Source organism: Chlorocebus sabaeus, chromosome 22 (assembly GCF_047675955.1).
Source record: "Chlorocebus sabaeus isolate Y175 chromosome 22, mChlSab1.0.hap1, whole genome shotgun sequence".
In the NCBI taxonomy this organism is placed as follows: Eukaryota; Metazoa; Chordata; class Mammalia; order Primates; family Cercopithecidae; genus Chlorocebus; species Chlorocebus sabaeus.
This window is the reverse complement of record NC_132925.1, coordinates 96,734,180-96,795,127: the sequence shown is the minus strand read 5'-3', so window position 1 is coordinate 96,795,127 and position 60,948 is coordinate 96,734,180. Positions and strand designations below refer to the sequence as shown.

The following is a 60,948-nucleotide window of genomic DNA, read 5'->3' as shown; positions in this document are numbered from 1 at the left end:
GAAGGCAAAGATTACATCTTCTTGTACTTTTTATTCCCAGGATCCAGGATAGAATTATCTCAAATTCTAAATTAGTTAGTTGTGTGTGACTTCATGAAATTTTTTCTTTGAGAAATGAAACTCCTTTGGTTAAAGGACAAACATAGCTGACTATGCTGCTGTTTGGAATGGGTGTGTTTTTTAAAATGTTAATTAGAATTTATTTGGCTTTCAAAAATTCATATATAAACATAATGGAAACAGAAATCACACAGGAGGCTTCAGACCACGTCCCTTTAAGTTAACTCACTCTGCCCACCTGCTTTCCCATAGGCTCAGTGCGGCTAGCGCGGACTGCGAGGCTGGCTTTGTGCTACTTCTGCGGTGGGACCTGGGCCCCACAACCTGTACCCTCCTGAAGGGAGGCCCACAGTGCCGGTCCACAGGTCAATGCAGCCTTGGTTCGCTGCCTCTGGTGCTGACTGCAGGGGCCTAGCCAGGCCATCATCACCACCGTCGCTTGGACTGGGAGGGTGCAGGGCTGCACTTCTGCAGAGACCAGTGGTGGCAGCAGGAGGCTGCCTGCCTTCTGTCCTTCCCTGCATCTGGAAAAGGACTACTTGGAGGCCTGAAACTGCCCTTCTGTCCTGAAGGGTGGAAACCCTGGCTTAACTAGGTCTTCCGTCAGCTGTAGGCCACACGGACTGTTGGGCACCTGGACAGCCTGACTATATCGGGCTGTGGCTGATTGGAACAGCTGGAGGCTGGTCAGGGGCTGAGGAACACCTGAGGCATTCCTTATGGGTTTAAGTTATCATGTGGCCCCCCTGCCCAGATGTGGCACACCCCTGCTGCCACCCCACCTACAGCCAGCAGGATGGTTTCAGAGTGGACTTATGGCGGAAGTCAGGGGGAAGAGGAGCAGAAGCCAAGGGCTGAGGAGCTCTGGCCCCGGGAGCCACTGGGTTACCTGTGACAGACTTTGGCTTAGTAGCTGTCTGCATATCCCAGACCTCAGCTCTCTCTTGTGCTCTTCCCTTCACCTGACTCTTTGATGGTTAAGATGCAGATTCATAATAAACAGGATAGAGAAATGTAAATACCCTTGATGTTACATAAGCTCTTATCACTCCTGTCTGTGTGTGTGTGTGTGTAGGAGTCATAAGAGATTATTTATACATTCATCCCCTTATGAATATGGAGATGATGGAGATGGTCTCTATTGTGTAGGGATGTGTGTGTTACATCGATGTATGTATTTGTCAAAATTCATGTAACTCTACACTGAAGATCTGTGTATTTCAACATAAATACCAGTAAATGTTTTTTTAAAAAAGTAGCAGCGGCAAAAGAAAAAATGCTGCTACTACTTAGTGCTGTCAAGGGGTGGCCTGGGCTGCTGGGCATGGATCCAGCTCCTCCGTGGAGCCTGGGGGAAGGTTAATCTCCTAGTGATTGTACACAACATTCTCTAGCTAACCACAGTCTTGTTTCCAAAGAGTAGCTGTCAGTGACATGGCAGTGGTCATGTCATGTTAGAAGAAAAAAAAAAGGGGGGGGCAAAGTTTCACATAAAGCAGATTCCCAATTTGTAAAAAAGTTTGGACAAGGGCAGAGATACGTATATTCATTGAGCGAAGGAACCATTCATTGACTTGGCTGTGACCCACATGACACAAACCCTCACTGAGCTCCCAGCCTGTGAGCAATGCCTCGTGGAGAGGTAAGTGCTTCCCGGGAGACAGTGGCGGGGCCAGCAGGGGTAAGGCTTTGTGGGTGTGACAAACTGGGTTTTCAGGAGAGCTGGCCCTTGGGCTAAGTGGTCTTCCTTTTAAATCAAGGTGTGCCGTACAGAAAGCACAGAGGTGAGTGAATGCACTAATGTACCGTGTAAGCAAGATGGTGGCTTTCCTCAATGTCCACGGTGCAACCACCATCCAGACCACAATGTTGCCAACCCACAACCCCCTTGTGTCCATCTTTACCCCCCTTCCCGGTAACCACCATTCTGACTTCCATCGCTATGTTTGTATTCCTGTTCTAGGACTTCCTACAAATGGAATCACACAGTAAGTATTCTTTTGGGTCTGCCTTCTTTTACTCAATGTTGTCTGAGATTCACTTCATTCTTTTTAAAATCGTCGTGTCCATTGTATGAATATACCTGTTGATTGACACTTGAATTGTTTATGGTGTTTGGCCGTTAAGAGTAGAATCATGGACATTTGAAGACATGTCTTTTTGCTGACATAAGCACTCATTTCTCTTGGGTATATCTCAAGAAGTGGAATTGCTGAGAGATAGGGCAACTAAGTGCTCAGCTTTAGTAAAAACCGCCAAATGGTTTTCCAAGGGGTTGTACCATTTCACTTCCCCAGCCCCAGCAGTGTCTGAGATCTCTGGCTTTGAGCTGAGTCTTGATGTGTGGGTTCTCATGGCAGTTTATGGTGGTGGCAGATGGACGCTACAGTTAGGGAGAAAGATATTCTGGGTAAAAGGAATGTCATAAAGATCCATGGCGACCATGAAAATGCACCATTCAGATCTCCTGCAGCAGAGAACAAGGGATGGCCCAGCTGCCATGCTGAATCCACCAAGTACTGATGCTAAGGCCACATTTCCCACTGCAGCTCCCAGGTGACGACTAGCACTGGGTGGTGGGTGGGGGGGAGGGATACTTATCTAATGGACACCTTTGGCTCAAGAACTCCCCAATCAGCCTGCCGAGAGGTTCTCAGCACTGAGCTACAGCCTAGGCTCTACCTCCTCTCCCCGGCTTCTTTCCCTCTGCCCCTTAACAGGAGTCAGACCTGCAGCAGGTCTGACAATAAAAGGCCAAAACTCCTCTTTCTTCAGGACAGATTTGATCTTGGGCTAACTTTCTAGCTCTGCTCCCAGGGAAGTCACACAAGCCAGTTAGCTGGATGTCAGGTGCAGTATTAGGCCAAACTGCCCATGGGAGTTTTTGACCTCTGATTGATAAGCTACACTTGGGCTGGAAGGACAAAGAATAAGGTACACCATCTGGTAAGAAAGCATGGCCTTAGGCTTCCCTAAGTGCAGAAATTCATAACTGGGCATGTCCCTTGAGGTACCCTAGGAACTCTGATTGTGGGTTGTTGAAAACACGTTAACTCCTATGGGACATGGGCTTCTGAATCAAGGTGGCCCTCAGGACTACTGATGTGAGGACTGCTCGTGTGGAAGGGAACTGCTGACATGGCCCTGCTGGCATGCTGAGCATCTATCTCCACCCTTCTACGAAACTCTGACGCCAGGTGTGGTCTGTCCAGGTCTTGCGAGTCTGAATGTCTAGTTGAGCCTAAGAAAAACTCATGGTAGATACAGCTCTTTCTCCCCTCTGCCCTCTCCTACCTACTTCTAGGCTTTTATCCCATGTAGGTGGAACTGTGATATTAGCTCAGCTAGTCAAGATGAAATCCAACCAGCTTGCTCACTTCGCCATCCTGGACACTTTCCCATTGCCACGTCTCCCTAGTTAACAATCAAGATTAAAGGGCACCTGGGTTTTGAAGACCAGCTCCCCTTCCTCCCATCCAATAAGAAGACTTGACCAAGATGCTTAGAATCATTTAATGACTGTTCCAAACACACCCTTAACTGGGCTACAGGTAAATTTCACTGGGATGGAAGCAGATGAACCACCCAATCAAACAGTACATGATTACTCGGTTTCCAGAAATCTGGATACCAGAAAAACTCAGTAGGAAACATCAGGATCACCTAGCCAGAGGTTCCTTGTGATTCTTTCTTTCCTTCCTCCTCTCCTCTTCCTCCGCCCTGCTAAGGAACTTCTCCAGGGGTACAAACGTTCAGGATGGGAGAAGGGGAAGTCGGCTCCCATATCTCTAGGACAAAGAGGAGTGCTGTGACACCACACCCCCGGGGCAACAAGATGACGTGGAGGCACAGGCCTGGGGCAGGCCTGCTCAATAAACAGACAGTTCCCAGAAGTCTCCACAGTGGGATTAACGGGCCCAGGGATGCTGAACTGCAGAAGCCACCCTCCCGAGGCCGGGCTGTGGCCCGCTCGCTACGTGCTGCAGACCAGCACATCTGCAAAGGGTCCCAGGAGGATCTTGTTGAAGATGCAGCGGACCCACACCAGGTAGGTGGTGAAGGGCTTGATGTTCTCAGTGAAGGTGTGGTTCTGCAGGGCCAGGATGTAAGGCACATAGGTGTTCTCCCCCTGCTCCTGCAGCCACACCTCATACTTCACCTCCCTTACCTTCAGGTACTTAAGGTTCCATGGAATCTGCCAGGAGACAGTGAGGCGGGCCTCGGAGGCGCCATGCACTGACGCCTGGCACCGTGCCTCCCGCACCTTGCCTGGATATAGGCCGACTGTCCACTTCTGCTTCCGTGGTCCTGGCCGGCCCTTCACCACGCGCCGTATGGTTTGAATGAGGGATGGGATGTCCACCTTGGTGTCCTGGTAGATTCGGAAGAGCCACTCAGGGTTCCGGCAACAGAGATGCCGTGGGACCTCACGGCTTTGCAGGATACGGGCTTGCTCAGCCCGGTCCAGATGGGTGATGCCCCCCTGGTCCCAGGGCCGCTCAGGGTGTGTGACTGTGTTCTCTGGCATCATGTTCCTCCAGGCTACATACTGGAGGTCCATGCCAGGCAGCATGGCCAGCGTCTTATAGGGAGTGTAGTGGTCGGGATTGACAGCATATGGGAAGAGCTCTACCACAGTTGCCCCACGGGGCAGGAAGAGGGTGGTGACCAGCTGGGCCCCATGCATGCTGACCAGCATGGAGGCGTTGCTGACCAGTCGCACGACATCAGCAAAGGCGTGGTCCTCCAGGGACACTGTCACTGTCTTCATCTGGAACTCCTGGGCCAGTGCCAGCAGCAGCTCTGCCTCATTCAGGATGAGTCTGTTCTGGGTTCGGCTAAAGACCAGAATGTACTCCTCGCCTAGGGGGGCTCCTGTGTGGCTTACGTTCAGCTTTTCTGTCATGAACCGTGCAAACTGCCGGATCTCATTGCCCGAGACCAGGATGTTGGCTTTCGGGCCCTGAGGCTGGACAAAGCCATACTGGTACCAGGTAGTGATCTTGGAGAGGCCCACAAAAGCATGGGAGAAGCACAGCAGCCGGCCCAGCGTCTTCAGCTGTGCTCGCAGGAGAGGCTGCTTGGGGCTGAGCAGCTTATAGAGGTCGAAGTGTGAACCCTCGCCCCAGCCCTCCATGAAGAAGAGCCGTGCCTCGTGGGCCAGGCCAGGAAACTGCCGCAGGGTGTAGAAGAGTGGCAGCAGGTCGTCGTGAAAGACATGCATGAGGTTGTCGGGGTTGAAGCGGTTGGCAATGAGGGCCACATCTGGCACGAACACCGGCTTGGGCATGAAGCGCAGGGCAGCAGCAGGCAGCTCCACGAAGTTGAAGTACTGGGTGCTGTGGTCCTCCACGGTGGACAGGTCGAGCAGGGCTGGCTGGAAGCGCCGGGAACCCAGGTTGGGTAGCATGACAGAGGTGTTGCCATGGAAGAAGATGAACTCCTCGGCCTCATTGGAGTAGCAGAGCCACTTGAAGCGGCAGATGCGGTCTGTGTGTGTGCGGCCTGTGCACACCATGTGTGTGCCACCCTCCATCAGGATCTGCAGTGCCTTCGGGTAGTCGATCCTCAGCGCTGGGGCTGGCTCTGTGGCCTGTCGGCCGAGGGCCAGCTCCTCCTCCAGTGTGGCTGCATGCTCACGCAGTCGCACATGCTTCCACAGGACCGCCGCCAGCACCGACACCAGGAGGGCGTTGAACACTGCAGAGAGGTGCATCCTAATGCCACTGTGGGGCCCTAGTGAGATGACGGCCACTGGGGAGCACCACAGGCCAGGCGAGCTTCACCCATCCCTATGGGCATCCCGAGAACTGGTGAAAGCCTGCAGGAGAGAAGGAAAAGAAAAAGGAGTTGGCACAGTCTGCCTGGCATCATTACAAGCTCCTGCTATATGCCAGGCACTGTGCTGGGCTCTGTGTGCCCGCTACAGCACTGGATCCTTGCAGCCATTGTGCTCATTGGTAGGCATAGTAGATTAGACCATTGTTTAAAATATTTACTCCCTCCTCATCGCCTCCATGTTGGAGAGTGCATCCCCATACCTGACTTTGGGCTTAGCCATTTAACTTGCTTTGGCCAGTGAGATGTCAGCAGACAGAACATAATCAAAGGTTTGGAAAGTGTTTGGCCTGGCCTTGCCCTCTTTATGACACTGGCATAAGAAGAATGTATCCAGGCTAACTTGATGGCCCCAAGAGGAGCGAGTTACGCACGAAGCACAACTGCTCCGGCCATATCCTGTTCTAGTTCAGCTGATCCCTCATGACTGAGTGGGCCCAGCCAAGAGCAGCAGTGCCATCAGCCAAACCCAGCCAAGATCAGCTAACACATAGACATCGGGGCTGAACAACAGCTGATTAAACATCCCTGAAATTCTGGGGCTGTTTGTGATGAAGCACTGCTGCAGCAAAAGCCAACCGAGAGAGGTATCTGTGATGACAGGCCATAGGAAAATCCCTTGCAGGGGCCTGACATTCCTGGACTCTGGGTAATGACTTTCCCTTAAATGAGAACAACTGGCACTGGAGATCTGTGAACACTGTTCCCAGGTTGTACAAGACCCCGGTATGCCACCTCTGAGACACACACATGTATGGTCAGCTAAGTTTTGCTCCTGCTTAAAGCTCCTTTAGAAATCATGCCTGCTGGCTTTAGAATCCCTTAAGAGAAGGGTACAAACTCGTCCCCTCAGTGGTAAGATAATTGTATCTGGGTGTCATCATTGAAAAATGTTTTGTATACTGAGCCAAAAAAAACCCAACAGGGTTTTAAATGCCCTCTCCCACATACATACACTGACAGAGAGGACTGGCTAGGAGTGAGCATTTACTCTCTCTTCTTGTGATATTGTGAAGGGTATCATGCCTGCTCTGGGACCCAGGATTATTCAGACAGTGAAGAAGCTCCTCCTTTGTGACACAGGAGCAGCACAGGTAACACTTGACACCTGCCTGGCACTGCACCGGGAGGGAGTAGCTGCTCCTTTATTCTCTTGTGGCTAGGTCCTGATGCAATTCCTACCTCCCTGTGATGAAAAGAATCCAAGTGCATTTTGCCTAGAAAGAGAAGGTGTCTTCAGCTAGGTTCCCTAAGAAGCAGAGTCAGGGGCAAGGATTTGAATCCAAACAGTTTGAGAAATTATCCCATGAAACACCTGTAGGAGAGTGGGAAAGTGAGACACAGAAGGGACCAAAGCCGACACATACAGGGTACCTTAATGAGCAGTTAATGCCCTGTGTAGTCTTCCTCCCATGATCATATGCTGGATATAGTATGGAAGCTGGGATACATGTCTATCAAATCCTGTTGGGCATTACCTAGTTGAAGGCCATTCCTGGAGGCATGAGATCTCTTCTGGCCTACTCTTATCCAAAGGTTGAGCCCACACATATGAATATAGTATATACTCCCCACCCCCAAATATCAGGAAATGAGAATTACCCTGAACAAGTATCATACATTCTAGTTTTTTCTAGCACACTTTAGTCTAAGTTCATTAACAACAACAAAAAAAACCTGCCCATAATCATCTTAATTAACTCACCAGGTTGGCAACTTGCTGTTTAAAAAATACTTGTCTACTCCAGATGTTCTCAAGCCTGGCTGATTACTGGAATCCTCAGGAGTAGTTGCTAAATAAAAATCCATATTCCCAGGCACCAGTCCTGGAGGTTCTGATTCAGTAGGTCTGGAGTATGGCTCAGGCATCTGCATTATTTGTTTCTTTTATTTCCTGCCTTCTTGTGAATTGCTTGAATTCCACTTTGATTTATCAGCAGTGTTTTTGAGTACATCTCTTGATATAGATTTTCCAGTGGTTGCTCTAGGCATCATATTATAACCTGTAACTTATCACAGTCTACTGGTATTGACATTTTACTTTTCAAATAAGTGTAGAAACTTTACCTCCACCTAGGTTCTTTTATAATATAATTGTCTTACATGTTTCCTCTACATATGAGACCCACATCAGACAGTAATTTTGGCTTCAACTGTCGAGTATGATTTCCTCAAGAGGGAAAGGATTATCTATTATATTCACCCATATTTTTACTCTTTATGTTCGTTCCTCATTCCTGATGTTCCAGGTTTCCTTCCATTCCTACATCCCTTCTTTGAAGAACTTCTGTTAGTTTGCTATTCTTTAAGGGTTAATTTCTTGGCAACAAATTATCTTAGTTTTCCTTCATGTCAAAATGTCTGATTTTAGCTTCATTCCTAAAGGATATCTTCACTGGGTATAGAATTTGGGGTATAGATTTTCCTTCTTTCAGTATATGAAAAATGATGCTGTGTGATCTGGCCTCTGTGACTGCTGATGAGGAACTGCTACCCTTCGAATTGTTTTTCCCTGGAGGGAAATGCATTGTCTCCTGCTGCTCTTAAGATCTTGTTGAGTTTTCAAAAGTTTGACTCTGAGGTGACTTGGCATGTATTTCTTTGGGTTTATCCTCTTTGGGGTTTGCTCAGATTCCTGAATCTGTAGGCTCTTGCCTTCCCCCAAATGTGGGACATAGCCATTAGTTCCTTGAAAACGTCTGCAGCCCCACACTGCTCTACTAGGACTCCAATTACGCCAATCGTAGATTAAAAAAAAAAAAAAAAAAAACTGTATTGTCCCACATATCTCTGAAGCTCTGTTAATTTTTTTCCAGTATTTTTTCTCCCTGTTGTTTAGACTGGATGATTTCTATCATTCTGGCTTCATGTTCACTGATTCTTTCCTGTGTCCTCTCCATTCTCGATTGAGCCCATCCAGTAATTTTAAAATTTTGGTTACTCTATTTTTCGTATCTAAAATTTCCATTTAGTTTTTCTAACCTTTTTTTTTTTTTTGCTAAAACTTATCCTGGCCATTTTGGTTATAATGTTATGATACTCTGGATCTTACTTAAATCTTCTGTTTTAGTAGCTTCTGTTAAAACCGTACTGGTCGGGGAAAGGAGAGCATTGACTCTTACTGTTGGTTGGGGGTGGGCGTCCAGGCTCCCTACTCAGCCTCCACCAACACCATTGTGGCTGGGAAGGTGAGGGATACTCAGCACAGAGTGTATGTCAGGGGGTCAAAACCCAGGCTCTGCAGTTGGCCTCCAATGACACCCTGGGGTGTGGATGGAAGTCGAGGCCCCAAGAGGACTATCGCAGTGAAGCATGTACACTACTACTAGGCGGTGGTGGAAGTCTAGGCTTCCCATCAAGTGGGGAGGGTGTGGGGCAGCTGGTTACCACTAGGCAAAGGTGGAAGTCTAGGCTATCTGATACTGTTTGGCTCTGTGTCCCCACCCAAATCTCATCTTGTAGCTCCCGTAGTTCCCACATGTTGTGGGAGGGACCTGGTGTGAGATGACTGAATCTTGGGTTGGGGGGGTTCTTTCCTGTGCTGTTCTCATGATAGTGAATGGGTCTCACTAGATCTGATGGTTTTAAAAACAGGAGTTTCTCTGCACAAGCTCTCTTTGCCTGCTGCCATTCACATAAGATGTGCCTTGTTCCTTCTTGCCCTCTGCCATGATTGTGAGGCCTCCCCAGCCATGTGGAACTGTAAGTCCAATAAACCTTTCTTTTGTGAACTGCCCAGTTTCGGGTATGTCTTTATTGGCATGAAAACAGACTAATACGCTATCCATTTGGCCTTTACTAAAACTGAGGACTGGAGGGGGAGGCAATTTTCTCTGGTGTTTTGCAGGAATGGAGTATTTATAGAAAAAAAAAAACAAAACAGTTGTGCTACACTGTTCCTTCTTCCAGTCCTTTGACAAAAGAGACCAAGCTTCCTTGGGGCTTTGTTTTGTTCTGTGCTCACTGGCATTCCTGGACTGTGGGCTTCTCTAGCACCCAGGGTAGAATATATAGGAGGCAAGAAGAAAACCCAGAGAACTCACCATTACATTGTTCTGTGAGTTCCAGAGTCCCTAGTTGGTTCACTCCTTTCTCCACCTTTCAGTCTTCCAGTGTTTTATATATAATGTCCAGTATTTTTAGCTATATTAGTAAGAAGGATACAGATAATTTTGTCTACTCCATTTTGACCAGAACCTGAGGTATCCTTGGCATCTACTTTTTTTTTAACCAAGCTCCCAGGTGATTCTGGGGTACAAACAGATTTGAGGAAAACCAAGTAGTTCTTAATCAAAGAAGCAGGCCATGAAACACATTACCACTTATCAGTTTAAAAGCTTGGAAATGTTTTCCTATTTCTTTTGTATATAAATTAAAGTAGGCTCAATGTTATCCTTATAATCACATCACCATCACTCAATTGCTTTCTGATACGTCTTGAATCAGGAAGATGAGGATCACTGTTTAGCTGGCACAAGAACCCACAACCCCACTGCCTAAGCTGTGGGCAGCAGTGAGCAGCCTACGTGTTAGTTATGCCTTATAAATAGCAACAGCTAGTATGAGTTACTGTTCTGCTCTACTTCACTGCAAAATATCTTTTGGGTTTCAACAACACCTGTATGCCCACAGGAGTATGCTATGCATGTGACTCTTCCCTATCACATACTATGGGGGAAAGACAAAGGGCCAAATGTTGCAGCCAGAACCCTGCAGAACTTCAGATCAGGTCTATCACTTTGCTGCATGACACTGGACATGTTGCCATGCCTCTCTGGCTCCTGGGTGCCTGGATGATCAGATAAAGCATCAGGCTGACCTTGGCTTCTCACCTGCTTAGCAATCAACTATGAAGCAGGATGCAAGCAATAAACATAAGCCCAGCTAAGCCAGGATACAAAGGAGTGGCTTCATTTTTTGTTCTCACAAGGCAGAAAGGAGAGGTGACTCCCACTCAGGCAATCATGTCTAACCTTAGAAGATGACCTTATTTGGAAAAAGGCTCTTTGCACAGACAATTAGATAAGAATCTTGAAATGAGATCATACTGGATGAGGATGGGTCATAAATCCAATGTGACTACCCTTAAAAGAGACAGAAAAGGACATACAGAGAAACAGAGGCCATGTGACGACGGAAGACAGAGACTGGAGTGATGCTGTTATAAGCCAAAGAACCAGCCCGGATGACCAAAACCATTAGAAGCAAAATAGAAGCAAGGAAGGATTCTCCCCTAGAGCCTTCAGAGGGAGCATGGCCCTGCTGACACCTCAATCTTGGACTTCTGGCTCCCAGAACTGGGAGAGAATAAATTTCTTTCATTTTAAGCCACCAAATGTGTGGTAATTTGTTGCAGCAGCTCTAGAAAACTAATATAGGGACCATAATAATTCATTTGAAAAAGGGGTTCTGTGCTCTTAAGAAGGAATTCCATTGCTACAAAGGTTAACAACCACTAAGCAAGTCCTCACTTTGCCCAGAAAAGCAATTTGCCCAACATCACACAGCAAATCAGGAATAAGAATGGAAGTGTTCTAAAACACACCTGCTGCAGTGCTGCCTCCCAGTGGGGACAACTGGGGAGACCAGCAGGTCACCAGCAGGCCCAGCTGGTGCAGCTTCTGTGTTCAGGTTCTCATGAAATTAAGTCTCCGCTTCACCATCTACCTGCCTAGCTCCAGGGCCTGGGCCAGTCTGATATGGATGAGCTGCTCAAAGCCCTCTTGAGGGGTGGGGAACTTACTTGGATCTAGAAGAGTCAGAACACCTCAGTCTTGGGAAGCCAACTCCATACATCAGTTTGACTTGTGGGTTTGCTCCTCTGGAGACACCTTTGAAGGTATCACTGATCAATCAGTAGCCATCACATCGTCTCCCAAACCAGCCTGGCTCTCAGCTTCCAATGCACTACTGGCTGCAGGTAGCTCCCAGAAGAGAATATGCACTGGCTGGATAAGTATGAGGATAAAGACAGAAAGACTCGGGTTCAAACCCCAGCTCCTCGACCTACTGCATGTCCTTTCCACACTCAGGCTCCTCATCAACGAAAATGGGGATACAGCACCCACCTCACAGGAAAGTGGAAGTCAGAAATGATGTATTAGTTGAATTTCGTGAATGGTGATAACCACTTTTATCTTATAAAAATCACAATTTCATTCCATCAGGTTCAACCTAACAGGTGCGGTATATAGCGGAGAGGAAAATAAAAAGGTTTTAAGGCACCAGGTAGCTAATAAAGGGCCACTGGGATATAGACAAAACACTGGCATTTTAAAACAGTTTGGACACACTTGGCTGCCTTCATCTGACTCAAAGCAAAAACTGATCAGTGGTGAGGCAGGAACTGTCACTTTTCATCACAGTTATTTGAAATAAAGGATTTTAAAGCTAAGCAGGAGAAGATTCCTTCCAAAGAAGATGGAGACAGACCAGACAGTGAACACTGTCACTGTGTCACTGGTGGCACCTTGGGCCTGGTCAGTCGCCAACCCTCTGCTTCTTGGGCATCCAGGTCGAGTGTACTGACAGATGACATAATGGACACCGTTGCTTCCCCCAGCAGCCACTGCCCTCTTCCTCTTCCTAATAACATCCCCAGTGTGTCCAGAGAGCCACCCTCCGGCTGATACCCATGAGGTTCAGAGAAGCTCAGACCTTACACCTCAGGTAGACGGACTGTCAGCAGAGCCTACTTCTGGGACCAGGTACTGGTCCAGCCATGGCAAGTTACCAGAGTGGGACCAATTCAACTGAGGAATGAGGTGTCACATGTCATGTTCCCACTCACTAGACAGAAAAAGATGTTGTCCCAGGGCTGCTGGCTGCCATCTGCTGACCATGAGGGAACCAGCTTGAGGCAAAGACAATGCCTAGGACGGCATGGCCAAAGAGATATAGAGGACCCTGGTGACATCTCCGAGCCCCAACTCGGACATCCTGCTGTGAGAAATGGTAACTTTCCTCATTGCTGAAGCTAGGCTGGGTTGGGATTTTGGCTTCCCACAGCCAGAACATTCCAACTGGTATGGAAGGAGAACCTGTTGGCAAAGTGTCATGCGTGAGGTAAACATGCAGGGTCTGGCTGCGTCTCCTGTTTCTGAGCTCTGTGCTCCAGCCTAGGGGGATTATTTCACATCAGTTTCCCCTGGACTCTTCTATAACTTGGGTAAATGAAGCCTTTTCCCTAAGAAACCTTTTCATGAGACATGAAAACAATCAAATAGAGGATCTGCGACAATTTTCTACACAGGTGCCATCTGCCAGTAGGGAATGAGAACTAAGGCCACCAAAGTGTCACAGCACAGGCAGAAGGTAGGCTTCAGTGAGCCCTGCAGGCAGGAAGTGCCAGACCCCTCCTGAGGAGCAAACAAGTCCTCTGGTGTGGCTGTTTCCTGGAGCTTTCAGAGGGACAGAGATGTGATATCTGAACAGTACAAAGGCAGGGGGTAGGAGGCAGTCCAGGGAATGTGACCCAAGGCCACCACACAGTTCGGTCTGGTTGGAATGGATGGTTCACAAGGAGAAGAAATACAGAGAAACTTAGAAAAATCAGCTGAGGGTGTGATGCCAGATCAAGGAGTTTGAATTATATCCTATAGGCAATGGGGAGCTATTATAAGTCTTGGAACAGAGCAGCTTGGAGGTTCTCTGGGAGAACAGAGGTAGAAAAAAACCAATTAGGAGCTCCTAAGCTCAGCGTCTCCCCATTTAATACAGGAGAGGAGAGCCTGAGTGTTAGAATGGGGGCGCCCAGAAGGGAGCACACAGAGGAAGCTGGTGGGTCACACTCTGCATGAAGGGGGCACAGGAGCATGTTCCTGATGGCAATTCAAGTCCCAAAGTCTGCAGATGATTTAAATTTAAATAAATTCTCACAACCTCAAAGCTCATCCTTTAATAAAACTTCCACTCTTTCACATCTTAATGGGCCTTCTTGGTGGTAAGAGAAGAGGATAAAGTCACAGCTATCTTGAGGGCCCTGCAGAAAGGAGAATATGGTGGGGCCCTGACTTCATGTCCTTCATTCAGGTCTTCAAGGCTCTTGTGGAACACGGGCTGAGAACTTCTGGGCCAGCCACAGGTGAGAGGCCAGAGCTCTGTGGCTGCCTTCTTAGCTGGGTTTTAACAGCACCTCCCATCAGCCTTGTTCATCTCTAGGGGAGTGTCTCTGTGAGCCTAGAAACCCTGAAGCTGAGAAATCTAATTAAACTCAGTGTTTCCTCAGTCTTTTCAACCCATACACCCATTGATAATAAAGAGAAATTCTCTCATGCCCCAAACTGACCTGTAAAGTTCAACATCCCCTTCTCCCTCATTCATAAGACTCTCTTCTGCAACGTCTGCTCCTCAAGACCAGTGAATTCCATCAACCTTTACTTTCTGATGTCGGTATTTTATATCAACATCTATCTATATATTTTACTTTTCAATGTAAAATTGTATCACTGGATATGCTCTTTCAAACAGGCATGCCCCCAAGCGGACATTCTCCATACAACCCCACCAGCTAAGAACCACTGTGCTGAACCACATTAAAGTGCTGATATGACTATTTTTGACCAGTGTCCCGTGGTCCTGCCATAAGAACCAGGTATCCTTACCACCACCAAGGTATGGACAGTTCTTCTCAAGAGAGAACACCTATGTGACCAGTAAGACATGCCCTCGGCTGGAGTTCTGACATCTGATCTCTAGGAGGAAAGAGGAGAAGCCGGGAGCTAGAAAGAGACCAGGAAGAGGGAGAGTTCATTAACATCTGAGGTTAGGAGAAGAAAAAAAATAAAGGATAAAATTAGAAAAGGGACAAAAAGGTTTCAAAAGAGACTGGAAAGACAGGGAGAGACTGTCTTACCAGGGGGTGGAAGGGAGATCACCCCGAGGTCCTCAGCTCAGATCTAAACCAGGGAACTGAAGAGGAGCTCATGCTGGGGTGGCAGGGAGGAAGGCACCAGGGAGGAACATGAACAGGGGGAACAGTGGGAATATTTGTGAGTGTTTACCCTAAAGGAACGACTGGACTGACATTTGTAAGAGGAACTATGTCAAGCACAGCTCAAACACTTTTTGTATATACAAAAGATCAAGGTGCTAATTTCAGACACTGATTCTCCTCCCACAAAGTGTCTAGTGATAACTGTCATAGCTAAGGAAAAGGTTGGAATTATAGGTGTCCTAGTTCAGTTCACCAAGAGGGCCTGGAAGCAGTGACAGTGCAGCAGCAACCAGTATACCCAGCACCCAGAACTAGCTTTCTAAAAATCTTTCTCTACGAAAGGAACCAGAGCTCCTTGGAGAAATGGTTTATTCCAGGGCTAGGGCAGGGAAAGTACAAGACGAGCTTGGAACATTTTGTAGTGCCAGAATGTAAAAGTATTAAAAAAAAAAAAAATGATGAGGAGACAGTGAAAAGGCACAGGAGCCAGCATCAAAGAGCTCCCAACAGCTAAATCTTGTATAATTTTAGTACCAAAATTAAAAAGTAATAGTAATGAATTATAACCCATAGAATAAAATATCCATGAGTCAATATTGATATAAATAAATAATTAGGAGAGAACGGACAGATCTTCCTTACAGAATTTCAATTAAAAAATATAGAGGCAATCATGGAAATAGAAGATCACCATTTGGCAAACATCACAGTGATAACTGTTGCAGGCAAGATCTGCTGATAGATGCTAAAATTAGTGGGTGAAAAAGTATGATGAGAGGATATTTGCATAGTCTCAAAGTATCTCCCCATGAGGTGCATATTAATTGCAAAGGTAAAAATGGAAACTACTGTAGAGAAGCCTGCCAGACATGCCCCGAACCAAGTAATCAAAATTAGCATCACCTGTAATAACACTGCCATCATGTATCCCTTTATATGGTGCACTGAGACAGGACCTCACTTCTATGGTTTTCCTGCCCAAAATGTGTAACTTCAATCTATATTTCTAAATGGGGATCCATGGTTATAGCTCCAGTTCTGGCTCTGAATAAGGTCTGTAGGTTAGCTAACAGAGAAAACCTTAAACCCAAATTAAGGGATGTTCTACCAAATACCTGGCCAGTACTTGACAGGGCTAAAGTCATAAAAGACAAGGGAAGATGGAGGAGCTGCCTCAGATTGGAGGAGACTAAGGAGACACAGCAACTTAATGCAGTGTGGGATTCTAGCTTGCATCCTGGACCAGAAAAGGAACATTAATGGGACAACAGGCAGAATTTGAATAAGGTCTGTGGTTTAATGTGCTGTGTGAATTTCCTGGTTTTGATCATTATACTATGCTCTGTAAGATGTTAATAGTAGGGGAAGTGGTGAGAAGTGGTTTATGCAACTTTTTTGTAAGTCTAAAATGTATTCAAAATAAAAAAAGTTACTTTATTTTTAAAATAAATTACATAAAAAACATGAATTTTTATTTTTTTATTTTTTATTTTTATTTTTGAGACAGCGTCTCACTGTTGCTTTGCCCAGGCTACAGCACAGTGGCATGATACCAGCTCACTGCAACTTCGAATTCCTGGGCTCAGGCGATCCTCCCATCTCAGCCTCCCAAGTAGGTAGGACTATGGGCACGGGCCACCAGCCTGGCTAATTTTTAAATTTTTTGTAGAGAAAGGGGTCTGGCCATGTTGCCTAGGCTGGTATTGAACTCTTGTCCTCAAGCAATCCTCCTGCCTCAACCTCCCAAAATGTTGGAATTACAGGTGTGAACCACCGCACCCAGCTGAGAACATGAGTCTTTATAAATGGTAATGACATGTAAAATGACATGAATGTGGTTTGCTCCAGCAAACAAAGTAGACAGACAGAACCCGACAGGGGAATACTGATCACTGTGGAGGATGGTGGGGTTCTTTATATGTTTGTACTCTTTTGTGTTTACTTGACATAATAAATACATTAAAAAGGAAACAATAAAGAATTAAATAAATCACTATTTATAAATAAGAGAATTCTGAAGAGTAAACAAGAAATAAATTGGTATTCAGAAAAAACAAAACTAAATCCTCTCTGGAGAGACGGGAGGCAGATGCATGTCCCATGAGCTGACACACATTCTGCCCTGATCAAAGAATAGCTGCCAATAGAAGCTAAAGCCAAAACAGACAAACCCAGGGAATATCAAATAGCCAGACCCTCACGGAGATACGGAAAGAAGAGAGGAAAGACTTACCTCCAACGTGAGTGGGCATCTCAGCCCCCAGGTATTCCAGGTATTCATCATCTCTCTGGTGATCATTCTGCCACCTGCCCCTCTCTAAGGCAGGCTTGGCAGCGGGTGGGGATATGGGGCAGTGGCCACAGGCAGGCAGGAGTCTAGGGTCCACATCTGGACCTGACTGACTGTGTACATGCAGTGGACAATCCCAGCAAAGCACTGATATCAGGGCCTTAGGGCAAAGCTCATAAACTAGGAAACATGGGTGGGGGCCTTGTGAGGCAAATTGGCAACTAAGCAGAGACCAGCCTTCGAGACTGGGGGACACGGGGGCTGCTTCTAATTAGCTGCTAAGTCTTCCCAATCCCCCAGTCCCTAATCCCTCCCAACTCCCATCCTCCTATCCCCACTCTCAGGCCCTGCTAGAATAGTGTTGATGGAAGGCAGGACAGACTGGCCTGCATGGACCTGCACTGGGCATTTCAGGTTTCCGAGTTACCCTTCCAAGGGGAAAATGGGAAGAAAGGTTTGCTGGAGATGGACAGAGCAACAATCAGGTCCTGGAGTTCTGATTGCCTGGGAGTTTCTACCAACTTTACCACTTACAAGCAGGTAGCCTACACCACTGTCGGATGAATACCCCACTCCCACACTCCGCAGGCAGGTTAGCTTTGAGACATGTTCTACACTGGCTCCCAGGGGTCCCCAATGGGATTAAGCCCCAGCTGTCCACAATGGTAACAAGCGTGACACACACCCTTTTTGGCTGCCTTTCCTTCCCTCTCTCACTTTCTCACTCCCCATTCATGTTTACATGTCCATTGGGACTGAATACAAATCATCTACTTGCTAAAGAATCCTTGTCTTAGGATCTCAGGATCTGCTCCTGGGAGACTTAAAAAAAATAATAGATCTAGTCCTGAATCCAGAGGGGAACCTTAATAAACAGATATTACTGTATTTTGTCACTGTGGAGACATGGAAAGCCACCCTTGCACTTCTACCTACTGTGAAGTAGGTAGCCACAGTATGGTAGTAGGAAGCCAACAAGTACTTGAGCAGTCAGTGTCACTACAAAACACTGTCAGCCTGTTTCCCACACCCTGGTGGCACCTGCCCCTCCTCCCAACAGCCTGCATAAGCCAGCTGAACTGAAGGATCATGCAAAATCTTCAGGAAGGTTTTCAAAAGACAACAGATGGAGGCAAGGAGTACATTAATCGGATCTCCAGCCCCAAAGAAGATAAAGAGGCCTTTCCTCTTCACCACATCGAAATGTCCCTGGATAATAAACGCATACTTCTCTAGGAGGAAAATACACAATGGTGAAGGATAACTGGGCCAAGTTGCTTACTAGGCAACAGATCCAGTGATTTCCCCTTTCTCCGGGCCAATTTACACTGCTATGGGGCTATCACAGCCTGGAGAGGCTGCCAGTCTCACTGACAACAGAACGGCAGCAAGGAGGTTCAGGGTGTGAGACAGCCCAGGTGGCCCTCGTTGGCCTTGGAGACTGAAGAGACTTGAAGCTAAGCCACTGTCTTCCACAGGACTGCAGCCTGGTCTGACAGATACTGTCTGCTTGGTCCTAATGTCTGATCGTTCAGGGCAGCTCTGTGCACCAACTGCCTCCCCAGAGCACTGGCGACAAAGGGATAAGAACTCTTTCAGACTGAAGACCTCCATTCCCCACTTCATCTGTCTCCTGGCTTTGCTGAAATGGGCAGGGGCCAGGATCCCAGTATCACAAGAAATCTGACTGTGCAGTGACGAGGAACTCCCTCTCAGTCCTAAGCAGCCCACCCTCCTTTGTGCACTTACTCTGAGAGCACAAAAGCAGAGCTGGAATGTGCCTCTCCTGCACCTGCTGTCCTTAATTCTGTCCCCCAGTGAACCCACTTCTGAGCAGTCATGCAAGGTCACCCTGTCTGCAGTCAGATCTGGCTAGCACCCCACCTGTTGAGCTCCTGCTACGTCCCAGTGCTATGCTAGGTCCCTCACACGCACACACAGCCTTGCTAAATCCTTCCTTACCCCTGCTCAGCAGGGTGGTGCACTTTGTCTCCATTTTCCATTCAGAGACATGCTCAGAGGCTGAGCCATGTGTCGACAGTCCAGGATTCAACCCCAAGCATCTCCACCTGTGCTGCCTCTCAGAGACAAGGGCTGCCCAGACAGAGTCTTGTCATGAGGAGGTGAGAGGTGGTACTTGGAGGCATGGGCCACCCAGGATAATACATTTTGTCTCTACTTAGTGCCTTCCTGAAAACAGAGGCTGATTCTTTAGGATGTGCGGGTAGGCATGAAGGTCCAATGGTCACTGATGCAAAGGACCCCACCACCCTCTGGGCTTACAGAGCCTCCAATGAGATGGGATCGGTACAGGACAGATGGTCTCTGACACGAGCCATTCCACACAGAGAAAAAAAAATAGATCAGCCCTTTTCCTGCTTGGGCAAGGACATGGCAGGTGCCCTAACAAAGGGTTCTCCAGTCTTGCCCCTGCTCCAAGCCAGGACAGCTATGTGCTCAGTGCCTCCTGGCTGTCTCGCCCTAAAGCGTTCCTCTATGTACTTACCGCAAGCCTATGAAGTATCATTATTCCCTATTTTTAGATGAGGAATCAGAGGTTGGAGAGGTTCAGTGACTTGTCCAAGGTTACAACAGGTGTGAAGCTTAGGTCTTAACCCAGTGTTCTCGAACTCTAAAGACTGTGTTGAAAACCACCCTCAAGATACAGAAGATCCAGTCAGTCTTCATTAAAGTGGGGCAAGGCGCAGAGAAGAGAAAGAAACACCTCAGACATTCAGAGGACTCAATCAGGGAGGAGCAAGCCCAAATAAGGGCACACACACCCCACCCTACTTTGCAGCCCAGTCCCCTCCTGGACCCATGACAATGACCAGAGAATGCCACTGGCTGACCAGCTAAGAGTCATCAGGCTGTGGGGCAGGGAGAAGGGAAGATGAGTGAATGCTGGGTGGATGTGATCCCCATGCTCAGTGGTGAAACTCTTGAAGGAGACAAAAGGGCTTCAAGGGGGACATGACAAACTTGATCCTTATTTGTTTGCTTTCCTTTAGAAAAGCAGAGGTAATCAAACTAGGAAAAGCTAACTCTTCCCATCACTCCTCTTACTCATGCCCTAAGCAGAGTTTTGGCCCCTCCACTGCTCTGGGACGAGCAACTGATTCTGTGCTGTACCTCCCTCCCATCCTGCTACCAAGGATCCAATCAGCACCTAAAACTGATTCCCAGATTACCAGCAACTATTAAATATGAACCCACTCTTACCTTGAAACACACACTCAGAACCACCAGCCTCCAACACTTTATGTTCCAGGCAGTATACTGAACACTGTAGGTATATTTTCTCATTCAATCTTCAAACCAATATTAAGAGGCTAACACCACTATTTCTATTACCCATTTATAGATCGGGACACAGAGGCTGGGAGAAGCTAAGTAAATGTGTCCAAGTCCCTGAGCATGTATGGAATGGAAGCAGGATTTGAACATGGATTCTAAGCACTGTCTTGTGCTAACAGCCCAGGCACCATTTGGACCTCGCCTTCTTGGCATTCCAGGGTCACACAGACCAGGGTACTCCAACACCACCATGTTTATCTGCTTCTGCCTCTACACTGGGCACCAAATTTAGAGACCACCTGGAGTGGGGAACAAAGAGCTTAGTGACTCAGCCAGGACAAAGCATGATAAAACAAAATTTTTTTCAAAAGACATGGAAAAAAGAAATCAACAAGAGATTAAAAACATGCCTAGAAAATCCCTTTAGAAACTGAGGCAGGCAGGAGCAAGCTATCAATTCACTCCCCCAAACCACTTTACTAAGCTCCCAAAAGCAGCTAAATGTTATCAGATTCCCAGACTTAGTGAATCTTCCTTTCTAGGATCCCAGCTGTTGTGAGCATCAGAGGATAGCGGCGATAATGTTGTCACATCTGCAGACCCCAGTAACAGCTGAGCAGCTGGGGTGGGGCCACTTGCCTGGTGTGGGGGGCTCACCATGTGAGGCTGGTCATTGGTGCTGGGTGCAGGCTCCATTCTGGGGGACCTGGCCAGCCCCAGACATGGGCACAGAAAAGCCCACAAGGGCCTTGAGGTTTGATAAGGAGTAAAAGCCCCAGGAATTCTGGGCCCAGAGTAGGAGGTGCACACTCACATGCCTGCTAGGGCCGGAGCCAATGGAGAAAGTAAAGCTGAAGGTGGGGTGTGACCTGGAGACTGAACACCTAATGCCAGCTGATGAGAGAATGGCACGAAAGCAGCCTGGTGGTACCTATCTGTATCAGTCTGCTTGGGCTGCCATAACAGAATACCAGACTGGGTGCTTCAAATGACAGAATTTTCTCACAGGTCTGTCAGGGTTGGTTTCTAGTAAGGCCTCTCTTCCTGGCTTGTAGATAGCTTCTTCTCTGTGTGGCGGGGAAGGAGGAGAGGGTCAGGTGAGTGAGGGGGAAAGGGAGGGAGAAAGTAAGGGGGGAGAGGGAGGTGAGAAGAGAGACAGAAACACTCTGATCTCTTTTCCTCTTCATATAAGGACACCAGTTCTATCAGATTAGGGCCCCACCCTTATGACCTCATTTAAGCTTCATTATTAGGACAGCCTATCTTTAAACATAATCACATGGGGGTTAGGTCTTCAACATATAAATGGGGGGAACACGATTCAGTCCATAGCAACACTCTTCTGATCTTCCCAGAGAAGCAATAAATCTATTGAAAATGTGAAATGTCCTAATTTGTAACTTTTGGCAATTATTCAAATTGAGTGAAGACAATATGCACCAAGGCCTGGGGCTGCTGGCCTCACTGCGGCCCGGTAAAAATGGACGCTTGTTTGCAAGCTCTGGTCTAAAGCAAATCCCCTGTCCTGCTGGCCTCACCATGGCCTGTGCCCGGGTTCCCAGCTGTGTGACTGCCAGAACCAGCTGCTCACCGGTCACTCCTCCACGAGAAGGGTTACAGAGGTGGAGGGACCAGACAGCCAGCACCTGCCAGACCCAGGCTGCAGAAGATCAGGCAGGGCCCCGGCCAGGAGGGGGTCAGCAACGGTGCAGAAAGGTTTATATTACTTTTACAGCAATTTGACTTTTAAGGATTGTTCACACTTTCAATTGAAAATTACAGAATTCTTATTTTGTCACTGAAATGCGTTTTTGTCCTAAATGCAGCCTGAAGTACTAGTGCTAGATTGTGGAAGCTTTCAGTCCTGTATTGATTTGTGGTCTTACATGTTGTGAATTAGTAAGGAGTAAACATGTTTCACTAACTCAACCTTATCCTCGGAATAATCTCTTTCCCCCTTCTTTCTTTCTTTTTTTTTTCCTTTTTCTTTTTTTTGGTTATCAGAAGTAGTACATGGAACTGGTATTAATAACATAATGCTTACATTTGCTCCTAAATATTAACCTAATGCTATTGATAAATTCAGGCATTTATAGGTCAGGTTTTCTGACCAAGGTTATTTATCCTTTGGCAAAATCCTGGCAGCCTGAGTGGTTCTTGTAAAACTTAATAAGTTTAAGTATCAAGGCATATTTAACATTTAGTTAAGGGCTCACTTTTTTAGATTAAAACTTTGACACGGGTAGTATCTTCTTGCTTTAGAATAAAGAGCAAAGCAAAGTCAAAGCTGGAGACATTAATCCAACATCAATAGCTGATGACTGTGACTATATTGCCTTATCAATAGAAAAGGAACCCCTTCAAAGCAGGAAAACCTCCAACAGAATTAAGTCACAGTCATCTGTATACTACCACAAAGTACTACTTTGGTGAGAAGGGTGATGTCAGTCTTTGTTGAGGATAAACCAAGGTTTGAGTATGGGGCAGGACATTTGGCTTTCCACCAGCTCATTTGCAACCCTCTCACCGGTGTTCAGCCTCCAAATAACGCAGAAACCTTTGCTTGCCACATAGCCTGCCGTGTCATCTGGCTTTTGCTTAGCGCAAATGGGTCACTTGGAAGTGACATGTGCCTGTATTGGTCCTCTCTGGCATCACTGTGTACCAATGTGGTTATAAACAGGGACGCAAACAGGGAACAGAATGGTAGGAACCTCTGTTGTGTGGCTCACAAAGGTAACGGAGAACACGCCTACACCAGGTTTTCTAGGTGGAACTGCAAAATCAAATGAAAACAATTCTTACAGGGAATGCTCAGACGCCAGTGTGTACACACATCCAGATGGACCCTCAGGCCCAATTTGAGAGGGCTGAACTGATCAAGAGAGTCCGAAGACACCCTGTATATGAAGCATAAAACATTCACAAAGAAACACGAGGCAGTGTGCACAACAGGAAATCGTCCAGGGAAGCTGGCTGGAGGTGGGTGAGTTTTGAGCAAGTTTTTGGAGGTGTTTTGGTGGTGATGGAGGATAAGATGAGCATCTCTGTTATGTATCTACATGTCACAATTACTCATGACTGCTACAAATCTGTCCACGTAAGATAAGCATCACTGTCTAGTTCTCACATATGTCCAGCAAACCATGAGGCCTCCAAGCCATGGGCAGTGATGGCCAGGTCCAAAGCCATGTACAGTTCAGTGGGCACTGCATACCCAGACAGGTAGAGCCTGGGGAGCCCAGGCTGTGGGGCAGGCACAGAAGTGCCAGGGAAGGCAGGGGATAAAGCTGCCAGGAGACCTGGGTTTCAACATTGGAACCCTATGGGCTCAGGTGACTACCTGCAAAGCCTTCTGCAGGGTGACGCTTTACAGCAGCTAGGTCCCTGCCAGACACCCAGGGAGGCTGAGATCCCACATCAGCAAGCAGAAGGAGGTGACAGGATTAGGCTGAGTTTTCCTTTGGTCTCATTACCACTGTGTCACCCTCAACTCCTCCCTTTCCTAATAATAATGATATTTTCATAGCCAAGATCCACTGGCCAATCACTAGGTGCCAGGTTCTTCACTCTGCAATGATGATCTTTATTTTATAGATGGTAAAAATCAAAGCTCAGGGAGATTAGAAAGCCAGGTTTACAGAGGAAGCAATGATAAGACTAACCCAGGTAGGCTGGCTACAGGGTCTGCGATCTCCTTTTTATCTGGAAATAATTTTAAACTTACAAAATAGTGGCATGTATAGGACAAAGAACTCGTCTACACTCTTACCCAGATTCACCAACTGCTAATTTGACATCTTTGTTTTATCATTCTCTCTATACACAGTCAGCCCTCTATATCTACAGGTTCTGCATATGTGACTTCAACCAACTGTGGATCAAAAATATTTTTTAAAAAATACAATAAAAAAGTATCAATTTAAAAACAATATAGTATAACAACTATTTACATAGCATTTACATTGTATTAGGTATTATAAAGAATTTAGAGATGATTTAAAGTATACAGGAGGATTACGTAGGTTATATGCAAATAATGGCGCCATTTTATAACAGGGACTTGAGCATCCTTGGATTTTGTTATCTGTGGGGGGTCCTGGAACAAGTCTCCCTGAGGAGGGCAACCGTATACAAATTCTCTCTCTTTTCTGAATCATTTTAAAATAAGATGGAGAAATCTGGCCCCTTTAGCCCTCAATACTTTAGCATGTATTTTCTAAGAATGAAAATCTTCTGTTACACAACAAAAATTCATGAAATGAATATTGATACTATAATGATAATACTATTAACATATTATTTCTATTTTCTGGTCCAGAATCCAGTCTGGGATGAAGCATGGCATCCAGTTATCACACCTCTCTAGTCCTTTCCAATCTGGGGCAGCTTCTCAGTCTATCTTCGACTTATGATCTTGACAACCTTTAAGAGTCAGGGCCAGCTATTTTCTAGTATATTCCTCAATGTCTGATGTTTTCTCATGATTAGGTTCGGGTTACGCATTTTTGTCAGGAATTAGAGTCTGTACAATCAGTCATTAATACGACCCCACCCTATGTGAGTCTTTCTGGGACACTCACCTTGGAGCAGCCAGGATGAGGCAGGACTGAGAACCCCTATACTGTGTAGGATGCTAGAAGGAGTAGGGACACTTTCCTGGAGAAAAGAAGCCCACGCACCCATGCGTCTTCAAATACCTGAGTTGCTGCACAACAAGAGTGAGGCCGCTCCTGAGGAGTGGATGCAATCCCTTCTACCTGACTGGACACACGTGGATGATGGTGACACGTGCAACCCAAGCCCCAGGCACAAGTGTGGACTGTGGCACATATGATTCCCATTCTGTCCTGCCCAGCACAGGTGTGCCAGCCGCTCCAGGGACCTAGAGTAAGAACTACAAAAAGAAGTCACGGGGAGCTCAGCATGATCAGTTGGAGGAAGACTTCTCTAAAGACTATAACTGTTTGAGCATGGAGAAATCAGCTACTTTGTAGGGCAGTGAACCCCCTGCCTGGAAGTGGTCTAGCAAAAAACAGGAACAATCCATGTGGGCTACTCCATAGCGGGGAGTAGGGCTGGCCATGGTGTCCTCCAAAGCAGGACTTAGTGGATCCATGGACCTGTTGTAGCAGCATCACCTGGGATCTGAGAAATGCAGAATCCTGGGCCCCACTTCAGACCTGCAGAACCAGAATCTCTCTGAGAGGACGACCTAGGAACTGTGTCTTAATAAAGCTTCCAGGTGATTCTTATGTGTGCACAATACTGAGGGAACTGCTCTAAGGTTCTTCTAACATTTCACAATTTTGCGATACTCAGCAAGGCATTTCTAGCTAGCCCAGGTTAAACAACTGATTCAATTGAGAATAACTCTCCCCATCAGTATCAGTAAAGGCTAAATAAATTCTGTTCCCAGCTTTTGCTAAGATGATGCATAAGCCTAAGCTCTGGGGAAATCTGAGAAGCCTGCCAGACTCTAAGCTCTCTTTTGAAACAAGTTGCCCCAACCCATTCCTTCCCACACAAAGTGCACCACTTGTGGTATGGGAGTGGCAAGAAACGAGACCAGACCTCTTGGCCACAGCTAAATGGATTAAGGATGGAGCCTGGGTCTAAAGCAGCCACCAGCTGGGGACATAGGGAGATGGCCATCCCTGCAAGCCAGCAGAGAGGTAGGTCCCCTGAGAAAGGAGCCCCTGAACAGAGCAAATTTGGACAGCATCTCCAGTTCCTTACAATGGCTACTGTGTGACTCTCTGGGAAGCTCTGCGACCCAGCACAACTGTGGCAACTCCAGATGCCACTCCAGGATGTGCTATGATTCCTGCCACAAACCTCCACTGTCAAAGGACCCTGGGGTCTGTTTCATCACTGGGTGTGGCAATACAGCAGACCAGGTCCCCAACCCCTTCCTGAGGCTTAGCTCAGGGCTGAGGAGCAACTACACAGCAAAGAAGGGGCCCTCTCTTAGCCTTTTCAGAATGGAGAAAACAGAGAAATTTGTAGCATAAGATTGTACCAATGGCAGTCACTACTGGCAGAGTGAAAGATCTGATTCTCTTACAGGTGCTGGAGTATGTACCAGTGAGGACATGGGAAGTCAGAGAAAACAAAAGGATTGATCCTTGTCCAGGTTAGCTAAGAAAGAGGATGTTGGCCTCTGGGTAGGGGAAAGAGATGAACAGTCTCACCATCTTACTTTACTGAGCACCTACTATGTGAGAGGCGCTGTCTTAAGCCCTTTTCCTGACCTATTTCATTTAAGCCTCACCCTCCAATGCAGTACCAGTATTATCTCCACTTTCTTTTAACATGAGAAAACCAAGTTTTAGTGGAGTTAAGTACCTTGCTTAAGTTCTTAAAGCTCAAGAAGGGGCACCAGGATTTGAACCTGCCTCTCACTCCAGAGGTCTTGTTCTTAGTACTGTGCTCATCTGTCATCAGACTTGGAGGAACACTCAATGGCAGAGAAGCAGAGTAAACTGTAGAGCTGTGAGTTTTTATTAGTCAAGGGCACAGCAGGTGTGGTGGCCCTGGAAATGTAGAACCACAGGCCCTAGACTGTAACTTAGCAACCCAAGGCTTCTTGCTGTAATTCCTCCCCACCCAGCCAGGCAGAGAGTACCCGGCTGTGACAGGCGGCTTAGGGAGCTGTGAACATTCTCTCACCTTAAGGAGTCTAGGTAACATGTTAGTGTGATAATTATCCCATGTGCCCTAGTACTGTGCTGAGAGGGTTAAGCCATCAATTTAGAATTACAAAACCACTGACCTTTAGAGCTACAAGAACCCTTAGAAATGATTTCATCCAACTCTTTATTTCATAAAAGAGATCTTGAGAGGCAGTGTGAGCTCTCACAGGCAGCCAGGATTAAAATGGCAGCATATTGGCTCTCAGTCCGGGGCTCCTTCTCCTCACATCCACAGCTCAAGGTCTGCTCTCCTTCGCAAAGCAGAGATCAGGCTCAGATAATTGTGCAGCCCCAGAACATTTCCCAGGAGCTAAACGAAGGCATTTCTTCTCATACACAAGCTTCCCAGGTCCCACCCAGCCGGCACCCTCACCCGGCCCTGCCATCTGGTGATGAGACCCTAAAGAGGTCACAGGCCTTGCCTGGGCTGCCTCTTCCTAACACCTCCTCCCCTGAACTCACTCAGGGACTGTCCCCTACAGCTTCACCACGCATCCAACACCAGCCACAGAGAGGAAGCACACAGCCAGGCTGCAGGGTCCTGCCTCCCACCCACTTGGTGTGAGAAGACTCCCTGCTGCAAGACTGGAGGCTGCCCCAGGTCATAACTAGGCTTCAAGAATGCAACAACAGCAAGGATGATGGGCAGCAGAGAAGGAGAATTACATGGCACCAGTTCTGGAGCTGGAGATGTCAGGATATGAGTTCCCATCCCTGTCACTTAGCCGCTATATGACCCTAGGCCAACTCTTAACCTCTCCAAGCCTTCATTTCCTGATTTGAAAAACAAAATTATGCCTACTTCACAGGGTGGTTTTGTGAATTCAAAGAGACAGCAAAGGCAAAGCACCATGCCCGACAATTATTTTTCTGATATTATTATTAATCATAATGGTAAAATAACGCCTGTTCACTGGCTTTCACTCTCAGCCAGGCACAGTGCTAACTGCTTTACATTATTATCTCATTTATTCTCCACTACAAACCTGAAGTAAATGCTATTAATTCAATTTCACATTTAAGGAAGTATGCTTAGAGGCATTAAGTGAACTGCCCAACGTCACACAGAGATTAAGTGGAGGGGTTAGGATTCAAAACCAAGACTGACTCCAAAGCCCTTGATGACATTTGTAGGTTCCACCTTTCACATTCATTATTTCATCCAATTTAAGAAACCTTGGGAATCACGTGATTAGCAGGTCCCGGGGGGAAAGTATTCCACTGACAACCAAGCTGAGATTGACAACGACCATTGGGGAATGGGGGATTTGGTAATCTAATTTTCTAGTTAGTGCAATGTTTACTAGAAGGCTTTGTTTATTGCTAAATATTTTCTAAAGCAAGGCTCAGAGCAAGAACTTGCCAACTAGCATACTTACATGGCCACGGAGGGTCCAGCCACCAGCACCATGTCTTCCTTTCTGCTGAAGATCTCCGCTCTCCTCTTCTCCTTCTCGCAGGGGCCCAAGGCTCAGGAAGGAATGTGCTGACCATCCCTGGGGATGAGGGGACCTATGCTCTTTCCTAGCTCTGTAGGGACTGAGATTCCTCATGACTAATATGAAAAGATGAGCTGGAAGATCTGCAAGATTCACGAGAGCCAGAGAGGGCAGCTAGTCCCAGTAAAGATGAAGCTGGACTCCAAGCACCTCAAACAGTTTCTACCGTTAGTCACCACGACTGCTGATATTTGCTGCACACTCACTGTTTAGACATACTGGGCTGCGGACTTGCCTGGCATTATTTCATCCTCACTGCAACCCCGTGATAAAGGCATTGTACTTTCATCTCCACTTCACAGAGAAAGAAACAGAGGCTCAGAGACGATAAATGACTTGCTCAAGCGCACACCGCTAGTGGTGGAGAACCAGGATTTGAAGGCCGGGCACATATTATAGTAAACATTTGGTGAATGAAACCTCCTCTGTCTATGCTCTTAGCTACTAAGTCCCACCAAGCTCGCCCCATAACCCTGAAGTCATCCCTTTCCACGCGGAGCCTTGTTTCTCCCAAGAGGAGGCTCTAAGTGTTGGCTGGCATAAAGTAGGCGGACACTGGTCGCTCTGCACCTGGTGCAAGACTCCAGCCTGAGGGTCACATACTTTAGCAGAGTTCCCATCAGTGAGCGGGAGACGGGTTCCTACACACACACGGAGTCAGGAGTTCACTGGGTTCCTACTTCAGAGGCTACCCCGGCACTGCCAAGCAGGCCGTGGCAAGCTCTTACACTGGATACACATGGTAGGTGCACCACTCGCCCCCAAGGCGCCCAGGGATCAGCTGCAGGCCCGCCCGGGTTGGCAGTTCGGGAGGCCCAGGCCCGCTCCGCGCACCTCGCGTGGCTCCCCACCGCCCGCGTCAAATGCGCACCACCCATCACCTCCCAAAGCAAAAGGGCCTGAGGACCCAACGCCAGTGCCTGCCACGAGCTGAGGGCTCCAACTGGCAAGCCCCAGGGCGCTGCCCCGGTCCTCGGCCCCGACCCTGAGGGTCCACCCCTGCCCCGCCCACCTCCCGCGCCTCCCTCAGCTCGCTTCACACGAGACCCCTCCGTTCAGCAAACTCTCCTATCTCCGAAGGCGTCCTAGAACCTCCCCATCACTCTGGGGCCCGGCACCGCGTCGTCTCCTCCAGTGGGTCGAGGGTTCGGCCCCTCCACTCCAAGTCCCAGGCGGGTGTCAGAGTCCGCGCCAGCTCCGAGCGCGCGCGTCTTACCTGAAGCCTGGGCTCCGCGGGACTGAAGCCGCCTCCGCCGACACGTCCAGGAGGCCCTACCGCGGCGCCACTTTCCCCCACCGCCGCCGCCCCCAGCGCCAGCTCCTGGCCCAGGAGGCCCAGGCAGCCAGCGCAGGTTTGGCCGCGCCGCCGGGTTCGCAGCCTCCGCCACCTTCAGGCTCGCAGGTGTCCCTCGTGCGCCTGCCCGGCTGGCGAGCCCGGCGCGGAGCCTGTGCGCGTGCGCAAAGCCGCGAGTTCAGTCGCTCCGGCCCCGGCCAGAACCACCCGCTTGGCTCGCGGAATCCTGGGAGGTGTAGTTTCCGTCCGAGGACAGCCCGCGCCGCCACCAGCCTGCGGAATGTTGAGAGGGACAATTTGCTCCCAGAGAGGCTGAGTTTTATTTAGTGTTAGGATTACACAGTTATGGGAGTTCTGATAATAAATTTAAATGCAAGCTTAACGAACAACCAAATGTCATTTGTAAAGTCAAGGTAATAGGTTTACATGCTTTTAAAAATTGTAATGCTACAGAGAACTTAAATACAAAAGCACCAGTCCTCTGCGGCACCATTTCATTAACCAGCTGTCACCTTATCCAACTGTCCAGTCCTGGCTGTCCAGTCCTCAAGGGCAGCTACTTATGGCTGTGGCATCTGGCATTCCCGCGGATTCTAAGAATATACGTATGCCCCTATTTCTTGATTTATGAATTTCAGATCTATTGACTTCTTTCTTAGATCTCTTGACTTTTTTTGAATTTAAGTCATCTAGAGATGCACCTATTACCACCAACTCCACCTCCATAGAGTTATAAGATTTCTGCCTATCAAATTGGGAAAGCCATGCCTTTAGTTTATAATGATTTTAAACTAGCCCAAATGTTTAGGTATTAAGTTGGTAAATTTATGCAGGGCAATTTGTCAATTCAGCCAAAAGCCTTTAAAAACATGTAGTCAAAAGCCTGTAACCAAGAATTTCTAATAATTGTGGATGACTGCAAAGGCTGAATAGGGTTGTTTAGATGATAATAAACTGAACGGCTGAAGTGGTGATACTACTTTCACAGAGAGCAGAATCGAGAGCAAGGAAAATTACCAGGAATAAAAAAGGGATAATTATATAATGATGAAAGGGTCAATTCACCAAGAAGACATAATTCTACATGTGGATGCACCTAACAACATAGCCTCAACATAAATAAATCAAATGACAGAACTATAATTAGAAATAGACAACTCTGCAATTGTAATTGGAGACTTCAACATCCCTCTTTCAACAACTGATAGAACACTAGACAGAAAGTCAGCAAGGATATAGAAAAGCTCAACACTAAAACCAACCTGATCTAATTGACGTTTACATAATACTTCACCCACCAACAGAATACACATTCTTTTCAAGCAACCAAGGTATATATATTAAGATAAACTGTATCCTGGGTCATAAATTTTAAAAAATACAGAAGACATTAATATATATTTTACCAAAGTAGATATACAGATGGCAAATATGGACAAATGTTCAACATCACTAGCCATTAAGGAAATGCAAATTAAGACTATGCTGAGGTATCACCATATATCTATTAAAACAACTTAAAAAGACATAACGTGATGGCTCATGCCTGTAATCCCAGCACTTTGGGAGGCCGTAGCGGGCGGATCACGAGGTCAGGAGTTCGAGACCAGCCTGGCCAACATAGTGAAACCTCGTCTCTACTGAAAATACAAAAAATAGCTGGACATGGTTGCGCGTGTCTGTAAACCCAGCTACTCAGAAGGCTGAGGCAGGGGAGAATCACTTAAACCCAGGAGGCGGAGGTTGCAGTGAGCCGAGATCACGCCATTGTACTCCAGCCTGGGCGACAGAGCAAGATTCCATCTCAAAAACAAACAAACAACAACAACACCAACAACAAAAGACAGCTTAAAAAATAAAATACCAAATGCTGTGACTATGCAAAGAACTGGATCTCTCATATATTACTGACTGGTGGGAATAGCTTGGTAGTTTCTTTTAAAAAACTAAGCATATACTTCCCATATGACTCATCAGTCACACTCTTGGGCATTTATCACAGAGAAATGGAAACTTATGTCAACACACAAACTTGTACACAATTGTTCCTACTTCCTTTATTTGTAATTGTCAAAAACTGTCAAGAAACAAAATGCCCCTCAATAGGTGAATGGTTAAATAAACTGTTATTACATCTATATAAAGAATATCATTCAACAATAAAAAGGAATAATTGACACATGCCACAACTTGGGCATTATGCTGGGTGAAAAAAAGTCAGTCTCAAAAGGTTACATACTGTATGGTTCCCATTTGTATAACATTCTTGAAATGTCAAAACTATAGAGATGGAGAAAATATTAGTGGTTGTCAGAGGTTGAAGACAGGGTGTAGGTGTGAATATATAAGGGTAACAGGAGGGAAATCTTTGTACTGATGAAATAGTTATTTGTCTTGATTGTGGTAGTGGTTACACAAATCTACACATGTGATAAAATGACTAAAACTACACACAAACTTTCTACCAAGGTTAAATTCCTGATTTTTATATTGTATTATAATTATGTACAGTGTAACCATTGGGGGAAACTGGATGAAGAGATTCTTCTCTGTGCTATCTTATTATAGATTTTCACAAATCTATAATTATTTCAAGATAAAAAGTAGGAAAAAAGAAACTAAGCAAATTTGGAAATTGCTTAATTCCTCAGTCATACAGGATTAAGTAAAATCACAGATCATCTCAGAAATCATTAAAAGGATGCTGCAAAATAATATTTACTTAATGCAGTGGAAGACATTTCACATTATATCATAGTTAATGAAAAAAGTATCAAACATTCCATATGATCCCATTTTTAAAAAGAACATATTTGTGCACAGTAAAAGCACAGAGCACAGAAGGATATCAACAAAATTGCAATGAGCCATGACCCAGCGTGGTAAGATTATGGGTGTTTTTATTGTCATCTTGCTGGTTACCTGTATGAATTTATTTCTGAAATGAACATATATTGTTTTGTTATTTTAAATATAAGTTGTTTTAAAAACTTCTACATTTTAAAAAGCTCCTATGTTGAGTTTGTAAGTCTCTACAAGATAGCCAGTCATAGTCACTGATGGAAAGAGGCACCTAACAGCCCAAGAGAGCAGCCTCTTGCTGGAGGTGGACAGGGATTGGGTTCTGGCCAAAGCCGAATCTCCTGGATAGGATCTAACAGGATGGCCTGCAGGTCACCTAGGACCCAGTTTGCACACACTGATCATCTTTGAGTCCATCATTTTTTGAAAACTATTCTGGCTGTGGAGCATTGCTGGTAGGAAGCTTTAGTAGACTGGAAAAAACTAGTACATTTCTTTTTATTAAATATCCAAGTTGGGTTAGGTAGCTGGCTTTTTGAGGTCTTTCCCAGCATTTTAAATCCGTATTCATGCACACCAAGCTGTGTTTGGCATTCCTCAAGGCCAAGCCCTCTCCCTTTCTCTAGGGTCACATTCCCTTTCTATTTCTCTGTGTGGATGCCTTCCAAGCCCACATCTCTAGCCCTAAGTTCCAGATCCATACTTCCAATCCAAGTTGCTTGGGGCATACACACCTCCACCTGCCTGGCCTGCCAGCATCTTAAAATCTGCATGATGAACATGGTGGTGATGGTAAAGAATGGGATGGTTTTTCAATATGTCTACAAATTATTTGACTGTTTTTCCTTTGAAAGGGGGAGTCTAGTTCCCTTTTCCTCAAATATGGTCATAACTTAGTGACGTACTTCTAATGAACAGAAAATGTCAGAAGTGATGCTATGTGACTTCTGAAACTGGGTCATAAAAGTGGTACAGCTTCTCTCTCTCTCTCTCTCTGTCTCTCTTTCCCTCTCTCTCCTTCTCTTTTGCTGTCTCTCTGGTTTCCCTGGGAACAGATTCACCATGTTGTGAGGAAGCTCAGGTTACATGGAAAGGACGTGCATGAGTGTATTAATGTGCTAGAACTGCCATACCAAAATTTCACACATTGGGAAGCTTAAAAAACTGAGATTTACTTCTCACAGTTCTGGAGCTTGGAAGTCCAAGATCGAGGTGTCAGCAGGGTTGGTTTCTTCTGAGGCCTCTCTCCATGGCTTGAGGATGGCCGCCTTCTTACTGAGCGCCCATATGCCTTTTCCCTGTGGATGCCCATCCTTGTATCTCTTGTGTGTCCCAGTCTCCTCTTCTTATGAGGATACCAGTCAGATTGGATTATGGCCTAACCCTAAAATGAGCCTATTCACCTCATGTTAACTCAATTACCTCTCAAAGGCTGTATATCCAAGTACAGTCATGTTCGGAGGTATTGAAGGTTTGGGCTTCCACATATGAATTTGAGGGCAGGGGGATACCATTCAGTCCATAACAATGGGTATACCAGCCAGCAGCCCCAGCTAGGCTTCCAACTGACAACCAATATAAATTGCCAGATGTATGAGCGAATGAGCCCTCCGATGACTCCGGCCCTGATATGGTTTGACTGTGTGTCCCCACCTAAATCTCATGGTGAATTGCAGTCCCCAATGTTGTGGGAAGGACCAGGTGGAAGGTAATTGGATCATGGGGGCAGGTTTCCCCCTTGCTGTTCTAATGATAGTGAGTGAGATCTCACGAGACCTGATGGTTTAAAAGTGTGTGGCACTTCCTGCTTTGCAAGCTCTCTCTCCTGTCACCATGTGAATATATGCTTGCTCCCCCTTCATTTTCCATTACGATTGTAAGTTTCCTGAGGCCTCCCCAGCCATGCTTCCTGTACAGCCTGCAGAACTGTGAGTCCATTGGGCCTCTTTTCTTCATACATTACCAGTAGCAAGTAGTTCTTTATAGCGGTGCAAGAACAGACTAATACAAGCCCATAGCTTTCAATCCATCTTAGCTGATACCCTGAGCATCACAGCAAAGTGAATCTGTCCCTGTTGTGCTTTATCTAAATTTTTGACCCACAGAAACCACAATAAATAATCAATGATTTTTGTTATTTTTGAGCCACTAGGTTTTCAAATCTGATTATGTAGCATTAGATAATGAATATCATCATCCCATATTAGTTGTCTATTGCTGCATAACAAATAACCCCAAAACTTAGTGGCATAAAACAACAATGATCATTTGTTGTGTCTCACCATTTGTTTAGGTCCAAAATCTGCAAGCAACCTGGCTGATTGGTTCTTATAAAGTTGCAGTCAGATGTCAGCTAAGGCTACAGTCAACTGAAGGATTGACTGAGTGGGCCTGGAGGATCTGCATCCTAGATGGCTAGCTCAAAGGGATGGCAAGTTTGCATCTCTCCATGCAGGCCTTTCTATGCAGCTGCTTGAATGTCCTCAAGACAAGATGCTTTGTTTCCTCTAGAGCAACTGATTCAAGACGCCAAGGCAGAAGCTGCTATTCCTTTTGTGATCTCACTTGAGAAGGCTCAGAGCCTCATAAATTATCAATTCTGCAGTCTTCTGTTGATCACATCAGTCAGCGCTGATTCATTTTGGGAGGGGACCATGCCAAGGCGCTGAATACCAAGAGACAAGGATCATAGTAGACCTTCTTGGAGGCTACCTACCACAATGATAAAAAGAGATACCATCTGTTCAGTGCCTATCATGTGTTTGGCTTTATGTAGAAATTATGTCATTTAATCCTCACTACAACTTTATGCAGTAGATTACTTTTGTCCCTAGTTTACAGATGAAAAAACTGAGGCTAAGTCATTCAGTGTCTTGCCTCAGGCCATGTAGCTAGCAAATGGAGGCACAGAGATGAAACCCAGCTTGGTGTGATGCCACACTAGCATCTCTGACCTGCCATCTCTCCCTCCATTCTCCCCAATGCCACGCTGCACCCCTTCTGCTCCCTCTCCCTCCCCACTGCCAAGTTGTGTAAATTCCTGCAATATCTATCTTTCCCCCTCATCCTCCTCCAGTCTTGCTTCTACTCTTCTGTTACAGGGTGGCCCTATATGTATTAGCCATTTCAAAAAGTATATAAGATTTTTTTAAAAGTACTTGTCTGTTAAATGCATGAAGAAATTCTAGCAACTTGTTATAACGCTACTCAGTTTAAAACCCATGCATCTATTTGGGTCTTTAAAAGTTATCTTCAGACTCAAAGCAAGTGGGGAAATGGGAAGCCAGATAATCCAATGGAAGCTGTGTCCACATCAGAAGAATGAGGCCAGAGTAAGGCCTGGGGGAGCTGCTATGAGAGAAGAGGCAAAGCACGAGGGTCCTTCCCCCAGCCAAGCATCCAGGCCTTCTTTCTCCAGATATGGTCCTGAAATGAAGTTTTGAAGGAATTTTAAAATAATGCATTTGAAAATGTAATAATCATTTTCAGTAACATAATTTTTGTAAATCTTCCCTATTGTATATTTTAAATTCAAGGTTATATTTGGCCAGCTCACTGATGGCATGATAGGCCGTTTTGCTAGCATCTGAGTTTATCAAATCTGTTTGCCATGGGGACCCTCCACTTTCCCTCCCACAGTGAGTATTCACCATCCTGCAAGAGCAGGAGGTGAAATCAGGGCATTGATAAGGCCCCTGCTATGCACTGATTTTTATAGATAATTACATGCTACCTGGGAGGAGGATAATTATAAAAGACATTCATTTCCTGAAATTAAAGATTAACTCATTGCAGTGCCTTTAATAAACGTTAAGTTGTGGTCATGTGCAATTTGCATAATTCCGAATCATTCCCTTCTTTTACCTCCTCATCCTCAAATTGCCCTTCACCTTTGCTCCTGCAGATGACTGTTACTTGAATTTTCCAGCCCATGCAGGCTTACGGAAGGATATTTTTTTTTCTGAATGAGTGAGGGAAGGAAGATACATCCTCTAGTGGTAAATACTCTGGTTTCATTGAAAAAAAGTCCATTTGATAAATATCCTGGGAAATACATGACTGAGAACCCTGTGAACTGTCCTCCACACACCCTACAGGACAATCGTGGGTCGCTTGCTTAGATCTGTTTAGTGGCTCATTTATACAAATAGATACAGTTACCCCCTGAATATAGCTGCTTCTGAAATCTACAACTCAGTAATTTACTTCAGTCTTTCTTGCCCCACATCTTGGATTTCTTGGAGGATAATTCCACCGGAAATGTAATGGTCAAAAATAGTGTACATATTCGAAGGCCAAGGCAGGCAGATCACTTGAGGTCAGGAGTTTGAGACCAGCCTAGCCAAGTGAGCCAGGCCTGTTCTCACTTGAGGTCAGAAGTTAGAGACCAGAGATGGTGAAACCCTGTCTCTACTGAAAATAAAAAATATTATCCAGGTGTGGTGCCAGACCCCTGTAATCCCAGCTACTCAAGAGGCTGAGGCAATGAGAATTACTTGAAAACGGGAGGCGAAGTTTGCAGTGAGCTGAGATCATGCCACTGCACTCAGCCTGGATGAGAGTGAGACTCCATCTCTCTCTCTCTCTCTCTCTCTCTCTCTCTCTCTCTCTCCATATACATGTGTGTGTGTATACATAAATATATATAAATATATATACACACATGCACGCACACACACACGGTAGACATACACTATTGGCTATTAGTGACAAAGTCAGCGTGAATCAGTTAGGGACTACATTGAGCTGTTAGCAGTAGAGGCCTGACTGAGATAGCTTAGAACAATTAGGACTTTGTTTGCCTACTTAATGAGAAACAGCTCAGAACTCTTTGAAGCCTCTACAAGGACTTTCAGGGACGCAGGCTCATTTGGCCTTTCTTATCCCTGTACTTAGCACACAGCTTCCATCCTTGAGGTTATAACAAGGTTGCTATAGTTCCCGCCGTCAAGACAGAGATCCACACAGAAAGTGGAGGAAGGTCCAGAAGCAAAGGGGCCTTCTTAAAAGTATTACTCAAAACGTCTGCTTACGTCTCATTGGCCACCCCATTTACAAGAGAGGCCCAGATATGTAGCTTTTTGATTGCCAAGGGAGAATGGATATTGGGTACATTACTAGCACTCTCTGCACGAGGTACAGCCTTTGTGGAGGACAACCGGAAGTTTAAATGTTTCAATGCATTTGCTCTTGACTCGGAAATTCCTCCGCTGGGAATTTATCCTAGAGATGTGTTCTAACATATGTGCATGCACTTACACACTATAAGCTGTTACTTGCAGCAGGAAAGGGCTTATGGAAATGCATTTGTACTAAGTGTAAAGCCCCAGTGAATGTCAGGCATGGATCCATTGGATTATCAACTCCTTTTCCCAAGAGGGAGGTGGGAAGAGACAGGGAGCAGAAGTATGGGTGGAGGCTCCCATCTCTGAACCAAAGCACAAAAGTAGGGAGACGACACAAACACTTCCCTTGTAGCTGCAGTGCCCCCAAAGTAAACATTCAACAGGCAGTCAGAGGACAGGCAGACCATCTCCAAGATTGAAGAGGGCTGCTCAATGGTCTGTAAATAACTGTTCTTTTGTCCTTTTCCAGGTAGAGGAAGCAGGTAAGACAAAGCTCAGCGTGCGGCTGTTAACACTCAAGACTCTTGGAGACAATGGAGCCTACCCTTCATCTTCTGGGGAAGAAACTGAGACCTAGAGAGGTATAGGGGCAGTGGTGACAGGAATTTTCTAGGTCAACTTATTGGAGATTGTCTGTCTTAGACTAGATTCTCAGACACTCTAAGGTCATCACAGTTACCCCGTTGACAGCAGTCATTTTCTTCCATACTCAGAGGAGTGCCAGTAGCACTAAGTTGGCAATTCATGCGTGGGGGCTGCCCAGTCTTCTCACTGGGTCTGTGTGCTGTGGGCCCCCTGCCTGGCTGGCTATAAAGACACAGCACTAATATAGTAGCTCAAAGCAAATGGCTCTCCAGGTCCCTGGTGCCTCCATTTACCAACTGCTCCTGCTAAATGAAATCCCGAAAGGGCCCCGGTAAGGGCATTGTTGGAGATTCGTATGGGAACAGCCCTATCTATGGGGAGAAGAAAGCCCTGGGTTATCATCCAGTCACTGCTTTGTACTTTCTTCAAATTCATGAGGCATTTGGAAAAGAAGGACTCAAAGTTCTGATATGATCAAGATGGGGAGAAATGACCATTTTTACTGCCCTGACTGTTCAAACAGCCACAGTGGAGTGGAGATTTTCATTTGAGGGTCATCCCAGTGAAGCATTGTTAATTCATCCCATGCTGTACGTTCATGGCAGGAACACGTGTGCGAGTACAGCTGGTGCCTCCTCCATCCTCCCCTCTTCCCACGACAACATCACAGGCCTCAGCAGGTAGGAAGAGAGCATCATCCCTGGGACATCTTTCTTCTGTACCTCACTCCCAAGCAGCACCTATCCTGGCTTCTCTCTCTCCAACCCCAGACCCTGGATCTGGGGCTCTTTTCAACTAAGGGAAATTTCATGTATGGTGAGCCCTTTGGCATATGTTATTGTAAGAAATTTAGCAACGTGAAAGAAGAAGCAGAGCCAAGTGAAATCCCAGCATGACAGCTCCGTCAGTCTGGAATCTGGGGTCTTTCCCTCGCAGTCTTGAGACAGCACCATGGAGTTGTTCTGGGTCCACCCCAGCAATGAAAAAGAGCTCGGTGGCCTCTCTGCTCCCCTGGCCTCATCCAGTCAGGCCACAGACATTGTCCAAACACTGTATCTGTGCCAGGCACTGTGCCAAACATTGGGAATAAAATGAGGCAAGGCTGGGCAGACATGGCCAGCAAGCAAGGGATGTGTCCCTTGCAGAGCCACGATCTGGAAAGTTCCACTGAGAAAGGGAGGAAATGCATTCAGATAGATTCCAACAGAGCCCAGGAGTGATGCTCTGAACAGACTATATAGTGAAGGAGAAGGGAAGACTGGGTGTAGAGAAGGCAGTAAAGGCAGAACAGTGGATGTTTCTTTAGCTCAGCCAGCATCTGTTCTCCTTGTGGGGACACTCCCTGGAGTTCTCATGGAAAGCCATTCCTTCTCTATCTCTGTCCCTGTGGTTTGAGTAGGCTGCTCTCGTCCCAGTGCCAGGGGTGGGACATAACCCAGTCTTGGCCGTTACAGCAGTTCTACCCCTGATCACAGGATTTGGTTCGGAAGTGGACAGTGAGAGTCAGTTCTAGGACTTGAGTTGTATCTCCTGAGAAAGCAAAGCCCCTTTCTTTGGGAGTCATTAAGAATGTGAGCCTGGAATATGCCAAGAGGCACCTAAGGTGAGATTCTACTGGAGAATAAAAGAAATGGAGTAAAGAGATGGAGGGGAAAAGGAAACAGAGTAAGAGAATGAGAGACCCTCTGAGCCCCTGGATCCAACCAGACCTAAAGCTAAAATCCCTGGGATTTTCAGAAACATGAGCCAATCAATTCCCTTCTCTCCTTTTTTTTCCTTTTTGCTTAATCCAATTTGAGTAAGGTTTCCATCAGTGTTAGGCATGCAGCAAAGTGATAAAGATAGGGCATTGAAAAAGGACAGAAAGGCCCTTTCTGTCTTTCCCCTCTTTCAAGTTCTTGAGGGATAAAATGTTGCCTTTGAAGGACTCTAGGGAGCAAAGAACGCAGACAAGGGTATGACCAGGGCCACAACAATGCTAGTGATCTCTGAGAGAACCAGGAGGGAGCTCACAGCTGAGACCCAAGAGAAGGTGAGATCATCAGAAAGCCACATAGAGCAAAGGCCAGGGGAAGGCAGCTCATAGAGAACCCTCAACTCTGCAATGTCCATGTGGATAGTAAGAGATCCCCAGACTGTGACTGGGTAGCACAGGGACTTGTCCCTTTTGCATATTCTACTTGCTGGCTTGGTATTTATCATATGCTTTTTCCTGGTACTTTAATTTGGCTTTATGGCTAAACCGGCAGCTTACTATGAGTGGGAGCTCAGGCTTTGAAATCAGGCAGACCTAACTATGAACACCTGAGTCACTGTGTGACCCTTTTAAGCCTCAAATTTTTCATTCAGGAAATGGAAACAATGATGCTGTGCAGGCATGATGCACAGATGTCAGCTGGGGGCTTCCTGCTCCTTGAGAATCAGGGAAAGGCACTTGGATCCTCCCGGCTTCTTGGCCTGGTTGGTTGCAAGGCCACCCCATGGCTTCAGTGAACTTCCATCACGGCTGCTATTATGAATCAGTCCAAAGAAATATTACTGTTTTGCTAGGTCCTACAACAAACCCTCACTTATATAAAGCATTTGTGAGACTCAAAGAGTAATAGACTTTACCAAAGAACTGACAAAGTTGAGGATGTGTCATGTCCCATGCAACACAACAAACAATATCCAAGTTAGTTGCTCTTCGTCTGCAACCACAATGGAGGCTTCTGTTGCCGCTTCCTGTACTCCATGCCATGTGTGTACTGTCTGCTTTCCTCTCCTCTCCTCCTGCCCTTGCTTTTTTCAACACAGTTGCTTCTCTTTGCCTTATGCAAGGCAGTCACTGATGCTCTCTGAAGCCTCAGGACCAGCTGGACCCAGGCCCTTGAGGATTCATCTTCTGCCTTGTGTATCAGAAATGATCTTAGTTGCAGACAACAAAATCCACACTGGCTGGCTTAAGCAGAAAATGGTTTATTAAGGTATGTTAGGTGACCCACAGATTCACTGGGATGAAGAAGAAACAGACTCTAGATGGGCTTCTAGGAATAAGTCCTACAACCACGATGTCCGAGAATCAAACTGCCAAGGGAACAGCTGCCATCTTGGCCCCAGGATCATGCTGTCCCTCCTATGAGCAGGAAGTGACCTGTCCCTGCCAGCCATAGAGAAGCCAAACTCATCTCTACCATATCCTCATGTAGGATACCACCTTGTGGAATTCCTTTCCTTCTTTCAAGTTATGTCTGCTTGCATCTTCTTGGTGGATCCTGGGTCTAAGGTGAAACCAAACCTGCATGAAGTCTGGAGATGGAGATTGTAGTTCTCTATCTCCAGCATGGAGGGCACGGCGGAAGGGCATTGGAGAGAGCACTCAGTGAACCAGTTTGTGCGATCTCCTTATACTCATCAAATACTTCATGCTTTCAAAAGACAGGTTTTTTCCTAACAGAAATTCTATTGCCACGTTTTAAGACTTTTTTCTCTGTCTTAGAATATGGCAGTGTAAAATTAAATAGAATAAGCCCAGGAAGCTATTGAGACAATGTCTATCACATAGTGATGGTTCAGTACATATTAGCTATTAACTAGTAAGGCAGTAGGGAGGTACCTTGTCAGTTGGCCCTTCAAGGTTGGAGAGGATTTCCAAGCTAGGTGCTTAAGGAGAGCAGAGAGAGAAGGAGGAGAGAGAGAGAGAGAGAGAGAGAGAGAGAGAGAGAGAGAGAGAGAGAGAAAGAGAGAGAGAGAGACTCATTTAAAAAGCATTGACCTTTAATTTTCTCCCTATGGTTCAATTCTCCCTGAATGTCTTCATTCTACTAGAATGACCAGCTTCACTTAACATGGACTCCACCTGTTGAAACACTGAACAAGTCAGCTCTTCACAAGACTCCAGAGTCATCTGTAGTCCTTGACTTAGTTTCCACTGTGCATCTCTGTCAGCCTGCACAAATTTTTGGTTTATTGTCAACAGGTGCAGGATTGGAGGATACTATTATATCCAGGTAAAAACTCTGAAAATAACGAGATAGATAAGGTCTCTGCCTTGAATAATGCCTCAGAAAGCTTGGAAGATAGTAATGAATGTTCAGTTATTGAGTTTCTCACTGAGAGTCTGCTTTATTTTTTTTTTTCAAACAACCTAAACGAGCTGCTGTATATCATACACAAATTCTATCCAGAAAACATCTGCAGATGAGCTTGTGGAGGCCCAGCTATGGGTGAGTTGACTTTTACCCAGATGCTGTGTAAGCAGTCTTGCCACTGCTGGAACTCTTGCACCAAATCGAGAGGGAGCCTTGGGTCCCTAGTTCTGCACGGGGAACACCATTCTTCAACAGTTTCCTTCAGTAGGCAATATATCATTTGGAATATTTATCAGTGTTTTGGAGAATCTGCAATGTACATTTGGGCGTTTGGACTGAATTACATCCATCAAAGAGAAGGCTGTAAGCTTGCTGGCTTCGCTTCCTTTATTAAAAAAAAAAAGAAAGAAAAAGAAATACAAACCAAAAAACCCTCTTCTAGACTGGTTGAATCTACTGGTTCACAGCCAAGCTGGATGGGGCAATCATTTGACAGACATTTTAAACGACTGTGGGGTGAAGGAGAAGAAACCTTCTGTTTGTGCTACTCTGATCAGATTTCCGTCACCCCTTTCCTCCTTAGTTCACCGGAGAAATCGCCAGCCCTTGGCCTGACTTTGAGGGTTGGAGACCAGGCTGTTTAATTTGCTCTGTCCCATATTTTGTTATTCTGTCAAGTATTTGATCCTGTACTGTGAAAGAGACATTTTGTAAAAGCACAAATAGTAATGGGGCTGATTTGGCAATGTGACCTAAAGAACAAATGATCTCACTGTCACATTAAAATTCGCCAGTTAGGAAAAGGAAGGTTCCTGAAGGTGATGGAAAAGAATTCTTAACACAACCCAAAGACAGCCTGTTAGAGCAGAAAAGTCGTTCATTCTGTGGGCAGGGAAGGAGATCCAATACATCCTGCTCATTTTTCTACACCTCTCCTTTGTAACTTTGCAAATAGAGCTGCATCCGTGCTCCAATTCCAGGCTTGCAAAGTCCAATTAACATCCCAGGTGCTGCATAGAAACTGTCCAAATCACCCCTCTATAGGGATGTCTTCTCCCTTCCCATGACTTTCATTTGTTGTGACATTCTCTTCAGTTGGTTTATTTGAGAGGTGGTACCAGGAAGCTAACCAGAGAGTGAGAAGTGAGACAAGGAAGGGAAGGAAGCCAAACACAGGGTGAACTAAAGCCATCACTGCAGGAAGTGGTAGCTCACTCCAGAGGGAAACTCTGCAGGCTGTGTAGAGTGCTCCTTAGAGCCACCCTAGGGTAGTGGGGAGGCTTTACCATCCATCTTGGCAGGAGCTGTTTTCAGGAGTCTCAGCACTTCCTTGTGCCCCACAGCTGTGGACTGAACATTCCAGAGAAAGCCCTCAGATGGAGAATCCCAGGTACTTTCCTTAGAAAGCCTTCAATATATAAGGGAATGAGGAGGGCTGAGGGGATGTGGTAGGAGCAGGAGCCAACAGCATCTCCTGTACTTTGTCTCATTGAGCCATTAATTTATCACTTCATATGAAGTGCTGTGCCAGATGCTGTAGCTGCAATGAATAACAAGACGGACACTGTCCATGATCTCCTGAAGATCAAAATCTAGCAGGAAAGACCAAAATTAATCAAATAAGCACACAAGTATATAATAAAACCAGTGACAATGTGAAGTGAAAGAACAGAACCAAGAGCTCTAAAAGAGGATGGCAGGAAAACGTGCTCCTGTTTGAGAAATCATGGAGGGCTACTTTGAAGATGTGAGCTATCTAAATAGAGGTGGGAGCGCTCTGGAAAGCAGTTCATGCTGGAAGAATGACATGTGCAAAGGCCCTCAGCACCAGGAACCCTGGTGGTGAAGATGGAGATCAAGAGGGAAACAGCAAGTGGGAGAATTGGAGCTGAATAAGACTAAAGAGGTGAGCACGGAACAGAGTATGCAGTGCTGTGTAAGCCGTACTCATGGTTTTGGTCTCTATTCTCAGAGCAGTGAAAGCCATTGACGGGTGTTAAGCTAGGAAGTGATTACACTTTTTTCTTCCAAATTTTTTTATTGTGGTAAAATTCTCATAACAAAATTTACCATCTTAGCAATTTGTAAGTGTACAGTTTGGTGGCACTAAACACATTCATAATGTTGTGCAACTATCACCACCATCCATGCCCATAACCCTTTTTAAGTTGTAAAACTGAAACTCTATACCCATTGGACAGTACCTTTCCATTATCCCCTCCCCCAAACCCCCAGAAACCACCCTTCTACTTTCTGTCTGTATGAGTTTGCCCATTCTAAGTACCTCACATAAGGGGGATTGTACAGTCTTTGTCCTTTTGTGATTGGCTTTTTTCACTTAGCATAGATTCCTCAAGATTCAATATGATTAGATTTTGAATTTTAAAAGATAGATGAAAAAAAAAAAGAAAAAAGATAGCTGTCAAGCAGGGAATGGATCAGAGTGGGAAATAGTGATTGATGTTAGGCACAGAGTTGCAGATCACCATGTGTGGAGCTCAGACGAAGTGCGAAGTGCGCTGAACTGGAGACATGACCTTAAAAGACTTTGGCACTGATATATTGTAATATTACCTTATACTCATATTGAATGCTTTGTGTGTACACCTTGTCTTCCCATACAGGTTGTAAGCTCTGTGGGTTCAGGGCCTTTAACTTAACCCCCTATCTTTGCCAGACCTCCACACCCTTATACCTAGTTTAGTAGAAGCAGCATAATGAGGTGGATAAAATATGGAATTTGGAATAAGAGAGGCCTGGCTTCAATGCCAGACTCACCACTTACTAATTGTATAACCTTGGGCAAGTTACTTGTTTCCTCATCTGTAACATGGCAATAATAGTAATAGAATCTATTTCATAAGTTATGAGGAGACTTAACATGATAACATAAGCTTTGCACTTAGAAAGGCGCCTAGCATAAAATAAGTAAGTATGTAACAGAGGTTGGCTATAAACTTGAATCTATCTAAGCCTCAGTTTTCTCCTTCGTAAAATGTATACAATAATACCTTCTTATCAGTTAGCTATTGCTGCCCCACAAACTACCCCAAAATTCAGGGGTTTAAAATAACAGTCATTTATGATTATAACTCACATGTCTGTGTGTCAGCAGGGGCTGGCTCGGTTGATCCTGGCTGGGCTTCCTCATGCAACTGTGGGTTGGCTGGAGAAGTTTACCTCACATGGCTCTGCTCCACATGTCTCTTCCCCTTGTCCTGGTGCCAACAAGCTAGGGGAAGCATGCCCTTTTAATGGATGTGGCAAAACTGCAAGAGCACTGGCCCAATGGTATAAATGCTTTTTCACACCTCTGCTTGTATCATGTCAGTCAGCAATCCCACTGGCCAAAGAAAGTCATATTGCTGAACTCTGAATCAATGAGTCTTAGAAGTGAAAAGAACATGTATGCAGAGACAGGTCAGGAATTGGGACACTGATGTAATGGACTATACCTACAAAACAGAACTTTTTTAGGTAGCATATGTAACATGCCAATCATGTTGTAGGTTTTTAATACCTACATCTGCTTTCCTCTTCAACAAATGTTGGGTAATTGACTCTGATTTTAAGAGTAAAAATAAATTGGTTCCAAGCATTTGAGGCTATCTTTGCTTATTATAAAGCTTGGCATACTATATGATATAGCAATCAATTAACAGTTTGGGTTGGACACTCTCACACAGTGCTGCTGGCAATGTAAGTTGATATAATCTTTCTAGAAAGAAATTTGACAATATGTATCAAAAGCCTTAAAAATGTGTACTCTTTGACTCAGAAATTTCCATTATGGCAAATCTATCCTAAGGAATTTGGAGATATATAGATAAAAGTTTATGTATAAGGATGCTAATTGAAGTAATATTTAGAGTAGCAAAAAAAGAGGATAATGCTAGATTAACTTGTAGCAGGAAAAAACCTCCTACTGAAAACTGCTAGAAAGCTCAGACTCAAGCACATCTGTTTAGGGATTGGAAAGTTACCAAGAGAGCCATAACTTGAGGATCCAAGATTCAGGATACAAGGGAAATCAAATAAGGTGACCTGACATTCTGTGCTGTTTTCCCCTCAAAAGATTTGTGGATCAGCCTGGGCATGGTGGCTCATGCCTGTAATCCCAGCACTTTGGGAGGCTGAGGTGGGTAGATCACCTGAGGTCAGGAGTTTGAGAGCAGCCTGGCCAACCCAGGCTGGTCTTGTAGAGATGGCAAAACCCCGTCTCTACAAAAATACAAAAAATAGCCAGGCGTGGTGGCATGTGCCTGTAGTCCCAGCTACTTGGTAGGCAGAGGCAGAAGAATCGCTTGAACCCAGGAGGCAGAGGTTGCAGTGAGCCAAGATTGTGCTGCTGGGCTCCAGTCTGGGTGATACAGCAAGACTCTGCCTCAAAAAAACAAAAACAAACAAAAGATCTGTGGATTCATGAGTGTTGTAGCCAGAGATGCTAAGCAACAAAAAGAGACTTTTATGTGATACAGAATCACAAAATCACTAATAGTGTAGGCTTCGAGAAACTGAGCAGATAGTGTCAGCTAAGAGGCTGAAGAGATTAACAGATTTTGCAGCCTCAGAGAGATGGGGGATAAAAATTTGTTTTGAAGTCCCACTAAAAAAGAAAGACTCTGGTAAATAACTCAGGCTTTCAGATGGAACCCCTAGAGACCTACACCCTGGGAGTAAAGTTTAGCTAAAAATAAATTAGACCTCAAAAAAACTGATACTCACCCTCAATCTGCAATTGGATTAACATGATCTGTCCTAACTCTAACTGCCTGCCATAAGCTAAAAGCTCATTTAGGGTTTCCACAACACTTAATACATGATGTTTCACATTCAACTAAAATTCTCAGGATATCAAGAGGCAGCAGAAAGAAAAAAATCAGACAATAAAAACAGAACCAGAGTTGATCCAGATATTAGAATTATTAAACATAGTCTTTCAAATAATTATTAATATGCTTAAGAAAGCAGATGACAAAATGAAAAATTTTGCCAGAGAATTGGAATATATTTTTAAACATATTTAAAGAAAATCCAAGAATTGGAAAATATAGTAAAGAAAATTAAGAACACATTAGATAGGTTTAATAGCTGATTAGATGATGTATATGAAGAGAGAATTAGTAATATGGAAGTTAAGTTAGTAGAAAATATCCATATGACACATGAAGAGAAAAAAGAAAAAATATATAGAAAAGATTTAAGAGACAAATGGGAGACAGTAAAAATAAAATCTAATAAGCATATAATTAGAACTCTGTAAAGGAAAGAGGAAATGGTACAGAAGTAATATTTGAAGAGAAAATAGCAAAATATTTTCCCAAACTGATGAAAGACATAAAACTTGATTAAAGATATTAAGAAACACAGTGAAATCCAAGTAAGGTAACTACAAAGAAAATCATACTTAGGCAAATCATAGTAAAACTGCTATAAAACAAAACTAAAGAAAAAAAAATCTTAAAAGGCAGAAAAAAAGAGAGACACATTGCATTTTAAAAAGTCATAGTAAGGTTGACAATTGACTTCTTAAAATAAATAATGGAAATAAAAATGCATCTTTAAACATTTAAACATTTTTAAAATAAAGAAAATTTTAAATGTTGTTAAAATTTTAAGTGGTCTGGGCAACAAAATGAGACCTCTTCTCTACAAAAAAATGTAAAAACTTGGCCAGGCATGGTGGTGCACACCTGTAGTCCTAGCTACTTGGAAGTCTGAGGCAAGAGGATCACTTGAGCCCAGGGGTTTGAGGCTACAAAGAGCTGTGACCACAACACTGCACTCCAGCCTGGGTGACAGAAGAGACCCTGTCTCTAAAAAAAAATAAAAAATAAAAAATAAAATTCAGATTAAATTAAATGTTAATTTAAAAATTTAAATGTTTTTTTAAATGCTGAAAGAAAATAACTACAAATATAGAATTCTACACCAAGCAAAAATAGCCTTCAAAAATATAGGGATAATAAAGACATTTTCAGACAAACAATAACTGAGATAATTTACCACTATCAGATCTGTAATAAAAGCAATAGTGAAGGTGTTTTTCAGGCAGTAGGATATGATCCCAGATGGAAGTATGGAAACTCACAAAAGAATGAAGAAAAAATGTAGAGGTAAATATGTGAATAAATATAAAGGATTATTGACTGTAGAACACCATTTTAATGATAGTGTCTTGTGGGGTTTAAAGTACATATGGAATTAAAATATATGACAACAATTATACAAAAAAGAGGAGTAAGTTGAGTTATATGATCTAAGAACCTTACAAAATTGAAGAAGAATGATAAGAGTACTAATTTATATTGGGCTCTCAAAAGTCAAGGAAACATGTTGAAATCTCTTGGGCAACCACGAAAAAGATAGATAACTAACAAACCTTAACAGGAGAGAAAATGAAATAACAACAAAGATGATTAAATTAGAGACAGGGAAAGAGAAAAAGGGAACACAGCAGAGGTAAAGCAAATAATAATATTGTGGATTTAAACCCTAAGATATCAGGAACCACATTTATATATAAATGAACTAAATATTCCATCAAAAGACAAACAAGGTTGGACTAGATCAAGGAAAATAAAATTCAATTATATGCTGCTTACTAGAAAGCACAAGGATTGAAAACACTACAAACACTGCAAGCATTAACCAACTAGAAACTGAAGATAAAGTGAGTTAAAGGGCCAAGGAGTATATTGCTGGGAGAAAGAGGTACATTTTGTCATGACAAAAACATCAATCCAGGAAAATATAATAACTATATTTTCACAGTAGCCAAAAAAGAAAAAACAAGACTTCAACCCAACTGTCCAACAATAGGAGAGTAAGTATCTTACGACACAGCTATATGAGAGCATCTCATGAATCCACTTAAACCCATGCTTTTGAAAAACAACTGTATGGAAGAATGCTTCAGATATAATTTTATATGGAAAAACTAGGACATGACTGGTTCACATCAAGACATTCACATATGTAAGCTTGGGAGGCAGCAAAGAAAAAAAATAGAACATATTCCAACATATTTCAATGGATGAAACATGTTTCTGTGAGTGGTAAGCTTATAGGTGATTTTTATTTTACTTTTACTTTTTTATTTTCTCCAAAGTGTCTACAATCAACTTACAGTGCATTTTATTCGAATCTTGGAAAATGTTATTTAAAAAGAATTATGGATGCCATAATAATTAAAAGCTGGAAGAGGCCTCATTTTCCTAATCAAAGTTTCTACTACACGAAATTCTGAAAACATGGGGAAATAATCCCTCTGTTTTCCAAAGGGCACATCAGAGACATGCTTGTAGGTGTAGAGTGGACTGGACGCAGGCCCCGGGCAGCCCAGTCTGCTCGCATTGCAGATTGCTGGAGCTTTGTTGATAAAATGATGTCTGTGGCACAGTCTTCTTTCTGCAAGGCTTATACTACTCCGGATGTGCAAGTTTGGACATAAAAGGAGTTTTGACAAAGCTTTTGTGCTTGACTTATTGAAGAAGTAATAATATGTTTCTAATGGGCAAAAGCAAAAGCCACAGAAGCTAAAACAACATAATTTAAAATTACCCTTAATTTAACCATCCAGAGAGCACTGCAGTTAGCCTTTTGGTATACCACCTCCTAAAAGGTTTTCTTTGTGTAAGTACATCAGCATGCCAAGAGAAGTCATACTGTATGCTTTGTTTTGTAACCTGCCTTTTTCATTTACCCATAGATCACAAGTGTCTTGCAAAAGGAGTCTTTAAGAAGTGACAGCAATTCTCATGGGAATCACAAATAGATTGGAATGAGGGAAGTGACTCATCTGCCTTGGCCCAAACCACTTTCCTTTAAGTGCCTTAGAGATGAACGCAGATGTTGTAAAATTATCATTTTCTATGTTTAATAAGCCCTTAATTTTCTTTGTTGCTATGGTGCATGTTTTTACTTTGTTTGAGGTTATTATATTTTATTCCATTGAGGAGAATCGACTTATACCAGTAACATGAGCCAATTGCTCTCTCTTTCAGGTCATAGAGGAATTATTTATTTTACAAAGGTTAAAGGTACTTTAGCAATGATTTAGATGAACCTCTTATTTTATGGGCCAGAAAATTGAGGTCCAAGATAGATGATGGAACTGGACTTGGATGGTAAAGCTGACAAATGACACATTTTAAGATCCCAGAAATACTTTGCACATTTTCCAAATGCCTCTGCCTTGTGAGACTATCATAACCAGAAGATTTGAAAGTGTTTTAACATTGTGACAAGACAGGTACTTCTGGTGTGAACATCCAATTAAAGTCCCCCGCCCCCGACATGTTCTTCCATACAGCCTCCCGCCTTTCCCACCCCTAGATTTGATCACAACACCCCACCTAAATTCACTTCTGGGCATCCGTGGAAAGCACCCCGCTTTTACACGTGAACCTCAGAGAACCGTTTCAACTGCCCTACACACAGCTAAGCCACCTAGCTCCTATCCCATGAGCTCTACTTTCAGAAATATCCCAAGCTTGGGTCTCCTTTGTTGTTGCTTTGATTACTTTTGTGGGGGCTAATTACTCTAGCTTGCAGTCCATCCTCCTTCCTTACAATCCTCTTTTCCTAGTTCTCAACAATGTTCAACAAATATTTAGTGATTGTTTATTATATGCCAGGCTCTGTGCCTGCTTCAGGAGACACAAGGCAGTGATAAGCAAGACAGACACAATCTCTGCCATGGTGGCAATCACTGCCTATTAGGGTTGGTGGACAGCCCATTTTTTGAGTAAACATTAATACAACACAGGATGTGATGGGGGCACTATCACGGGCACTAACCCAGACCTGGAGGCTCAGGGAGGGGTTCCCAAAGGAAATGATATTTAAGCTGAGAGTTGAAAAAGAAGTAGGAATTAGACAGACAAAGAAGTTGGGGGGATGGTGGTAAAGATTAGTATATTAGGAAGTAGGAATGGACTATGCAGAAACCTACCAATGAGCCAGAGCAAATAGAGTGTTAGGAAATGGTGAACAACAACAAAAAAAATTAAACTGTTATGGTTGGAGCACAGGATAAAAGCGGTGAACAATAAGGCTGGAGAAGTAGGCGGGGTCTCTCTTGGCTCTCACATTGTCATTTGTATTAGTAATCTGTATTATAACAGAGTATCTCAAAACTTACCAGCTTAAAACAACAAACATTCATTATCTCACAATTTCTATAGGTCAGTACTCTGGATGCAGCTTCTCTGACTCAGAGTGTCTACAAGGCTGTAATCAAGGTGTTTGGACCAAGGTCCACTGGTTACATGTGAAGGCTCGACTCAGTGAGGATTCGCTTCCATGCTCGCTCATGTGGCTGATGGGAGGCCTCGGGTCCTCCAGCTGTTGTCCAAAGACATCAGTTCCTTGCCTCATGGGCCTCTCCATAGAGCAGCTTACAAGATGACAGCTGGCTTTCCAGGGCAAAGGCTTTGAGAGACAGTGAGAGAGGGCCAACAAGACAGAGTCCCAGTCGTTTTGCAATCTAATTTTGGAAGTGATATCTTATAACTTCTGCTATATTCTACGTGTTAGAAGCGGTTCACTAGGTCCAGGATGCACTCAATGGAAGGAGATTACACAAAAGTGTGAATTACCAGGCCACGGAGACTATAGGGGCCATTTTAGAGACAGGCTATCGCACTGCTCTTGTTTATAATTAATTCACATGGACAGTACAGATACTGGGAAATGTTTGCTTGTTAACAATTCTCATCCATTTTCCACACCCTTCCCTTGCATTGCTTTCTTCCTAACAGCAAGAGAGCCTCTAAACCTCACCTTCAAATCCTCTACTTATCTGGGGTCAACCTAAAAGACTTTTGGAGGAGATGAGAATTTAAAAAAAAAAACAAAATTCCATTGTATACTTTATCAACTTACCCCCTAGAATCTTGTATTGTCTGCACAATCATTCCAGAGCTGTAGTATTTTGAGTTGCCCTAACACATCATGTAGGTTTGTGACTTGGAAATAACCTCTTCACCTAAACATTTTTCTTTCTGTGTTTAAAAATGTTAATATTATCAGATTCTTTCATGAAGTCCTACTTTTTGATATATGAAAACTATAAGAGCTTTTCTGCTGGGTGCAGCGGCTCATGCCTGTAATCCCAGCACTTTGGAAAGCGTAGGCAGGTGAATTGCTTGAGCTCAGGAGTTCAAGGCATCCTGGACAACATGGTGAAACCCTGTCTCTACAAACAAAACAAAAAAACAAAATCCCAGGCATGGTGGCACGTGCCTGTAGTCTCAGCTACTCGTGAGGCTGAGGTTGGAGGATTGCTTGAGCCCAGGAGGCAGAGGTTGCAGTGAGCTGAGATCGCACCACTGCATTCCAGCCTTGATGACAGAGTCAGACCCTACCTCAAAAAAAAAATAAAAAAATAAAAAAACCCCCGAAACTGTATGAGCTTCTAAAAACAATAAACAAACAAGGCTCAGGAGCTTGCAGGAACTTTGAAGTCAGACATGTGGGGGGGCTGTGGGTGCCAGGAGAAGAAGGCTGAGCAACAGCAAAAGGCCTCAGGGTGCTGCTGTACTGGGAAGCTGTCAGTACTCAGTGTGCCACAAAAACTTACAGTCCAGAAACTGTCGTGCACTTGCCCCAGAAATGATCAATTGGAGAGAATTGATTCAAACTGATTATCCTCACAGAAGGCTGATATTCACAAGCCATGGATCTGAATTTCAATTCACATGGAGAAATGTAGAAACTGGGGGCCTGAACACTAGTGTCCCCTGGCTTGATGTTCTCTCCCCACATAGTCAGCCTTAGAATGAGTTGGAACAAGGCGAGCTACTTTTGTGACCTGGATGCTTACGAGCTTTGTGTTCTAATGGTTTGAAGTAGCACCTGCATGATAGGGATGCTGCTGCCATTGGGATGCCAGGTCATGATCTAGGTCTAGAGCGTCCTCCCCTGAAACTGCCTGGTCAGCACTCCCAATATCTGTGGCACTGGCAGAAGGCTAACCAGCCAACCCCACCAGGACCTCAAGTGTAAGAAGAATTCAGAGTTTATGGGTTGTAAGTAAATGAAATCCAATTGGAAATACCATAGATAAAAATGGAATTTATTTGCTCATGAAATCCTGAAAGAGCAGGAGTGAGGCCATATGGGTGTGCTCCATCTTTTGTCTCAGCTTCAGTCTACATATTGGCTTCATTTTCTTCCCTTCACCATAGATCAGCTTCTACCATATGGGAGAAACCATAATTCTTAACATTTATATCGGAAATGCCAGGACAACAAAGAGGAGCTTACTCTATTTCCCAATTCCTAAAAAGTCCCAAGGAAGAGATTAAGTGCCTTTCCAGGAGCAAGCAACTGCTTCAAGTAGGCAGGGTCAGGATCATATAAAAAAATGGCAGCTGCTGGGCAACAACATGCGCATGACAGTTGGGGCTGGAGGGAGAAACCCCCGAAGAAGGCAGTGGTGATGGAATCCACCAAAGGACCTTGCTAGCCCATGGGCCTCATGAACAATCACAGCAAACCACCTCTTGGCCTAATTTGAGCACTTGATGCCATCATACATGCATAGATCCCTGCATTCTTCTGCTCTAGCAGATGGACGTGCATATGTTTTCAATCATAATTTAGGTGTGTTAGTTTGTGTTTTGGATGTTTCTTCTTCAATATCCATTGCATTGGACATGTCAAATATGCACTAAGAATGAATAAGAATGGTTTCAGACTATGTAAAATGCATAGAGTATGGCTTCTTACCAAGATTGCTCATCCCAACTAAGCTCTTGGGGATAGGTGTTACAGACTAATGTTCTAACCGGTCAATCAAACCACAAGCAGATCCAACCAATTAAAACCAGGTGAAGGGCTTAGAGAAGAGCCAAAGAGATGGGTGAAAAGCAAACTCTGGGAAATTAAAGACTGTGCTCACATGAGCTGAAAGGAACAAAAATTTCAGCATCATTTAATGTCTTTAAGGAAATTTCACACTGAACAATGTAATTCAGAAACGTAATATTAGAGCTCCAGTGTCTTAGTCTATTTCGTGCAACTGTAACAGAATGCCACAGACTGGATAATTTATAAAGAATAGGAAAGGTATGGTTCACAGCTCTGGTGGTTGGGACTTCCAAGATCAAGGTGCTGGCATCTAGTGAGGGTTTTCTTGCTGTGCTATACCATGGCAGAAGGCATCAAATGACAGAAGAGCAAAAAGAGAGAGAGAACAAGAGCAAGAGCGGGTGAACCCTCTCCTGCAATAATGACATTAATTAATACCATGACCTAAACACCTGTTAGAAGTCCCACTCACTTGGCCGGGCGCGGTGGCTCTCTCCTGTAATCCCAGCACTTTGGGAGGCCGAGGCAGGCGGATCACAAGGTCAGGAGTTCTAGACCAGCCTGGCCAACATGGTGAAACTCTGTCTCTACTAAAAATATGAAAATCAGCTGGGCGTGGTAGTGGGCACCTGTAATCCCAGCTACTTGGGAGGCTGAGGCAGGAGAATCACTTGAACCCAGGAAGCGGAGGTTGCAGTGAGCTGAGATTGTGCCACTCTGTCCAGCCTGGCGACAGAGTGAGACTCTGTCTCAAAAAACAAAAACAAAAAGTCCCACTCACCAATACTGCCATAGTAGCAATTAAATTTCAACATGAGTTTTGGAGGAACAGACATTTAAATCTTAATTCTTAGTCACATTCCTTTATTTGCAGATGAGGAAACTGAGGCCTGACAGGCTTAAGTGACTGTCCAAGATGTTACATAAGTGGTAAGTGGCCAAAGATGCCCCATGACTTAGAAACTACTGATACCTTTACATGGAAATATTATTGCATCTATAGTCCCTGCAAGTGCATGAAGGAAGTATTATAATTTCCATTTCCCCAAATGAAAAGGTGAAATTCAGAGATGTTGAGTAACTTTCCCAAGACTTCACAGTAAAGAGGTGTTAAAGCCAGGCTGCAAAAACAGGACTCTGTAGCAAAGGTACAGAGTGATACAAAATGCAGAGAAATGATGTTTAACACTGCCAGAATGCAAGGATCAGAAAAGGTTTCAGAGAAAGTGACATCTGAATGGGTTTGGAAGGAAGGTGGAAACAGAGCCTTCCATGTAAGTGGAGAACGACAGGAACAGAGATACCGAACTGTGGAAGAAGAGATAGAAAATGGATTTGGAGTATGAGAGATTAGAGTGGAAATTGGGGCAGTGGTCAGCTCATCAAGGGCCTTAAAAGCCACATTAAGAGTTTCAGATTTTTTTCCCTTAAAGCAGAGCTTCTTAAACTGTAATGTGCATGAGGATCATCTGGGGATCACGTTAAAATGCAGATTCTAAATCAGCAGGTCAGAGGTAGAGCCCAAGAACACATTTCCAATAAGCTCCCACATGATACTGATGCTGCTGACCTGAGACCACACTTTGAGTAGCAAAGCCTTAGACTCATGCTGTCCAATATAGTAGTCATCAACCACATGTGGCTGTTTTGCCCTTGAAATGTGGCTAGTGAGATGGAGGAGTTAGATTTTAAATTTTATTTCAGTTTAATTCATTTAAATTTAATATTTAGAACATACTCAGTTTGTTATTTTAAAACCCGTAAGTATGTTTGGATTAACTTGAGTATGTGAATCAACTTTTTCAACTATAAGATTTATGAGATCTCAGTATAGGTCAAGTATTTCCAATGAGAGTTTATAATGAATTCAGAAGTGCCATAAGTATAAAGTATACACCAAAGTTCAAAAATTTTGTATGAAAAAAGAATGTAAAATTTCTTATTTTAATATTAATTACATATTGAAATGGCATTTTGGATATATTGGGTTAAACACAAATTATTAAAATTCACCTGTTTCTTTTAACCTTTTAAAATGCGGCTATTAGAAAATGTAAAATCACTGGCTCACGCCTGTAATCCCAGCACTTTGGGAGACCGAGACAGGTGGATCACGAGGTCAGGAGATCGAGACCATCCTGGCTAACACGGTGAAACGCCGTCTCTACTAAAATACAAAAAAAAAAAAAAAAAAAAAAAAAATTCGCCGGGCGTGGTGGCAGGCGCCTGTAGCCCCAGCTACTCAGGAGGCTGAGGCAGGAGAATGGTGTGAACCCAGGAGGCGGAGCTTGCAGTGAGCCCAGATCGTGCCACTGCACTCCAGCCTGGGCGACAGAGGGAGACTCCGTCTCAAAAAAAAAAAAAAAGAAAAAGAAAAAGAAAATATAAAATCACAGACATGGTTTGCATTTGTGGTTCGCATTCTATTTCTATTGGACAGCAGTACCATAGATGAAAGGGAGATATTATTTTTCCATTTTTAATCTAAGGAGAATTCCTGGGTGTGGCTCACCGTTTCTGCATTTGGGAAGCTGCAAGCACACAGTGATTCCGCCCCATCCCCCATGTATTGGCAGATGAAGGCATGGGGGAATAACGTGACCCTGGGTTCTGGAGGAGAATATTTATTTGAAGAGGCCCATGGCTCTGTCTTCCCCTGGTCCGCATCTGTCCACAGGTTACACCTTGCTGGGAAATGCTATTAATTCTCATTACTTTTCTGGCCAAGACCAGAAGACAAATGGATGTATCTTTAAGACATGTAGCTCAGGGACTCCAAGCCCAGCTTGTCACTGCTCACTTTCCAGTTCACCTGTAACCATGACAACTTCATTGGCAGAAGTTGCTATGGAACATAATTCAACCTGACTCCAATTTTTTTAAGAAAGAAAGAATGGAAAAACACTCAGCTTTGTCTCAGAGGACTATCGGAGATGGGCTCGCTGGCGATATGCTCTTGACTACCAAGCTCATTTAATTACTTTTGCTTGTGATTTCGCTGGGGAGGCATTTCTGCCAGGAGTAATTTCCTGGGAAAGCTGTGAGGTATTTGTATGGAAATGTTAGTGTTATGGGATCCAATGGCTCACACGACCTTGGGCTGGCCTGGAATAGGAAGATTTTCAGCGCATGCCCTCAAGTTCATTTCATTTCCACTACGTTAGTTCTAATGAGAAAACTATCAGACATTTCATTACATTTCAGAGCTGGGAGGTGCTCGGATGGAAAAGTGGGGAGGCGACTAAAGGATGGATCTGAAGCCACTGTGGGGTTAGGTCTTGAGCCTATCCAACCAAATTCAGGAAGGCAGAAAAAGCTGGGAGGCTATAAGAAAAAAAGATACTGTACAACCAAAGAAATAATGGGAAAACCCTGTAATCTCATGAATAAATAGGACATATCAGTGCCTCGTTATTTCTTTGTTTCTGAAAAGACATGTGTGTATCTTAGATCGGTTTGCTGAAAGGACCTAGGAGCAATGAGTGACCTTTATGCCTGAATTGTGGTCTCTAAATGTCATTTCCCACTAAAAGAAATCAGGGTTCCCTGAGGAATGGCTGATTTCACACCCAGGGCAGGAGATGTACAAGATGGTCCTGGCTGTGCCACAAAAGGAGGTAACTGTTCATTTTAGTGGGTCATGTCAAAGGCACCCAGGGGTCAACTTGAAGGGTCTCCCACTGGCTAAAAATGAAACAATTTAAGCGTAAAAAATTAACGCAGTAGACTGAAATTGCCATCGACTGAATCAAAATCCATGTTTATAATGATACTTTCAAAAAATAGACATTTACTGGTCAATCTTCAATGTTACTAGGGATCCTGACAAAGAAAGGGAAAGATTCAAGCATTTGTCCTGTCCCTCCTGCATGAACTGCTCTTCAGCATAACCAAATAGGTGATGCAAGTTCTGTGTAGACAATTCCACCTAATAAAGGCAGATGGAAGGATACAATTAGTAAATATTTTAGAGTAGTTTTAGGCAAAAATCCTCAATGGATGCTGAAACCACTGGGTGAAATGTTGATGGAGAACTTTATAAGAATAAATCAGGGTGATAACACCTGGATCCACTGTTCCATCTCGGCACTACTAAAAGTGGAATAACCAAGCATTATATGCCTACCCATGTGATGCAATGTAAAGTGTAAAGCACCAACTCTGAGGCATTCCTGGCCAAAATACTGACTACACTCTTATTGAACATTTATATGAAGAATTTTTTATTAATTTTCTAGGTGCGATAATGGCGTGGTGGTCATATTTTTTAATGTCTTTATCAGCTAGAAATGCATACTGAAGTAATTTGGTATGAAGAATATACTATGATGTTAGGATTTGCACTAAATCGCCCCAGGGTAAAACAAATGTACAAAAGGATGGGTAGATGAAATGAGACTGACAACATGTTGGTAACTGAAATTGGGTAGATAGAGGCCTATTGTATTATTGCACTTTTAAGAATATTTGAAAATTTTTATAATGAAAGGAAATCTGGGCTACACAGTTCTAGAAGGGAGGAAGCAAATTATTTTTGCTCCAAAATGAATGAAAAGCAGTTGCATTTTATGTAGGATTTGAGAGCTGTCCATCATCCTGGCATCAAAACTCTAGCCCAACCCACAGAGAGCCATTGGCAGGTTCTCATCACAGCCCTTACTCAGAATTTAACTCTCATCAAGCGCGTAAGTAGCTCCTGCACGTTGTATCAAGCTTTTCTTAGTTATTCCCGCCTTCCCACTTACACTCTTTTTCCATCTCTTTCTTTTCTCCTTCTGTTTTCTCAGTGTGTGTGTATCCATTGTAGCTCAGGCTCATTACAAAACTGATGTCCAATATGAAAGAAAATGTCTGATGTGCTGGGTAATCAAAAGTTTTAAAATACACCATTTTCAAGTGATTTACTTCACAATTTTGTTTTTGTTTTCTGACAATTTGATAAGTTAATATTGGATATCCAAACTTAGCCAATAATTAGGTTATGTCGGCTATTAATCCCACTGAATATTAGATACATACAAGACTATCATGCATCTATGCCATGATGTGGCAATATTTAAGGAAAGTCAAAATAACTAATTAGAGCAGTGCTTATATTTCCTTTTTCAATTTTCACCTATTTAAAAAGTAATACCTCAGAAAAATCTTTAATTTCTCCAGCATAAGACTATTGCTGTGTTTTAATCACCACATACACTGCAACATTCACAGTGAACTTGCAGATTTAGGCCTTTCTCCTTTTGCTTAAGTTTATATCGCAGGTATGTTTATCGTTCTATTGGCAACTACAGCATTTTCTTTCTTTCTTTTTTTTTTTTTTTGAGATTGAGTCTAGCTGTGTCGCCAGGCTGGAGTGCAGTGGCACGATCTTGGCTCACTGCAGCCTCTGCCTCCCGGGTTCATGCAATTCTCCTGAGTCTCCCAAGTAGCTGGGATTATAGTCACATGCCACAATGCCCAGCTAATTTTTGTATTTTTAGTAGAGATGGGGTTTCACCATGTTGGCCAGGATGGTCTCAACCTCCTGACCTCGTGATCCGCCCGCCTCAGCCTCCCAAAGTGTTGGGATTACAGGTGTGAGCCACTGTGTCCGGCCTTTTTTTTTTTCATTTTTTGTTGACATATAAAATGAAGATATAATGTGTGATATATAATATGTAATTAAAATATATATGATGATACATATAATATATAATATTCTAATGCATATAATATATAAAATATAATTTCTCCACATCCTCTCCAAAACTTGTTATTTTCTATCCTTTTTATTATAGTCATGCAAGTAGGTATGAAGTGGTATCTCATGGTTTGATTTGCATTTCCCCAATGACTAATGATGTCAAGCACCTTTTTGTGTGCCTATTGGCTATATGCATATCTTCTTTAGATATGTATACAACTCCTTCGCCATTTTTAATTGGATTCTTTGTCTTTTTATCATTCAGTTGTAAGAATTCTTTAAATATTCTGGATACACGACCCTTAACAGACACACAATTTGCAAAAACTTTCATTCTGTGGGTTGTTTTTTCACTTTCTGGGTAGTTATTCTGTCTTTATCTTTGGCTTTGATAGTTTGAGTATGATGTATATAGGTGTGGATGTTTTTGAGTTTACCTTACTTGGAATTTGTTGCGCTTCTTGGATGTGTAGTTTTTAATCAAATTTGGGAAGTTTTCAGCTATCATTGCTTCAAAGATTCTTATGCCCCTTTTTTTCCTTCTCTGTGGCTGTGACTCCCATTATATGTATGTTGATACACCTGATGGTGTGTCTGTCTTAGTCCATTTGAGCTACTATAACAAAAACCCCATAGACTGGGTGGCTTGAACAGCAAACATTTATTTCTCAAAGTTCTGGAGTCTGGGAAGTCCAAGATCAAGCTGCCAGTAAATATGATGTCTGGTGAGGGCCTACTTCCTGGCTTATAGACAACCATCTACTCATTATATGCTCACATGGCAGAAGGGCAGAGAGAGAGAGAAGGCTCTCTCATAACTCTTGTAAGGGCAATACGACAACTCCACCCTTATGACTTCATCTAATCCTAATTACCTCCTAAAGGCCCTACCTCCTAACACCACCACTTGGGCGTTGCAGGGTTTCAACATAAAAATTTGAGGGGGACAAACATTCA

At 44.3% G+C, this 60,948-nt stretch overlaps 1 protein-coding gene across 2 annotated transcripts; it reads right to left on the bottom strand.

Annotated features, from left to right (window-relative positions):
- Positions 1–3,557: 3,557 nt before the first annotated feature.
- POMGNT2 (protein O-linked mannose N-acetylglucosaminyltransferase 2 (beta 1,4-)) lies at positions 3,558–30,066 on the bottom strand. Of its 2 annotated transcripts, XM_007983842.3 has the most exons (3): positions 29,831–30,062; positions 28,495–28,611; positions 3,558–5,881 (listed from the first exon to the last, which is right to left on the bottom strand). In XM_007983842.3, exon 3 carries the CDS (start codon positions 5,774–5,776, stop codon positions 4,034–4,036), a length of 1,743 nt encoding a protein of 580 aa, XP_007982033.3. In that variant the 5' UTR covers positions 5,777–5,881; positions 28,495–28,611; positions 29,831–30,062; the 3' UTR covers positions 3,558–4,033. The 2 variants fall into 2 exon arrangements, with proteins under 2 accessions (XP_007982033.3, XP_007982031.3); XM_007983840.3 differs by lacking the exon at positions 28,495–28,611 and having other exon boundaries at positions 29,831–30,066.
- Between the last annotated feature and the right edge of the window lie 30,882 nt (positions 30,067–60,948).

What these genes read in the sequence shown, in the direction of transcription:
- POMGNT2 (XM_007983840.3), bottom strand. Translation starts at nt 5,776, where the DNA reads ATGCACCTCTCTGCAGTGTTCAACGCCCTCCTGGTGTCGGTGCTGGCG.